The sequence below is a fragment of the Rosa chinensis genome, chromosome 2, assembly GCF_002994745.2.
Source record: "Rosa chinensis cultivar Old Blush chromosome 2, RchiOBHm-V2, whole genome shotgun sequence".
NCBI classification, from domain to species: domain Eukaryota; kingdom Viridiplantae; phylum Streptophyta; class Magnoliopsida; order Rosales; family Rosaceae; genus Rosa; species Rosa chinensis.
The window spans coordinates 54220761-54292257 of record NC_037089.1 but is presented as its reverse complement, the minus strand read 5'-3'; the positions used below and the strand labels follow the sequence as shown (position 1 = coordinate 54292257).

Genomic DNA, 71497 nt, shown 5'->3' with positions numbered 1-71497 from the left:
GATGAGTTATAAGAGTTGAACCTATGGCTTGGGTCCATTTGTGCAAGTAGTTGGTATCCTTCATGAGATCATATTTGAAAAATATTTTCAGAAAAAGCGTTTTCTTTCTATTATATGTGAGCTATTTGTTTGTCTTATATATTATCTCTCTCACGTATAACTTGAGTGAATATATGCTTTTGCATGAGCCGTGAATCTGAGAGAAGAAAGAGGGTAAACCGGTGAGGATTTGAGTCATAACTTGTTTGAAGCATGCTGAGATTAATATCACCAATGTTGCCCCCATGTCCTACATGTTTGTATGTTAAGTTATATGTTTTTATTAACTCTCGAATAAATGTTAGATTGATTCTTAGTTGTTATGCTAATCTTGATGCCATGAAAGTATGAGATTTTTGAGACAAACGTTGAAAGGCTTAGTGTGTTTTCATTTGTTTTGTTTTGTGTCTTTGTGTTTTTAGTTTCATTGTTTTGCTCGAGGACTAGCAAAGTCTAAGTGCGGGGGTATTTGATATGCTCATATTATCCTATATTTCTATGCCTCTTAATCTTGGTATTTATGTTTAGTTCTCCTTATTTCGAGTCATTTATGTTGTTATAGTGTTTTTGTAGGTTTGCCTCATAAAGAGAAGAAAAGAAGCCAAAATGAGCTAAGTTGGATTGAAAGACAATGTGCAATCTGAGACTGGGAATCTGCCTGTGCAGAACACCCAACTTCACCGAATTACTGGGAGTTACTCAGATTGAATCAGACAATGAGGCTTATATACATGGAAAGATACGGATGTCTACTTTCTGTATAATTTTACGGATCTTGATTTCGATACTTCTGGAGAAAGTTATGATTATTTTAGTGAACATAGGTCGGACAGGAAATCTGCTCGGGAATTTACAACCATTCGTGGAGAAATCAAGTTTTGCTGCACAAGATGATCAATCCTAATGTTTCAAGGAATTTAATTCAGATGAGGATTCAAGAATACATGTATTCCTACTTCTACAAGAGATATTTCAAGGTTTTCCCATTCCAAATGAAGAAAGGAATCCAAATCCAAGTCATACAAGGAAACTTGAAGCCAAAGATGAGTAGAAATCTTCCCTATATAAGGGAGCACGAATTTACATGAGGAGGGAGTCTCGGAGCACAATGTAGACGCCTAAGGAGCAGAGACGACTCATCCATTTTCCCCATCTTTTCCCTTCCATTCTTTTTATGTTCTTTCTATGTTTTATTTAGTTATCTTTTGTTAAACTTTTTCTAGGTTTATGATGATGCCCTATCATGATTGTTTATGTACTTTGATGTTATATTGATGGATTTATAGTTTCTTTATGATGAATGCTTAATCACTATTTGAATTGATGCTTTATGTTTAAGTTCTTTGATTGATCACCTTAGGGCTTTGCATATAGTAATTGGAAGACAGATTTGAAGCAGAGATGCAATATAATTTGATTAGCTTCTTGTGATTAAGTGTGGTAAATTACATTATTACTTGAGAAAGACTAATGGTTTGCTTGATTCCCTTGTTTTCTAAAGCGTAATGAGTCTTGCATGTTAAATTTATACCTGAGAAGGATAAACTGCATAGTTAGGATATAAGATCTTTACCCGAGAGGGAGAGCATCATACACTTAAGGAAAACTATGGTCTAGAGTACCTGAGAAGGACTTAGATACGGGAATTATCATCTAGAGAAACAAAAGAATCTGTTAATTGCATTGAAACATAAATAGGATTGTTAGTGGTTGATTCCGAAACCCTAGGTTTTATCATTATTTGTTTGTTTGTTTGTTTCTTTCTTTAATGTTTCACATTATTTGTTTAGTCAAAAAATCTAAAAACAATACTTTGTTTATCTTAATTGTTCATCGTGTTTTTTTTTGTTTGGAATAATTAGGTTAGGATTTAAAGTGATTATCAGTCCTCAGTTGGAACGACCTCGTACTTGCACACTATACTAACGACGATTCGTGCGCTTGCGAGTTTTAATTAAAATTTCACAACATGCAGCATTTAGTAAGTGGAGGACGCCAAGATGACCTGCCTTTCATTTTCGCTGAAGAAGGTTGATCAATGGATTAGTTGGCTTGTATAAACTCTTCGTACCACCCCAAAGTGTGTGCCACAATTGCATAAGCAGGCCTAGATAAGTTGTTCCAGAGCTTGTCATTTCTATTTTTCCATAGGCCCCAAAGAAGCATCATCAGTGTAGCAAAAAGATTGGCAGAAAGATTGGAGGCTTGCTCTAACAACCATTCCTTGAAACTGAAGGAGGGCGTGACCACAGTTTGAAAGGCAAAAGGAGGGGCAGTGAGTATAGCCCTTTCTGTTGGGCATTCACAGAAAACATGTCCAATGGACTCAACCTTATGTGCACATAAAAGACACCCTAACTCACCAGTGTAACCTTTCCTGCTTAAGCCTTCCCTTGTTGGGAGCAGATTATGACAAGCATGCCAAATACATATGGCAACTTTACCAGGTACATTAGCTTTCCACAGTGTTTTCCAAAGATGGCTAAAGGGGTCCCCAGTAGATGAGGATGCCAACACAGTACCCAACACCATATCACGAGCAATCCAGTATGTAGTTTTAGTAGAGAACGTACCTTTCTTATCAGGCTTCCAAGTGAGCCGATCTTTATTTCACCGAAAGCTCAAAGGAATACTCATAATGGCAGCCACGATGTCTTCTGGAAAAATATCTTGCAACACCCTAAGTTACAGGTCTTATTACCATGTTAATGTCTGAAAGTCTAGCGGTAGCTGGACCTTAGTTAACGCTGATTCGGTGGGCGGATCGATACTTGTGTTGTTATTGTGGTTCCCGTTACCTGTCAAGTAAAATACAATGGGCGTCAGAGGGAGACCGCGCTGGGCGGTCTTCAACTCTCCGATGCCTAAGTTAGTCAATGTATTTATGTTGACAAAGTAACAGTAGGTAAGTATTGAATGCGTAATTAATGAGGAGAGAGGAGAGAACCTTTTATTGGTGAGGAAGAGACTGATCTTGTCTTGGTTTTCGATGTGGGACTTATATGCTTCAGTTCTCAGTTTCGGAAGCTTCTGATACCATCTTGGCGCGGCGCGTGGCGGCGCGTCGGTGGCGATCTAGGGGTGGTCCGATGCTGAGGTTGTGGCCCGTCTGGCGGTGTGTCTGCATGTCATTCCTTTGGTTGGAATTGGTACCTTTGGCGGTACGATGAGCATGGCCCATTATAGCTAATTATGCTTGCAAATGTACATGCATGTACAAGTCCCCCAAGTCCCCAGTCAAGGAGGGCAATCTTGGTTGGGGAGTTGTTCGGCGGTTTGAAGCGTTTTCCTCCGCTAGACATGCAAGAGCATAATTAGCGTCAGTGCGTTGTCAACCGTTGGTTTTACTGAGCAAACGCTTTATACCCTTTCGGGTGGGACCCTGCTGGGCTCCCCAGGGAGTCCCCCACTCCCCGGCGAAGATAGACCTCCGGATTGGTCGGCAAATTATTTGGTGAGGGGGAGCTGCACGGTGCAGAGGGTGTTGGGTAGCGAGCCCAATGTTTAGCACCCAGATGACGGGGGTCAACGTGCCTGATCAAGGCCGTCGTAGACTGTTGACTAGTCCCCGTGTCCCGTAGGGACGGTCTGACGGTAACGCCGCGTGGCGGTCGTTGTCAGTGAGACGTGGCCTCGGGATTTTCCGTTTGGCGGACATCCCCCCGCCGGAAGCGGCAGGAGACAGCGTCCGGTAGACGTGCCTGGCGGTATTATGCAAGATGAAAAAGGGGGTTCCGCCAGAGGTGTATAGCGAAAGACACCCCGCTTGCAGGATAGCAAAGGAGGAGTTCCGCTGGCGGGGTTTCGCTCAGCGGAGACCTCGTCATTTGGAAGATGACAAGGGAGATGTTCCGCTGGCGGTGTTTCGCTCAGCGGAGACTTCGTCACTTGGACAAGGGAGGAGTTCCGCTGGCGGTGTTTCGCTCAGCGGAGACCTCGTCACTTGGAAGATGACAAGGGAGAAGTTCCGCTGGCAGTGTTTCGCTCAGCGGAGACTTCGTCACTTGTCGAATGACAGGGGAGAAGTTCCGCTGGCGGGGTTTCGCTCAGCGGAGACCTCGTCACTTGGAAGATGACAAGGGAGAAGTTCCGCTGGCGGTGTTTCGCTCAGCGGAGACTTCGTCACTTGTCGAATGACAGGGGAGAAGTTCCGCTGGCGGGGTTTCGCTCAGCGGAGACCTCGTCACTTGGAAGATGACAAGGGAGAAGTTCCGCTGGCGGTGTTTCGCTCAGCGGAGACTTCGTCACTTGTCGAATAACAGGGGAGAAGTTCTGCTGGCGGGGTTTCGCTCAACGGAGACCTCGTCATTTGGAAGATGACAAGGGAGAAGTTCCGCTGGCGGTGTTTCGCTCAGCGGAGACTTCGTCATTTGGAATGACAAGGGAGAAGTTCCGCTGGAGTTGTTTCGCTCAGCGGAGACTTCGTCACTTGGACAAGGGAGGAGTTCCGCTGGCGGTGTTTCGCTCAGCGGAGACCTCGTCACTTGGAAGATGACAAGGGAGAAGTTCCGCTGGCGGTGTTTCGCTCAGCGGAGACTTCGTCACTTGTCGAATGACAGGGGAGAAGTTCCGCTGGCGGGGTTTCGCTCAGCGGAGACCTCGTCACTTGGAAGATGACAAGGGAGAAGTTCCGCTGGCGGTGTTTCGCTCAGCGGAGACTTCATCACTTGTCGAATGACAGGGGAGAAGTTCCGCTGGTGGAGTTTCCGAAGTTGCCCCTTCGGTGGTTAACACGTGTCGAACCTATAGCGGGTTAGCGTGCGTAGGCTTGTCTCCTAAGCCTGTCCGTCTTCTAGCCTTTAATGACAGTAACTGTGGGTTTCGTAACCGAGATAACGCCTCGGGTAATCCGGAGAGTGAGTGGAGATTGACGACGCGTGTACGGCTAATAAGTGATGTCGATATGGAGCGGACGGCTGAGGACGCGTTGGGGCCGATATAAAAAGGGGGGGGGGGAACTCTGGGGGATTTGACACTTTGTGAAAATTTTGAAAACCTAGTCACCGTTTGCGAGCCCTGTTTGTCCAAGACCGGAGAAGGAGTCTACCGAAGTTTGGGTATACCATTCCCAGAGAGACGTCGATCGTAACTGTGCACCACCGTGCCGGAGATTGCACCACTGAGGTTGGTATCTGGATTTCCCTTCTCTGCCTTTTGTTTCTGCTATTTTCTGGGTTTTTGCTTTTTTTGTTTTTCTGGGATAATTGCTGGTTTTAATGGGTGTGTTCTGAGGTGTGAATGGGATTTCCTTGGGTGGGATGGTTGGATTATGGTTGGCTAAGCGTTGGTGGTTAAGCATTTAGATAGCCGAATCTGGGTTGAGTAGTCTGTTTTGTACTTTGGAGTTTTCTGGGTTTTGTTTTTGATTATTTTGGCTATATCTGATGCGAGAATAGGCTAGATCTGTGTTTGTGCTAACTGATGTGGGTTTTAGGGTTTGGGATGGCTAACGTTATAGAGATTTCGAGCAGTGAGGATTCCGGGTCTGACGTGTCGTTCAGCGCGGCGGATAGGATTTTTATTGATTCGTTGCGTCCGTCTGCCCCTGCAGGAACCTCACTACCAGAAGCGTTAGACGTTGAGCCGCTACAGACCATCCCCTGGGAAGTAGTTATGGGTCGTGGTTCGCGTCCGGAGAGTTCTAAGGCGGGTGAGGCCGCTGCTGCCAAAGCTAGGCGCGATGAGCGTTTGGCGAGCAATAGTGCTGCTAGCGGCTCCGCTGGGGAAGAAGAAGTAGCGGGGTAGAATGCGGAATCGGCGTGGTTCCTCTCAGATGGCACCGCCGTCGAAGAGGCAGGTGGGCGGATGACAACCGCTGCGGTTAACCGACTGAAACAGATGTTCCGGTTGCCGGGGTCGGTGAAGCTGCGTCCGCCAACAGCGGATGAGAAGGAGTCGATTCTCCAGGCGGGATTTGCTGCCGTTCATGAGGCGATATTCCGCCAAGGAGTGACACTCCCGCTGGTGCCCAACCTCCAGATCCTGGTGTGCAAATTTGGCCTTGCGTTGGGTCAGATTTGCCCCAATATGTGGCGGTTGTTGCTCGCCGTGAACTCCCTTTGGAAGTTATCAGGGTGCGAGGGGCCTACCGTGGCGGAAGTGCTTCACTTTTACGAGTTGGTGTACGTGAAGGGCCGAGGCTGCCAAGGGCAAGTGAACTTGAGTCGCCGGCAGGGAGCGCCCAAGCTGATAGAGAATCTAAGGGACTCAATGTCCTACTGGCGGGGGACCTTCTGCGTGGCTACCGACGGTTGGGAGTACCACGCCAGATCGAATGAGGAAGGGCCGACATTTAGGATTAAGTCTGAGTTCCAACCTATTCGAGGTTGGTGTCCGGTTTCAGCTGAAAGTATTTGGCGTGCCCACGTGCTTGCACTTGTATTCCTACTAATGACGTGTTTTTTTTTTGTGCAGCGGGACTTCGGTACACGCTAACGCGCGAAGAAGAGTGCTGCGTGGCAAGGATCAGGGGTTGCTGGCGGAACCGAAACTTGCTTGATTTCCGCCTGCTGACTGGTTGGGAGTTGCTGGTCGACCTGCGACTAACACGCTCCGTTGGTGAGGAGTCTACCCTGTCGTTTCGTATTATACTTTTGAATTGTGTCTGACTGGTGGCTGTCGTTTTTTTTTTTTTTTTAGAAACTCCGCCGGGCAACAAATCGAGTCGCGACACATTTGAGAAGGCGATGGATCGGGCGGAGATAGAAAATTTTTTGGAGGCCATGTACGCCGAGGGCTAGCGGCCCAGCAGACTGTAGTGAACCCCGAGACGTTGGCGCTGAGCCAGTCTGAGGTTCCGGTGGTGATGCCGATGCCGCACCAGTCTCATCTTGGTGAGGATGGTCTGCCTACAGTGCAGGCGGGGACCCAGACGGCCGGCGGGGATCAGAGGGGAAGCGCTGCGGCCGGGCCACAGAAGGAGCGGATGCCTGCCCAGAGGCGTGGTCCTCAAAAGGTGGTTTAACCGGCGGAAGAAGTCATTGTGACAAGGGAGGAACCGCCGGTAAGGGCGACGAGGACCGCCGCTGGGAGCCAGAGGGCGCTGGAGAGAAAGCGCCGGACGGCTGAGTCTCCTGACGAGGAAGAGGGAGATGAGGTGGAGGTGGTCGGGGCCCGCCGACAGAAGAAGGCCCGACAGGCTCCTTCGAAAACTGCTGCGGTGGAGGGAGAGGCGCCCGCCGTCAGTGATCTGGACTCTTTCGCCGAGTATGCGCCATTCATGACAGAAAGGGAGAGGGAGTTCCTCTTCCATCTGTGCGAGAGGCTGGGGTTCGGCGGTTTGGCGGGCATATCGCGCCCGACGGCAATTGACCAATCGCCCTTCAGCTCAGCGTTTGGTCAAATATCGGCGGGATTACACGATATGTTCGTGGCGGCGTCGAAGCAGCCCCGGATTGAGGAAGAGCTCAGGGGAGAAATCGGAGGTCTCCAGAGGGAGTTGGCGGAGGCAAAGGAGAGACTGGCGGAGGTCGAGCGGGGGCTGGTCAAGGCGGAGTGTGATTATGCGGACGCCCGCGGCAAGCTTAATGCGGACATCCGGAGGGACCTGGAGAGGAATGAACATGTCTCCAAGTTGGAGCAGGAGATCGCGCTGCTGCAGGAGCGGATAGCCGCTAAAGATAAGAAGCTCATTATAGTGCAGCGGGAGTCCGCCGACAGGATGGTCGAAATGAAGCGGCTGGGGGGTGAGGTTACCCGCCTGAGAGCTTAGGGGAGTACCGCTGCGGCCGCTGCTGTTGAAGCGTTCAAGCAGTCGGCGGAGTTTAAGAAGACATTGACCGAAGCGGCGAAGACTGGGGCCCGGGCCAATATAGACATGTTGAAGCGGAAGGGCGCCATTGACTTTGTAAAGGCGTCACAGCCTGACGTGCCGCCGGCCGAGAGTGTCCCGGCGGAGACAGAAGTCGTGCCTGCCCCAGCTGTAGGTACTCATTCGGGCAGCGGGGAAAGTGGCCCACATCCGACGGAAGGGTCCCAGCAGACTCCCCAGCAGACCCCGTCGGAGGTGTCACATGCCGGATTTCTGGAGGCACACACCCGGGCGGATGGCACCATAGAGACCCCCAGTCTGACAGCTCGAGGGTCCGATCAAGCGAGCCGATCGGTCGCTCCGCCGCCTATTGAAGCAGCAGAGGTCGAAGCCAACCGCTGAAGCTATCTGAGACCTCCATAGTTTTTCCTGCTTTCCTTTTTTTTTTGTAGCCGCTGAGGCATATTAGTTTGTAAAGAATTTTTGGGGAGAAAAATAAATTTCTGACTTGGTTTGCCATGTAGTGTTTTTGAGTTATATTTTTCTTTTGTCGATCAATGGAACATTAAAGGAATTAAGATTGGTCCAAGTGCACCACGTAGCGGACGGGGTCCGCCGACGATTGCTGGCGTTGCCAGTTGCCCTCAGTGCTAGACTTGGTAACAATGGTTTGAATAATTCCTCGTTTCATTGATGGCTGACTGATCAGTGTACAAAAGTGGGGTAGTACCCGTTGGGTAGCTTCCCTTAGCTAAATATTTGAACAAAAATTTAGCTAAGTCAAGATGCGCATGGGTAGCGGTCTGACTATTTGTAATAATACCGAAGGTGTTCAGTATTGCAAGGGCGGGGCGTCGTGACGCCGTCCTTGTCCATTAAGTAGAAGGTGCCTGGGCTAACGACTTCCACAATTTTGTATAGGCCTTCCCAAGTTGGGCGGAGTTTTGTCGGTGGCGGAATGACTTCCATCATGACCGAGTCCCCCAACTGGAGGTTCCGGGCCTTGACTCTGGCGTTGTAGAAACGTGATACCCGTTGTTTGTTTTGTAAATTGTGTAAATGGGCCTTGCGTCTTTTCTCTTCTAAGAGGTCCTTGTCCAAGTTGACGCCGGCGCTGTTGGTCTCTGGGCAGTAGCCTTCGACTCTAGCGGTAGGTTGAGTAACTTCAATGGGTAAGACAGCCTCTGTGCCGAACATCATACAAAAAGGAGTTTCTCCGGTGGCGGAGGTTGGAGTTGTTCGGATGGCCCACAGGACCTCTGGGAGCCTCTCCCCCCATAAACCCTTGGCGTTGTCGAGCTTCTTTTTTAACAACTTTTTGATTATCTTATTTGCCGCTTCGACCTGGCCGTTGGTCTGGGGGTGGGCGACAGATGCAAACCTCAACTTGGTGCCTAAGTTGGTGGTGAAGGAGATGAGCTCGTCATTGTTGAACTGTGTGCCGTTGTCTGTGATGATTGTGTGTGGGACACCGTAGCGGCAGTAGATATTCTTCCAAAGGAAGCGAATTACCTTGGCGGTGGTTATTGCCGTCAGTGGTTCCGTCTCTATCCACTTGCTGTTGTAATCGATGGCAACAATGATGTATTTGAACTGACCCTTGGCAGTTTGGAATTTTCCCATCAGATCAAGGCCCCACGTGGAATGAATCCATGGGCCCACGATGATTGATAGTGGTTCCGCTGGTGCGTGTGGGAGATCTGCAAACTGTTGGCATTTGTGGCAAGACCTCGAAATCCGCCGGGCGTCATCACCCAGTGTGGGCCAGAAGTACCCTTGTCGCATTGTGCGGTTGGCCAGGGATCTGGCACCCGAGTGGTTTCCTCATTCCCCGCCATGGATTTCCTCTTGGACAACCCTTCCTTCCTCTGGGGTTAGGCAGCGGAGGTTAGGATGGGTGAATCCGTGGCGGTAAAGCTTGCCGTGCTGGATGTTATAGCGGGTTGCTCTTCGCTGGAGCTGCCTTGCCTGGACCTTATCTTCTGGCAATGTTCCGTTGCGTTTATATGTAATGATCTCGTCTATCCAGCTGGGGTTGACTTGAACGTTGAAAATTTCCGCCAGGGTTTTTGTGATACTTGGTTTGTCAAGATACTCCACCCTTGTGTCCGCTGGACTCTGATGCGGTTGGGCGGTTGCCAGTCTCGCTAGTTAATCAGCCTTGGCGTTCTTTTCCCTGGGGATTTGTGTGATTGTGTGAAACTTGAACTTCTTTAGCAACGTTTTTACGTACCCCAAATATGCCGCTAGCTGCTGGTCCTTTGCTTGGAAGCTGTCATTGACCTGATTGACGACTAGTTGGGAGTCGCTGAATATGTTGACGTTGTCAGCTCCGGAGTCAATGGCGAGGAGTAGACCGGCAATGAGCGCCTCGTACTCCGCCATATTGTTTGAAGCTTTGAAGTTGAATTTCAACGCGTACTCTGCGTTCAGTCCCCCAGGTCCGGTTAAGATGACTCCGGCACCGCTGGCCTTGGCACAGGCGGAGCCGTCTACGTGCAGGTTCCAATCAGACTGTGGGAGAGTTGCCTCTGCATTGGCTACTATTTCTGTTGCGGACTTTGTTTGAGTATTGGGTTCCGGCTGACGCTCAGTAAGTTCAGCGATGAAGTCCGCTACTGCCTGGCCCTTCATGGCGGTTCTTGGCTTGTATTCTATGTCAAATTCGCTGAGCTCAATCGCCCACTTACTGAGGCGCCCCGAGTGTTCAGGGTTTTGCATCACCTGCCTCAGCGGTTGATTGGTTAGCACATGGATCGTGTGAGCCTGGAAATATTGCCGGAGGCGTCTGGCGGCAATGATAAGTGCGAGGGCCAGCTGTTCCAAAGGTGAATACCTTGCTTCTGCTCCGTTCATACCTCTGCCGGCGTAGAATACCGGGAGTTCATCCTGGCCTTCCCGCCGAACGATGGCGCAACTTATTGCCGTTGCCGAGACCGCCAGATATATGAATAGTGTTTCTCCTTGGACAGGGACAGAAAGGAGAGGGACTGCCGCCAGATATTCCTTTAGGCCCTGGAACGCCGCCTGGCATTCTGGGTTCCAGTCAATGACCTTCTTGTGAGTTGTTTTGAGAAGTTTGAAGAATGGGGCGCACTTGTCAGTAAGTCGAGAGATGAATCGAGAAAGGGCGGTCAATTTGCCCTGGAGGCACTGGACGTCCACCTTATACTTGGGGTCCAACAGGTTAAGGATGGCCTGCACCTTATCTGGGTTAGCCTCGATTCCTCGCTCGCTGACGATGTAACCCAGAAATTTGCTAGCGGTGACTGCAAAGAAACATTTTTCTGGGTTGAGGCGCATACCATAGGCCAGAAGGATGGTTACTATGATCCTGAGGTTTGCCATATGTCCACTGGCCTTTATGCTTTTGACTAGCATGTCATCCACATAGACCTCAATGATTTTTCCCAGGTGCTTGGCGAACATGGCGTTCATCAACCGCTGATAAGTTGCACCGGCGTTCTTTAGACCAAAAGGCATGACATTGTAGCAGTAGAGGCCTTTGTCGGTGGTGCATTCTTGGTCGCTGGGGTGCATCTTGATCTGATTGTATCCGGAGAAGGCATCCATCATGCTGAGGAGTTCGTGTCCGGCGGTTGCATCGACCAGTTGATCGATACGAGGTAGCGGGAAACTATCCTTTGGGCATGCCTTGTTGAGATTTTTGAAGTCGACGCACATCCGCCACTTACCGCTGGGCTTTTTTACCATTACCAGATTTGAGATCCACTGAGGGTAGATGACTTGGCGGATGAATCCAAAGTCCCGTAGTTTGGCGATCTCCTGTCCGATTGCCCGGTATTTTTCCTCATCAAAAGCCCTCCGTTTCTGCTTGATGGGATAAAAGGAAGGTTTGATGGTCAGCTTATGAGTGATTATTTCAGTAGAGATGCCTGGCATGTCCGCATAGGACCATGCAAAGACGGCTGCGTTATCACGTAGGAATTGAGTGAGCTCTGCCTCCACTTCTGGATCTAGTTGGGCGCCTATGCCGACTGTCCTCTCAGGATGCTCGTCTGAGATGCAGACGACCTTCAGCGACGTGTCCGGGTTTACCGGCTCCTTCTTAACATATTTCTTCTACTCATCTCTAGGATCCTGATGTCGCTTTTGGGAAGCGCATAATTTAACCCTGAAATGTCGTTAGTAGTATAAGCAAATAGGGATCGTTCTATCCGGGGATTGAGGGTACACTTGTAATTGTGAAACAAATAAAGAAAAGTATTATTTACAAAAATAAAATAAAGAATATAAATATATACAATTGTATAAACAAATAAAGAATTAAAATAATAAAGTATTATTTACAAAAATAAAATAAAGAATAGAAATATATACAAGTAACAAAATAAAAAGGGAGGGGGTTTAAGAATTATAGAATTGAAAATTAAGATAAATAAAATAAAGAAAATGTAAAAACATATATACAAGGGTGGATCGCAAGGAACAAAGATCAAAACCACATCCATATGTAAGAAATCCAATTACAATTCCTATAGTTGATTTTAAATGTCATGAGAGAGGAGTTGATCATGTGAAACATTCGAAAGCAAATGATTTCCCATATTTTACTTTTCAATGCTAATTAACCTAAGCGAAAGCACCTAGATTAATCCTATCAAACATGCAATCAAGCCCTAGAAAGCTAGTCAATCATGACATGTTCAACGCATTAGACATAGAGAAAGGCTATCAACTCAAGTGTACAACTTAGTATGGAAAAGTCCACCTAATTGCAATCCTCTTTAATTAAATTCGGTCTTTGCACAAAACCTTTACTACTTTGATTCAAGTTTACACAAAACGAAAAGTCGATTTCATGTTCTTAAACCTAGCACCAATTATATCAAAACCCTAAGTGTTTGCAACCACATAAGATTAAAATACAAAAGTTTTCTATCATGCAAATTTAATTAAACAAACCCACATAAGCAACATAAAAATCAACATATAGAAATCACAACTTTATCTCAAAACATATAAACGGGCTTTAAACTTTGCCCTTAACATTATTTGTTAACTAGAATTCATAGTTTTACAAAATCAAACAAAGAAAACAAGAGAAAGGATATAATACACCTTGAAAGATGAATGATAAAGCCTTGAGACGAAGAACTTGAAGATCCTTGAAAGCAAGCAATCTTCTAGGGACGACACAAGGGTGGATGGCGGTTGGGAAATTGATGTATTGCATGGCTTCTCTTTCTCTTGGCTTGAAAATGAAGAACAAGAAAACTAGAGAATGGAAAAGAGATATGGAGAGGAAATGGAGAGACAAGGAGATGAGATGGATGAAGGAAGATGTGGGAAAATGGAAAGGAAATGGAGAGACAAAGAAGATGGAATGGATGAAGGAATTGGTGATTGAGAGTGAGAGGAGAAGGTGTTTAAATAGGGAAGAAAAAGAAGAGTGAAATGATGAGATGAAGAAAAATAATGAAAGTGGAGTATGAGAGTGGTTTGTAAAATATGTAAAAGATGAGGTAATGATGAAAGCAAAGCATGAAGGTGAAGAAATGTGGAAGTGATGATGATCTTTTAGGGTAGAAAAATTGTATCCAAGGAAAAAGAAATGCTTTCTTCATATGGGTGGGAAACATGAATATGTGGTGTTGAGCTGTTTTCAGGTCAGTTTCTTCCCCTTTATTCCTTCAATTATTTCTCCATCAAAACTTCAGAATGAGCCTTCGACTTCTTCATAAAAAATGTTCCACTATGAGTGTATATCATCCTCACAAATTTTCAGAGCTTTATTCCATGTGGTTGGGCCGGAAATGCTGCTGGACCTCTTACAGGTCCAGTTTTCCGGTTTTGCTTCTGTAGAAAATTGGGCTGATTGTTTGAAGGCCTTCCACTCATATTTTTCTCTGGCACTCTTCATAAGAAATGATCCTTTGGGTGTCTAGAATGGATCTGGAGAGTTTCAGCTCATTTCGAGTTCATTTGGTCAGGTGGCCGCTCCTTCTTCCTTGCTTGGCTCTGATTCTCCTAGCCGGAGTAAGAAAATATTCAAGGTTGACTTTTTAGTGCATTTTCATTCTTCTCCATCATTTCTAGGTAATTATGGACGTAACACTCATTTCTTCTTCATCTACTCCAATGTACCTAAAAATAGAAATTAAGTTAAAAATCGATTCGTTAAGGAATAACTAAGCAAAATGTGAGGAATTAACATTTAAAATATCACATTAAAATGCGCCTATCAAATTCCCCCACACTTAGCTTTTGCTAGTCCCTTAGCAAAACAAAACAAAAAAAATCCAAAACAGAACAAAGACTTGACAAAAAGCAAGTAAATGACTCTATTGCTCCTAACTGTTGTCTCACAGGCTCCAAACTCATGGCTTTCACGTTAAACACTTAATCAAAATCACAAAGATAATTCCATGGTTAATAAACCTGTGACATTCATATGACTAAGCAAGATATGGAGAACTTAAGTTATACAGTGAATGATAGCATGTTTCGAACAAGTCCAATCCAAACTTACAGGGCATACTCTCGATTTTTCTCTCAGAAATGGCTATGCTTAAAAGCTTCACACTCAAGTATATGCAAGAGAACAAATTGTAAGGCAACAAACAGCTTGCATATTTCATCAATAAACACATTTTGTGAAGAATTTTTAAAGACCTCATGAAATGACTAAGTGCACAAATGGACCTAAACCATAAGCTCGACTGTGTAACTGACTCCACTAACCAAAGACTGCCCATCTCAAGGATCAAGTCAGCACTTAAAACAGGTTGTAATGGGGCTAAGCTAGGGTTTTCGAAATGAAGATTAAGGATACAAAAAAATCCTAAGGACCTAGCAGAGCATATAAGGACCGCCTTATGTCATCATTTTTGTAGACCAAATATCATTGTTTTGGGCCAAACCTTCACTCTAACCAACATGGGAATGGACAAAGGCATAATTTTCAACTTTGAGCCTTCTACAAATTTGCAAGTCCAAAACCACACTTCAACATTTTCCCAAGAGTTTTCTTTTCAATTTTTCTTCTCTTTTGCCGCTTTTCTTTCTTTCTTTCTTTTTTTTTTTTCAAGGCAAAATTTTTTTTTCTTGGATTTTTCCCACCCCATACTTGTCTTTCATCGTCACCCCTACATACTATGTCATGCTCTACTAAGTCCTTAAGACAAGGGTAGAGATATCCTGTACTAAGCTCATGGTAGGGTAGTGAGGGTGATGAAACAAAGGTTTTCAACGTAGGCTCAAAGGGGTTCATTCTAAGGAGTCCCACGACGGGCACAATTGGGGACACATGCTTGTTTGGCTTTGGTGGTTACCCTAATGCCTTCTATCCTATCCAGGATCAGTGCATATTATGGCATACAAGTTTTGACAGTCACAACAGTCGAGTTCTAGTATTCTCTAGTCCATTAAAATCTATGGCACATGATCATTGGATTTCCAAAGAATGATGAGGTTTTGCAAATACAGCCACGAAATTCTAGAATTATCAATAAGCACTCGAAAAGAAAGTATTTTAGCACAAAAACTCACTTGGGTCAAATGAATCAGACTTAATCCTAGCATGCTTAATGAACCAAGTTACAATCCTATCTCAAATCTTCATACAAGCATCACAATGTCGATTAACCACAGAATTCAATTAAGTCCTATTTTGATTGTGAAAACCTTCAGCCATGAATTCGGAGACATGTTCATCCTAGACGTTAGGAGCATCCTAAGACTCAAACACACAAACAAAAACACTCTAAAACCAACATTTTTTTTTTTTTTTTTTTACAATTTAATTTAATTTCAACACTTAGGTACGGGAACAGGGAGTCTCGATGTGCAATGGGACTGAAACAGCTACCCTTTTTCAAGACTATGTTTAATCCAATATACCTTAGTGTATCACAACATCAATTAAAAACACAATAAAAACACAATCCAACATCAACTATTTTTGTTTTTTGTTTTTTTTTTATATATACTAACTACTAAAAACACAATAAAGCAATAATCCGTCCCCCATACTTAATTCATGCATTGTCCTCAATGTATAACAAATATAAAGCATGCAAAGCATAAATCAAGCATAGAAGAGAAAGTTAACACAACGAAACCTAAAACAACTTAAAACTCATAAAAATAAAATAGAAGGAAGAGTTCAAGAAAGCAAATCTGCGTTTGATGGCTCCTCCACAGATACGGTTGAAATGGGTTGCCTCCCATGCAGCGCTTAATGTTTAAAGTCTTTCAGCCTAGACTTGTACCTCCATTTACTCCTTTGGAGGAGCGGTATGCGGGCGAGTGGCAACCCTTTTGCTGGTTTCAGCCTTCGGAGGCGGGTCCTCATGTTGTGATGCAGTAGCGTCCTTGCGAGGAAACCCAGGAGGATAACTCTGCAAGTTATTGACTTCCTGAGCAAGCTTGTTTATTGCAGTGTGACAGCGGATCAAAGAGCAGTTCATCTCAGAGATGTATTCGATCATGCAATTGACTCTCCAATCTGTCACCATAATACCATCGCGGAGAGAGGAATGCAAATCATCAATCAAATCCGACAAGCTTTCCAGGGTGGCCATAGGGCGAGGAGCACGAGCAGCTGGTGAGGAAGAAGACTCTCCGGGATGCAGTCTGGGAGAGCGACGAGGCAGAGGAGGGGGACTGCGGGTACGCTCACGGATAGGACGATGGTCCCATGGACGAGTAAGCCCAGCTCTAGTGGCCGCTTGACGACCTTCTTCTTCCAAAGAGAGAACACGGCGTTGATTGACGCCCCTGCGAGGGGTAACCTTGGTTCGAGCCATGAGGAAGTAGAAGGAATTTGAAACTGCACGCTTAGACAAACCTTAGTAAAATTTGGAGGAGACAAAAAAGGATGTATATGTAAAGCACAAAATAGGGTAGAAATCTCAACAGGCACACGGTTTTAACAAAGCTTCTCCGGGAAGGAGAAGAGTTATGATAGTTCACGGCCCAAGAAACTCCCCCACGTGTAAATATTCCTTTCTTTTCCTGGATTTATGGCATGCTTTCGGCTATAGCTTGTCTGTCACGGATCCTCGAGATTCGTCTGATTCCCCCACGCGTCCTTTCTTTTCCTTGATTCACGGCAATTAGACCTGCTTTCGGCTGTAGCTTGTCTGTCACAGCTCCTCGAGATTCGTTTGGTTCCCCCACGTGTCCTTTCTTTTCCTTGTTTGCGGGTGACTTTAATCCAACGCGTAGATTTAATCTCAGAGGTCGTCCATCCAACGGTGGAGATCTGCTCACTCGTTCTATAATTAGGTGCATTCTGAGGGAGCGACTATTCACTCCAAAAGAAAATTCTTCCGAGTTCCATCCTTTCTCTCTCAACCCTTCAGCCTTTCTTTCGAAACTCCAATCCTTTCTTCATCAACATGGAACCACGAACTCTGCAACTAATGGAGTTACAAACCCAGGAACAAATGGAATTACAAGCCCAGCAACCAACCGAGGAGGGAGGAAGCGTCCAAGCAACCGGGAGTAGTAACCGGTGGGCTCCCACACCGCCTCAACTAAGAATCCTCAAGGGCCTTTACTATGATAAGGGTTTTAAGTACCCAACTCCAGAGCAGATTCAAGAGATCTGCCTTCATCTGAAACAGTATGGGCAGATCGAGGACAAAAACGTCTTCTTTTGGTTCCAGAACCTCAAGGCTCGTGAGAGGCAGAAGTTGAAGGAATTTCGGAACGTTCCGGTTGGTGGATCTCTCGATCTCAATTTTGGTTCCACTGGTTCTACTAGTAATGACAGATCCACTGACAGATCCATTGATCTAAACTTTGGGTCACGTGTCGGCTATGGTGCTGATGGATCGATCATGGAACAACGAGGAGAATATCACCAGGAGATTGAAACCCTTCCACTATTCCCCATGCATGGTGAGGACATCTTGGGCAACATGAAGACTACTTCCGAGGGAGGTGGCGGTTATGGCGGTGGCTCTCACATTTCCCTTGAGCTCAGTCTCAACTCCTACAGAGATGCAGACATGGCTTAGTATTATTATTATTATTATTATTATATTTTTTTTTTTTTTAATTTTTTTTTTTTTTTTTTTTTTGTAAATAGCTGAATTTAATAAGACTGAATGAATGCAATTTTTTTTTTTTTTTTATATTTTTTATATTTTTTATATTTTTTATATAAAGGACTCAAAAATAAAAGACAAATATAGGACTCAAAATGAAAGACAAAAATATAAATCTCTTCCCCCACACTTAAATATTGCATTATCCTCAATGTAATCAATTAAAAGCATGCAATGTAATAAGTAAGCATAGATAGAAGACATTTACGAAAACAAATCCTAAAATAAAAACTAAAGAGAAAAATTGAAAAATAAAAAGAAATAGGGAAAGAGAAAGCAAATCTGATTATAATCTGAATTGGGTTGCCTCCCAAGTAGCGCTTGTATTTTACGTCTTGCAGCCAGACGGTACCTACATTAAATAAAGTTAGTAACTATAATTAACAAAGAAATACAAAATAAAAACAAGTATAACTATTAATTACAAACTACAAGTATAATTAACAAGTATATTGTACATAAGACACAAGTTAAGTACTCAAGTGAGTATAAAACGTGAAAAGTATTTTTACAAGTTTAAAGTGTGAAACAACAAAATAATTTACACGTATAGAGTATTCACAAGTATTTCTTTTATTATAAACATTATTGATATCGAATCAAATTCCAAGCGGTAAATCAAGTGGACGTGCGGCCCAAGTATAGTCGCCTAGACACAAACTCCCTTTCAAATCTTTTGGGCAACCTTACTGAAATGGCCAGGTGGGGGAGGACGAACACGAGAGGAAAAATCCATTTTGGCATGAGCTACTCCCACATTGTGGTTTATGCCCATTTGCAAGCACTTCTGGATTCAAAAACCCGTCATGAATGTTGTCCCCTTCCTAGACACCATTTCACATAGGCTTTCTTACTAAGATGAGAAAGTTCATAAGTGTGAAGACAGTTCAACAAGTGTTAATAAAGGCCGCCCTCAACCTTAAGGGACCTGAGCTAGGTACCAATAAGGGGTTTAGGCCAATATTAACAAAAGAGACTTCACCTATTCCTCTCAATTTACAACCTACAATTAAAATTCATGTTCAATAATATAAATAATATTCTAGTTAATTTAAACTAAGTTTCAAACAATTTATATACAACAAATATATATACAATAAATGATACAATTTAGCAAGTGATTTTTCAATCCCCGGCAACGGCGCCAAAAATTGATGTCGCTTTTGGGAAGCGCATAATTTAACCCTGAAATGTCGTTAGTAGTATAAGCAAATAGGGATCGTTCTATCCGGGGATTGAGGGTACACTTGTAATTGTGAAACAAATAAAGAAAAGTATTATTTACAAAAATAAAATAAAGAATATAAATATATACAATTGTATAAACAAATAAAGAATTAAAATAATAAAGTATTATTTACAAAAATAAAATAAAGAATAGAAATATATACAAGTAACAAAATAAAAAGGGAGGGGGGTTTAAGAATTATAGAATTGAAAATTAAGATAAATAAAATAAAGAAAATGTAAAAACATATATACAAGGGTGGATCGCAAGGAACAAAGATCAAAACCACATCCATATGTAAGAAATCCAATTACAATTCCTATAGTTGATTTTAAATGTCATGAGAGAGGAGTTGATCATGTGAAACATTCGAAAGCAAATGATTTCCCATATTTTACTTTTCAATGCTAATTAACCTAAGCGAAAGCACCTAGATTAATCCTATCAAACATGCAATCAAGCCCTAGAAAGCTAGTCAATCATGACATGTTCAACGCATTAGACATAGAGAAAGGCTATCAACTCAAGTGTACAACTTAGTATGGAAAAGTCCACCTAATTGCAATCCTCTTTAATTAAATTCGGTCTTTGCACAAAACCTTTACTACTTTGATTCAAGTTTACACAAAACGAAAAGTCGATTTCATGTTCTTAAACCTAGCACCAATTATATCAAAACCCTAAGTGTTTGCAACCACATAAGATTAAAATACAAAAGTTTTCTATCATGCAAATTTAATTAAACAAACCCACATAAGCAACATAAAAATCAACATATAGAAATCACAACTTTATCTCAAAACATATAAACGGGCTTTAAACTTTGCCCTTAACATTATTTGTTAACTAGAATTCATAGTTTTACAAAATCAAACAAAGAAAACAAGAGAAAGGATATAATACACCTTGAAAGATGAATGATAAAGCCTTGAGACGAAGAACTTGAAGATCCTTGAAAGCAAGCAATCTTCTAGGGACGACACAAGGGTGGATGGCGGTTGGGAAATTGATGTATTGCATGGCTTCTCTTTCTCTTGGCTTGAAAATGAAGAACAAGAAAACTAGAGAATGGAAAAGAGATATGGAGAGGAAATGGAGAGACAAGGAGATGAGATGGATGAAGGAAGATGTGGGAAAATGGAAAGGAAATGGAGAGACAAAGAAGATGGAATGGATGAAGGAATTGGTGATTGAGAGTGAGAGGAGAAGGTGTTTAAATAGGGAAGAAAAAGAAGAGTGAAATGATGAGATGAAGAAAAATAATGAAAGTGGAGTATGAGAGTGGTTTGTAAAATATGTAAAAGATGAGGTAATGATGAAAGCAAAGCATGAAGGTGAAGAAATGTGGAAGTGATGATGATCTTTTAGGGTAGAAAAATTGTATCCAAGGAAAAAGAAATGCTTTCTTCATATGGGTGGGAAACATGAATATGTGGTGTTGAGCTGTTTTCAGGTCAGTTTCTTCCCCTTTATTCCTTCAATTATTTCTCCATCAAAACTTCAGAATGAGCCTTCGACTTCTTCATAAAAAATGTTCCACTATGAGTGTATATCATCCTCACAAATTTTCAGAGCTTTATTCCATGTGGTTGGGCCGGAAATGCTGCTGGACCTCTTACAGGTCCAGTTTTCCGGTTTTGCTTCTGTAGAAAATTGGGCTGATTGTTTGAAGGCCTTCCACTCATATTTTTCTCTGGCACTCTTCATAAGAAATGATCCTTTGGGTGTCTAGAATGGATCTGGAGAGTTTCAGCTCATTTCGAGTTCATTTGGTCAGGTGGCCGCTCCTTCTTCCTTGCTTGGCTCTGATTCTCCTAGCCGGAGTAAGAAAATATTCAAGGTTGACTTTTTAGTGCATTTTCATTCTTCTCCATCATTTCTAGGTAATTATGGACGTAACACTCATTTCTTCTTCATCTACTCCAATGTACCTAAAAATAGAAATTAAGTTAAAAATCGATTCGTTAAGGAATAACTAAGCAAAATGTGAGGAATTAACATTTAAAATATCACATTAAAATGCGCCTATCAGATCCTCAAAGATATTTGGTGGTGGTGGGTCATTACCCACTGTCAGGATTTCATGGCGGCGCGTTGACCGTACCATAGTCGTTGAATAACATTCTCGTGCCAGCTGTTGGCTTCCCCTCACACAGTCTGTGTCGTTGGGTGTGGGGAACTTCATGAGAAGCATGTATCCGGCAATGATGCACTTGAGCTTATTAAGCGCTAGTCGACCAATGATGGCGTTGTACGAACTGACACAGTCGACAATAATGAACTCCGTGTGCACCTCCGCCATACAGGGACTAGTGCCAATAACTAGTCGCATGTAATCCGACCCTAGTGGTTGTGTGACGTCACCGGAGAAGCTGAGCAATAGCTCGTGATCCTGGAGTAGTTTCTTGTTCCGCTTGAGATGGTCGTAGCAACCGCTGAAGATGACGTTGACAGCGGACCCGCTGTCCACCAAGATTCTCCCCACCGAGAATTTGCCAAGAATGGCATCGACTAAGAATGGGTCGTCATGGGGTAAATGTACTCCGCGCTCCTCCTCCTCTGAAAAGGTAATAGGCTCCCAACCTGATCTTGGGAGTTTGGCGGATCTTTCGTAGCGGATGTTGCAAACTTCCTTTGGGTGGTTGGCGCGTTCATAGCGCTTTCTTGCCCTGTGAGACATGTTGGTGATTGGAGCACCGCCATCGATGGTGTTGATGCGGCCCAAGGTCTCAACGTTGGCCATCACTGGCGGTGGTTGGCGCACCTTGAACTGCTCCAACTTGCCGTCACGGTACAAAGTCTCGATGGCCGTTTTGAGAGCATTGCAGCTGTTTGTATTGTGGCCGCTGTCCGCGTGGTATTTGCACCACTTGCCAGTGTTCCTGGGTTTGCCTATTTTTAGGTACTTTGGAGGGGGTGGCGGTGGGATCTGATCCTTACACTGATTATAGATATCTTCATATGAGGCCGTTAGGACCGTGAAAACTGCGTACCGCTGCGAGGACTCCGCCTGCTTGTTGTGGTTATCCCCATGAGTTGGGCGATTTCCTTTGTAATAATGCTGCCCCTTCTGCCGCTTGGTTTGGTGGTGGCCCTGCTGCCACTCCCTTTTCTTGTCAGTTGGCGGTGCTGAGGGGGGCTTGTCAGCGGTTTCCTGGTGGCTGGAAGATGGTTGGGTTGACCTTGCTGGCGTTGCTGGTGGTGGGGTCTCTCCATAGGTGATGAATTCCGCCTGGGCGTGAATGACCGCCTCACTCATGATGTGGTCGTACGTCGCATTGGGATGATTGTAATTGAGGTGATAGAGGAACGGCCCCTTGAGGAGTCCTTTCCTGAAGGCCGCCGATGCCATGGTCTTGTCTAGGTCGCGGCATTAAGATGCTGCCGCCCGCCACCTTGTGACAAAGGCCTTCAGTGATTCGTCCTCTCCCTGTTTAACGCCGAAAAGCTGACTTGTATTGTGATGTCCGGCGGACAGTAAGATGAAGCGGGAGAGGAAAGCATGCGACAGTGCATGGAATGAGCCGACAGATCCTGGCGGACATTCAAAAAACCAGTTCATTGCCTCGCCGTCCAACGTTTCGCTGAACAGATGGCATAAGGTGGCGTCGTCGAACACCTTGTTGTTGGTGACCTTCTTGAAGGTGTCCATGTGGACAAAGGGATCGGTCATTCCGCCATACTGTGACATCTTTGGGGTTTTTGCATATGTCGGTCTGACAGCCTGCAGGATTGCAGCGGAAAAGGGGCCGGGTCTGGAAGTGAATAGATGGTTCCGAGTTGACGCCGGGACGCCCGTCTCCGCCCGGATCAAACTTTGCTCCAGTTGGTGCATCCTTTCCAATAGCTGGGCGGTTGCATCGCCGGCGGAATCGGCCTGACTGACCTGCCGAGTTGGCTTGCGCCTAGGTATGGGCAGATCACCCTCAGTCCTTGCCCTGGCATTCGAGCGGTTGGCGTGCGGAAGTGATTCCGCCACCTGTTCTAACATTAGTTGGGGTATGGGCGGCGGTCCCATTCCCAACAACCCAGGTGGGTTCAGCGGTACATGCATTTGTACGACCGGCCCTGGCGCCATTGTGCCGGCGCTGGGTCGACTACGCCTGGTGCTACGTGACTGCTCGCTCTGTGCCGGGCGGTTGGTGGCCGCAGAAGTGTTTTTTAGTTCCTCAAAACGTGCCATGAGCGCAGCCATCTGTCCTTGGGCTTCAGCCTTCTCCTTGCGCTCCTCCTCACACTCTCTGTTTGCCTTATGAAGATCCGCCAGTGCTATCTCGTACATGGTGACGAGATCCTGGCCTGACGGGCAGCTGCTGCCTGGATTTGCCTCACCGCCGGGATTGGACGGGGTTGTGAATAGTGCGCCGTTAACGCCGATCGCGGGGTCAGAGGGTTGGGGAATGGCGGGGAGCTCCGCCTGCTCTTCAGCGTTTCCCCCGCTACCGTTAGTCATGGTGATTGTAGTGGGATGATCTTTAGTTCAAGAATTCCCACAGACGGCGCCAATGTTAATGTCTGAAAGTCTAGCGGTAGCTGGACCTTAGTTAACGCTGATCCGGTGGGCGGATCGATACTTGTGTTGTTATTGTGGTTCCCGTTACCTGTCAAGTAAAATACAATGGGCGTCAGAGGGAGACCGCGCTGGGCGGTCTTCAACTCTCCGATGCCTAAGTTAGTCAATGTATTTATGTTGACAAAGTAACAGTAGGTAAGCATTGAATGCGTAATTAATGAGGAGAGAGGAGAGAACCTTTTATTGGTGAGGAAGAGACTGATCTTGTCTTGGTTTTCGATGTGGGACTGATATGCTTCAGTTCTCAGTTTCGGAAGCTTCTGATGCCATCTTGGCGCGGCGCGTGGCGGCGCGTCGGTGGCGATCTGGGGGTGGTCCGATGCTGAGGTTGTGGCCCGTCTGGCGGTGTGTCTGCATGTCATTCCTTTGGTTGGAATTGGTACCTTTGGCGGTACGATGAGCATGGCCCATTATAGCTAATTATGCTTGCAAATGTACATGCATGTACATACCACGATTTATAAGGGAAGTTATTGAAGAAAGAGTACAATGAGCAGGTTTATGAATACGACAGCTTGGAATATTAGGAATCCAATCGTCATTCCAAATGTTGATGTCCACCCCGGAACCAACTTGCCAAAATAATCCAGCTTGGAGCACTGGACGGGCTTCCATAATGCTCCTCCAAGAAAAAGGAGTCTCCTATATCCGCTTCTAGAAAAGAACGACATGGAAAGTACACTGCTTTATAGAGTCTTGAAATTAACGAGTTTGGTTTCGAAAGCAATATCCACCCCTGCTTTGCCAACAACGCTAAATTATGTGCATGCAGGTTCTTGAAGCCCATTCCACCTTCACTCTTGGTCAAACACATACGATCCCAAGATCTCCAATGAATTTTTCGATGTTTATCAGTACCACCCCAAAAGAATTGTGCACAGAGTTGATGTAAATCATCACATAGAGCCTTTGGCAGCTTGTAACAATTCATGGCATACGATGGAACAACTTGAGCTACAATTATGATAAGAATTTCTTTGCCTGAAGCACTTAAGATCTTTGTACGCCAACTAACTAATTTCTTTGTCAACCTTTCCTTCAAGTAGGCAAAAATAACAGATTTAGACTTACCAACATGAAGCGGAAGACCAAGATACTTGCCTTGATTCTCAACACATTGCACCCCTAAAATGGAAGCTAAATAGAACTTATCAGCTGGAGGCACATTCTTACTGAAAACCACACTGCTCTTCTCCAAATTGATTTTTTGTCCAGATGCACTCTCATAGACATTTAATAAATTTTTGAAGTGAAGACATTCTACTTCTGTAGCATCCCCAAAGAGAACTGTCATCAGCGAATAAAATGTGATGGATAACTGGTGCCCCCAGACATAAAGACAAGCCTTTCAAAGAGCCATGAGAAATTGCATCTGAAATCATCGCTGAAAGACCTTTAGCACAAAGAATAAATAAGTAGGGAGAGAGGGGGTCTCCTTGCCTGATACCCCTAGAAGGAATGATATAACCCACCGAAGATCCTTGCAGTAAAATGGAGTAACTAACACACTTTATAGAACAAAGAACAACATCGATCCATTTTCTAGCAAAACCCATTCTAGTCAAAACAGCAGTGAGAAAAGTCCATTCCAATCTGTCGTAAGCCTTACTGATATCAAGTTTGAGAGAGAAGAAACCTTCACTTTGGCGGCGTAACTTATGCATGAAATGTGTAGCTTCTGTGGCAACCAAGGTATTATCCGAGATCAAGCGACCCGGAACATAGGCACTTTGGAGCAGAGAAACTATATCAGGTAAAATAAGTTTAAGCCTATTCGCTAACAATACTTTTGAAGCAATCTTATAGACTACATTGCATAAAGCAATTGGTCTAAAGTCTGAAGGTGCAGTAGGCTCTTTAATCTTGGGAATCAGTGTGAGATGGGTGAATTGCCTTGTGCATCTAACTGCCCCGTCAACAAGAAGGTCTTCACTGCTAAGCACACATCGGAATGCACTATATGCCAATATTTCTGAAAAAAGGCGGGAGACATCCCGTCTGAGCCTGGCGATTTTGAAGGGTGCATTTGAAATAATGCCTTCTTGATTTCATCATCTGTAAACTCAGCCAGGAGAGATAAATTCATATCCTTTGTTACAGAAGTCCGTATCTTGTCAAGCACTAGGTTGATAGCCTCCACATCACAACCTTCAGACATGAAAATAGTCTCATAATAATCAATGAACATATTGGAAATCAACTCCGGGTTAGTTTACCAGTTGCCCTGTGCATCCATGATGTCTTTGATCCTATTCCAATTACGTCGATTAGATGCTTTCTTATGAAAAAAAACAGAATTCCGGTCCCCATCTTTTAGCCAAAGAACTTTAGACCGTTGTCGCCAGTAAGTTTCTTCCATTGAGAGCAGCTCATTGTATCAAAACTGTAAACTTCGTCAAGTACTATATATGGAACGTCATTAAGGTGTTTAAAATGTTCTTAGAACTCTTCTAAATTCTTACATTTGTAGTACTTTTAATTAAAGTTTAAAATTTTAATAAAAAATTAAGAGGTGTATATTTAGCATTTTTCATCTTTTTTTTTTTTTTAGTCACAAGAGAAATCGAATTATGAGCTAGTTGTCTTAACTTAATTCCTAATCTCCCCTCATTATTTGAGCTAACCTAATAGCATATTTTTTTTTTTCCCATCATTAGTCTTCTGTAAGTTCGATTTTCCACTTACAAATGAGAGAATTATTATGTCATTAGACCAAATGATATTTAGTGTATTTTTCATCATTTTAAGTTTTTTTTTATCATTTTAATGTAATAATTTCTTTTTAATTCATTAGAAAAAATTAAAAAAAATAAAACAGGTAAGAAACGACAATCGTTTTGCAGTTTTCTTTTTTCTATTTGTAATTTCTTTCTTTAAAGACTTCTTCTTATCCTCACCGGCCTAAACCCCTCTCTCAGACTCTCCGTCTCGCTCTTCTCTCTCTGCGTCTCCCACATCTTCAAAGCACGCAGAGACGGGTAAGTAAGATTCTCACTCGTTTTTCAATTCCAATAATTTCACGCTTCAAACTCATATCTTTGATTATGATGATACCTGGGTTTTTGTTCAAATTTGCGTCTGGGTTTGGTGCTTGCTTTCATGAGTTTTTCTGATTTCCAATGCATTTGATTAACAACAATGACCTAAACTTGTTGATGAATTTTTCTATTGGATTTTGGTGCCACTCTTTTGGTCCCCAAAAGCTTACAGCTTGCTTTGCTACATTGAATTAGGGGAAGGTAAAGCTGGAACCTTGCAACTTTTTGGGTTGTTCTTTGGGTGTTTGTTAAATTTAATTGAATTAGGGGATAAGGTAAAGCTTGTCTCTTTGCTAATTACATTGGGTGCTTTGTTGAAGGGTCACTAGGACCTCTCTAGTTCCTAGTCCCTTCTTTGTTAGGGTTTCTGCTTCACTGCTATTTGTGCCGGCTAATGCGAATGGGAATGTACCTAAAACAGAAAAGGGTTCCTATAAATCTATATTTGTGTGGTTCTTATAATTGTTTTTATTTTTCAGAGTGCTAGAAGTGTAACAGAGCCATGGCATCCCAAATAATTAGAGAATGGCTTGGGATAAACAGTTTCGCACCTGCCACACAGACTAAGTTGCTCGAATTGCTCGGAAAACTCAACCAAGAGGTTCCTTTCTGTATTATACTCAAATACTCAGATTCTCGTTTACGTAGTTCGAATAACTTTGCTGATTCATTTGAGTGTGGATGTAGAATGTGAACAGTTTGACAATTCTTGTTATGGGGAAAGGTGGGGTTGGGAAATCATCCACTGTGAACTCACTCATTGGTGAAAGGGCTGTTTCTATTAGTCCTTTTCAGGTATGTTTTTCTTGTCATTTTGTATTGCGTGGTTTCTTCGCTTTGCCATTTGTAAATGCATTTGGGTTTTTTGTTTTTTGTTTTTGATTTAGCTTTTCTGTCTAGTCTGAAGGAACCAGAGCTGTGATGGTTTCCCGCTCAAGGGCAGGATTTACCCTAAACATCATTGACACCCCTGGGCTCATAGAAGGAGGATATATTAATGACATGGCACTTAATAATATAAAAAGGTTACTTCTTATTTCTATGCATCTATACATTTTTCGATCCCTTTGTGAAATTTTCCCCGTCTTTTGTTCAAGACTAAACTTAAGACTATTAATTGTGTTGTTCATTCCATGTGGTGGGTTCTTTTGACCAGTTTCCTTCTGAACAAGACCATAGACGTTCTACTCTATGTGGATCGATTGGATGCGTATAGAGTGGACAACTTGGATAGGGAGGTGGTCAAAGCCATTACTGATACTTTTGGAAAAGGGATATGGAATAGAGCCTTGGTTGTCCTGACACACGCACAGCTCTCACCACCAGATGGTTTGCCTTACGATGAGTTTGTCTCCAAAAGATCAGAATCTCTTTTAAAAGCTGTTCGTCTTGGTGCTGGGTTAAGAAAACAGGAAGTGCAGGTGGGTGCCTTTAACTTCATTTTTTTTATTTTTTATATACGGGCTATTGCTTTATTTGAGTGAATAGGACATAGTCTTGTTTAACTCTTAAGGAGAAAGTGCATGAACTTTGGGGAGGGAAGTTATATTAGCTTCAAATAGGGTAAAGATAATCCGCACTATGGTTTATCAGACAAGATCAGTGCAATGATTGAATGACATTTGAAACTACAGAGGTTTAAAACATGTCTTTTATACATTTGTTTTGAAAATAATAATAGAATGTTACTCTACAGGTCATTGTTATAGATAGCTATCTGAAAATGATTAAAGCATTCATGATTGGAGTGTTGGAATGGTTATATCTTCTTGTTCCAGTTTGCAAAGAATATAGTTAGGCCGTCATGGTTTACTTTTTTCTCCCATATCGTGGTTCACTTTTGTTTTTCTCCCATCTTCTAAGAGGTGGTGTAGTTCCATTTTTGCGTCTCACCATGCTAGAAAGTGTGCGTGGCTATTCTGTAGCAAGGTTTTAGTTCACTTTCAAATGTCTGAACTTAGTTTTTTTACAGCTCAACAATTGATGTTTTATGGAATCAGTACAATACTGTCAGGAATGTAAGTACAAAGGAAATAATTTAAGCACAACTGCTTCTTTTAATTGAATGCTTGTATTGTCTTTTGTCAACAATGGTGGAATCTTGTTCAGTTAAGTGGGTTCCTAGAATTCAAGTGAGAAGTTACAGTTTCCTAATATATTTAAAATTTCATACCTCTAGACGTATTCCTAATTTATTCAAAAAAAAAAAAAATCAAAGATTCGTAAGATGCTCAGCAAGTTCACTATAGGTAGCTGCACAGATTTAAGTATTGGGTTGAGGGGATGGGGAAGGTATACTCTGTCAGGTAGATAACTGGTTTACTAGAAGTATGGGACACATTTAAGTATTGAGGTGTGATGTGTTGCGATGCCAAAATAAACTTTTGAATTAGTTAGATGAATGTGCTCTACCAATACTTTGTCAATGGATGAATATGCAACATCTGTTTCATGTGTGCCAAAGTAAAAGCGAAAGTAGTTTCCTAAAGTCACGCTAGGACAAGTTATTCCCACTTCTTTTAATGTCATAAGTTTATTGAATTTAATCTAGTTGATTTTCAGGATTCCATGGGGAAAGCTAGAGATGCCTCCTACATTAGTTGTGATTTGTTGAGTATTGACCTTATTTAATTTAGTTCTAAGTGCTGCATGAAAAAATTAAGTCAGATGAAGGAACTGGCAGATCTGCGATCTAGTTGTTTCTTTGGTTTAAAGTTCCTTTTTTTCTGCATTTCAACATAGGGAATGGTATTTGAATATTTACTTTTGCTACGTTACTAGTATTAGTTTCTGTCTGTCTTGTATTCTAAGTTATGTATCTCACAACTTCTATGTCAAATGTGGATTGGATAGCTCTTAGTTTCTGAAAGTTTTCCTGTATAATTGTAGGGCTCTACTATTCCTGTTGTTTTGGTTGAGAACAGTGGGAGATGCAACAAGAATGAAAAGGATGAAAAGGTTAGTTGTATAACTTGTATTACTTGTGTCATACTTGGTCCATCTGTGGAGCATATTTATATGTTATAACATGCTTGTGGGCTGTTCTTGTTTATAGGTTCTTCCAAATGGAACTGCTTGGATACCCCATGTTGTCCAAACAATCACAGAAGTCATCTTGGGTGGAAGCAAGTCAATTTTTGTTGACCAGAAGTTGATTGAGGGGCCAAACCCCAATGCTAGAGGGAAAATCTTAATTCCTGTAATTTTGGCGCTCCAGGTGAACTTTCTGAACTTTTATCCCTGGCTTGTTTATTTCTCTCTGTTGATGCAGGGACTAATATCTTCTTTTTCTGTTATTAGTACTTCTTTGTGATTAAACCGATAGAACGTCGGATCAGGACTGACATTGCAAGAGAGAGCAGACCATCCTGGGAGATGCGGGATACTGCTAGTCGCAAGTACTAACTTGGTTTTGGGCCATCTATATTCTTGAAAGCTTCTTGTGCTGATCATCTCTGTTCACTCTTTTTAGGGGTAGCAGTTTGAGTAGTCATTATGATGTTTTGCAGTATGAATATTCTGCGGCGTATGGATCTTTTTAGTATGTTGAGGAAATCAGATTTTATCCTTAAGATTATTATTATGGCCGTTTTTAGTTTATATTGCTTGTATTGATGAATACTTTGTTTTTATTAATGATTACTTGAAGCATTTTAAGCATTTCTGAATTTTTGTTTTTACGTTTTTGCCAAACAAATATTTACGGAACCAATTTTAGATCCAACCAATTAGGAATAAGTCTACAACTGTATCCACTATGATTTCTGCTCAAGTTATCCGCTTCAAAGCTCATTGGTTTTTTTGGGTGAATAAGGTATACCCTGTATCCCTTGAATAATGAGAGTTAACAAGAACACAAGATAAAGTCTATAATCCTAGAAAAAAGGTTAATTTGTTTTAAATCGTAAATATATTAGTTCAATACTTCAATAGATAGATTTGTTTCAAAACCTCTTCATTGAGGAATATAATTCACAAATACATTTCAATATTTGGCGTCTTAGCCGTTCTAGAAATGTGTGGCTTTTCTAATTAACAAAGTCAGCTAAGAGACTTCACATGTAGAGTTTGTTATACTTTCTACAAATCCCTAGTCTTCTTCCATCAGCCGAGAACCTGTGCCCTTTATCGACTCTGTTTATCGAAAACATGATATGTTCCCTACTTCTTTGGTACAATTAGAGGAGCTCGAAGTAGAAGCCAAGCAATTTTTTTCTGTTTGTCCCGAGTGCCCATCTTCATTGCGAGTCAAAACACGTACAAGTAATTTGCCGCATCATAGCTAATTGATTTCTTGGGTAGCTCCAAAAAGTTTTCAAAGATATTCGTTCTTTCCTTGGACATTATAACACATTTAAGGAAAACAAAGGATAAGAGAAGACATGTTATACTAATTTCATGTTTACTACTAATGAAAAAGGCAACAACAAAGCGTTAATTCGATGAGAAAGATGTGTTTAAAATCTTCTGTACCTTCTTTAGGTCCCTCACCTAAAGATGCAAGCTATCAGATAATTTAACCTACAACTACAGATATCATCCCCTCCCCCAGTCCAACTGATTCAAAATTGACGAATTCCACAGTGCGCATCAATGTTCCAAAAAGATGCACCAAAAGAATAACTACTGATGGCCTCAGCACTATATGGATGAAACAAATGACCAGAAACAACTATCTCCTGCTTGCAGCCTTTCCTTTGCTCAGATTCGCAAGTTCCTCGATGAGCTTCTTTTCATCACTGCTTAATCTCTTTGGGATTTCAACCTGCACTCGCACCAGCTGATCACCCCTCATGTTGCTTTTGTTTAAGAGGGGAACACCTTTCTTTGCCATCACAAGGGTCGTGTTTGGTTGAGTTCCTGCTGGAATCTTCAAATCAACCATGCCATCAACTGTTGGAACCTTAATTGTAGTCCCCAAAATTGCATCAATATAGGACACCTTGCAGGAGTACATAATGTTGGTATCATCACGTTTGAGGACAGGGTCTGGGATAACTTCTATAATAACAAATAGGTCACCCGGAGACCCACCTCGCTTTCCAGCATTGCCTTCATTTCGAACTCTTAAACGGCTGCCTACATCCACACCAGCTGGAACTTTCAGACTGATTCGCTTTGTCCTCCTCACACGACCGTCCCCAGAGCAAGTGTTACAAGGGGTGGATATTTCCCCAGTTCCGCCACAGGAAGAGCATGTCATCACTTGCTGGAAGACACCCAAAGGAGTCCTTGCCGATTGAACAACCTGACCTTGCCCACCACATGTGCTGCATCTGGATGGCTTGGTTCCTGCTTTAGCACCTGAACCGTTGCAAGTTCCACAGGTCTCCAATCGACTTATTTCAATCTCTTTTTCAACCCCAAAAACTGCTTCTTTGAAATTCAAGACGAGACTATAATACTCGTCCTGGCCATCAACCGCTCTATTCCTAGAACCACCACCACCTCTGGACCCCATACCTCCCATGCCCTCGAACAGTGACTCAAACAGGTCAAATGGATTGCTGAAATCCTGAAATAATATAGGGATGCTACCATGAGAAAGTAGAGATAAAATGAAGAAAACAACTCTCCAATCATTGTCTGAGCTGCACTTACCCCCGGACCCATACCAGCACCTTTAACTCCAGCCTCTCCATATTTGTCATATAGTGATCGTTTTTCATCATCAGACAAGACCTGCACACAAGAAAAAGACAAATTCTCTCTAACTGTCACCCATGTGAATGAATGAATAAATAGATTATGCAATTATAGCAATTATAGACCGTTCTTTTACCTCGTATGCATTACTAATTTCCTTGAATTTTGTTTCTGCCCCTGCTTCTCTGCAGCAGATAAAATTGAAGTTCCAACAAAATGAGAAAATATAATATTACTGACTAGATTAAGTGAACTATTGATAATCCACCAGGAAAACAAAGAAAAGACTTGAGATTGAATACAAAATCATTCAACTTTGTAAACAAATACTTCAAATTCAATTTAAATAGAAAAATTCCACACAGCAATTCCAGTAGTAAAATATATCATACATAACAAGACACATGACCTCGAGATGTCCAAATCAGCCCAAACTCAGCCTCAAAGCTTCAATCAATCCTTACCCTTTTTCCTTTTTTTGGTCGAGAACCTTATACCCTTCTGAGGTCCCATTTTTTACCCAACAGCCCAATAATACTGACTAACCTAAAGATCCCGAATTAGTACAACCTGGAATTATACTGACAGGGTAGATGGGGGAATGGAATGTATTTGTGTAGATTCATGGTCACCATTTTAAACCATGTACATAAGAAAATCATCTACATCTGGTGATTTCCAGCAAGCTGCTCTTTTGAAATCAATTTTCTGCCACTTAAAATCCTATTCGTCCAACTTAAAGATCAATATTTTGAGTACTGATATCCCTTCCTCTTTACTTCTTTTATTAAATAGGATCCCTATACATCTATCTTTGCAACTGCAAGACATAACCACAAACTGCCTAAACTCAGATACAGAGAAATAGCATCTCTCTAGGCATGAATGTACCACCAGTTCCCAAAATTTAACCCAGGAAAGATGAAGCAAACCAGCAAAGCTGTGAAATGAGCCTTTCACCATTTAAAACCCCATTCTAGATCACACGTTCACAACTAATAAAAGATCTTTTTTTTTAACGAAGAAAGAAAGAAAAAAAATCATGAAAACTAAAGAGCTCTACTATGACACTATGACATGCAACAGAAGATAAAGATATAGCCAGAGCCTTGGGGAAACATTCTTTTGTGTGTATATAAAAGAGGCAGCATATGCATTTCACTGTTGATATGCCATAGTGGTACTAAACTAACATGCATCTCCAAGATCAAAAAGACATGTACAAACTCTCTAACGGACACCGAGCATGTAATCTCAAAAGCTATGCATAATCCAGCTGAGGTGTACGTGTAGAGTGAGAGAGACGGATAGAGGCAAACTTTAAGGGAGAAGAGGAAATGAGAGTGCCAAATGCTTGTAATACCAAGTTAAAGAAATAGACTCACTTGTTCACATCTGGATGATAACTTCTTGCAAGCTTCCGGTAAGCTAAAAGATAAATTGTAAAGAGAGATTAGAGAGCAAATCTCTGCAAGGAAAAAATAGTACATGGCCGGAAAAAAATGGTCCAAAGCATCATTTACTCAATCGTTCAAGCATACAAACTTCATACTGGAAGATATTTGCATCCAAAAGGCACAGAAGCTTAATTCTGGTTTTGGGTTTACACCAATTATCATTTAACCCCTTAGATTTTCTAGCCAAGGCTTACTTTATATTGTCCTTTTATATAGCAATCCAGTCATAAAGATTATATGAAAGCCTACAAGAATTTTACAACACATGCCGTAGCTGGAAGATTCCATTTTATTCTAAAAGCTTGTTAGGCATCGGAACTAGTGACATGAATCGTTTTCACCTCATCACAAAGCGGAGGGTTTAAAAACAAGTTCCTTGTTATGCTAAAAGTGCACTGCCAGGTTGAATCAGGTCAATATCTTGAGGATACACAAATTCATACCGATTAGCAAACTGAAACAGTGACCAGCAACCAATAGGCTGCTATTGGTTTTCTCTACTATCCCACAAAAAGGAAAATTATGAGGTTTGTTGCTATAGAAGTTAGCAAAAATTATGACATACTTTATACGTCACTAAAGCTCTCTATTCATAAATGTAAGCAATCCACCAGTGACAGTGTAATCTAATCAGCATAGTGCAATGAAGTCTTCAAATTCATCTTATATGTCATCTAAGTTTTCAATACCAATAGGTGGGGCCAAGGATACCATGTTAGTTTCGGATGCTTGTATCCATACTTGCAATTTACAGCAGAGCCTTTTTATTTCTGCCCATCCATCGTGATATCTAGGGGAAAATTAAAGAATTAAATACCATAATATGGAAGGATGTTGATCTATAAACACATGTAGAGGTCCTACCTTCTGAATCTAGAGTCCACAGAAATGACTAATTTCTTATAAAGCCATTGCAGAGTAGAAATTGACAAATAATAAAAAACAACAATTTAGGAAAAATATATAAATAAGAAGAAAAGAAAACAGAAGTGTAGATACCGCTTTTGATTTCTGCTTTAGTCGCATTTCTTGACACTCCAAGAACAGAATAATAGTCCTGGATGTGAAAGTAAGTTAATGCTACAACATTAATTGTGAAACTAACATCATTTCTTCAATTAAGCTCTTTATTCATGCAAGGAAAGTAAACCGAAGTTGTTATACTCACAGAGTCTGCTCTAACTATGAATCTTGCTCCCCTACTGCGATTTGAAGTATGAGAGCCTGCACAGAATAGAGCATTCAAGGAATCCCGAGAGAAGATGCTTGAAGTTTGTGCCCCCAGAGAGCCTATTTGGCTGGAAACACTGCATAGAAGATGATCCTTAAACTAATACTAAATGTAAACTGGATATGTTGGTACTATTTTTAGCAGAGATGAATTTTAATTGGAAAGTAGCAACAAAATAAAGCAAGAGCACAAATGGCATAGGTAGATGGAAATATCACACAGGTACAACTTTTTCATTTGAAATATTAATCTACACTGTTATTGATAAAATAGGGCAAAAAAAAAAAAATTATAGTTAAATAAATGCCATTCCATAAGCCAGTAAAATGCCAATAAGCTAAAACTTACCAACACTGGGATGTGCGTATCTTGTTCATGGCATAGGATCTTAGCATAGGCTGAGGACGAATGCCCCATTGAGCAACCGTTGTACTTCCACAAGGTATAATTGCCATTTATTGAACTTTTCTGTGAGCACTAAGCTGAAAATATGCACACATACATCAGAAAAGAACTCAAGTGCTTTGATCGAAACATGTTGGGGACTGACCCATATTGAAGAAATAGTTCAATTCAACTATTTAGAGAAATAATAGATAACAATATTGAGAAAATCAATCACGCAGTTGTTTGAGAAAGAAATGAACGAAGACTATGTCAACACACCTTTGAACGGACTTCCAGGTACTTATCATAGGTATTTTAATACCTCATTAATTACTATTGCATTACTTTTAGAAAGCTTGTAAAGATCTCTCTCTCTTAATTGATGCTGCTTGTTCCAGCTGACCGTCTTTAATCGTTTACATTCATAAAGTTGCCTAAATAGAATGGAACAATGTAACGATCCAGAATAGGTAACAAAGTAACTTTGCCACCCACTGCCACTCGGCAGCCTCAAAGTCAAATAGTGTTTGTTGTTGCACCACAAACCGTTTCACCCGGTGCTAAACTGTGAGTGCGACACATGGTCATTAGAAATGTTTACATATCACTCTAAATAGACCAAGTTCCTATATTTCTTTAATATAGGTAAAATACGATCCTCAGGAGTGTGGCCTACTTCTTGATACTGTGTTTGAACTAGTTGTTCGGATTCCCTATGATACTCAGCAAAATACGATCCTCAAGGGATGGGGCCTACTTCTGGATACCGTGTTTAGAGCAGTTGTTCGAATTCCCTATGATCCTTGGCAAAATATTATCCTCGGGGGTGGTGCACACTTTACGGTCAAATTTTTTCCATTTCTTAAAATTATGAATCAAACATCAGAATTATTAATCAAAAACCACTCCAAATTATCTCCCACACTTTTTACATAAATCTTCAATCAGGCACTATCAGTGACTCGATCAATTCCTATACAAGTACACATATGTCCTCTTGCTTTCTAAGTGAATCACTTCACGAACACACAAGCACAAAAATTCTATCATATCTATTCTAATTAACTCCATAACACTGTATGAGTTTTTCTTTTGTCGAGATTGGTTGCCAATGTAGATAAGAAAGCATTCCACTTTCAAAACTCATAGCTCATTACAACCAAGATGCATAGAAATCAACAAACGAATACATGAAAGAAGATGATAATCGAATACACAGGGTGGCGACGGAGGCAAATACAAAGAGAGAAATACATATTATACATATAGCCGGTCATCGCCGGCCAATGAGAAGCAGTTAGCATTAAACCAGTACCAAACATGAAGCAACAGAATGAGTCTCAATCACTAGGTTAAAACAAAAGATTTGATTCTTACATTTCCAATGAGAAATCAAAACAAGCAGATGAATAGTACCAAAAGCCTGAAAAGGAGCGAGAGTAAAATTACCTGACGTTCGATGCCAATAGAGGAAACCTGATGCTCAAGAACCCTAGAAATGAAAACACGAAACGAATAAAGAAGAATTAGAAGATAAGAAAATTGAAGTGAAGGTTTGCCAGTGAATTTGGTAAACCCTAGAGAAGGAGGAGAGAGGGATTACGGTGGAGAGAGAGAGAGAGAGAGAGAGAGAGAGGTGGTAGGTGAGATGAGCTGAGGAGTGGTGGAGGGGGCAGCTGTGGATGGCGCGGAAGTGAGGGAGGGCTCCGAGTGAGGGAAGCGCTTTGGTATGGATGAGATTGCGTGGCTCCTATACCGCACTCCTGGTACTAAAACGCCGCGTTTTGATTTCGAAAGACCACTCTAGACTCTACTACTGAGAACCCGACCCGGTTTATATTCTCTTAGGTCCCACTATGAAAAATCAGATGTAAATTGTTTCCGTCACTTTTTTTGGAGCAGCAAGAAGTGCGCTCTTCGCTAGTTAGTGCTTATTTAGAATATATACTTTAGTGGAGACTCTCGTTATTATCTCGATTTGTTCTCCTTATATTTATTGTAATTTGGGGTTCAGGTATTATGTCCCCCCATATATTCTGAAGTTGCTACTTCCTCAAAGGACAACCTCCTAAGGTTTGGGTCTCTCTCTCACTAACTTCCCTCTCGGCCTTTTGGCTCTGATACCAGAGACGTATCCCAGGGTACAGGTGCTAAGCTGGATTTGGGGCTTACGCTAAGCTAAACTGGAATTGAGGGGCTTAACTGGGTTTGGAATGGCTTCACAGTATTTAAAAATTAAAAAGCAAACAAAGCAAGTTCATTTGCATAGATTTTGATTATTAAATTGAGTTGGTAAATACACCAGTCATAGTCGACTATGGGTACCAGGTATAAATCAAAATGATCAAATTCAAAACAGACGGAAGGGAGGACAACAGGGTATTTGGCTTCTACAAATCTTAATTGTAATTTGGTTCGCTCAAGTTGTTTTTGGTACCTAGCAATCTCTCTTTTAAGCTTGTTTATCTTATACATCTAACAAGTTAGTTTTGAAAGTTCTTCTCTATAATAATTTAATAGACCTTGAATCATTGAAATTCTCCATTCAAAATTCATTGAAGAAATATAATATAAATTGTAGCAATCATATTCATAACTATTTGGTGGACAAGGAAGAAGGACAACAGGATATATTCCTTGAACAAACTTTTGTTGTAATTCTAGTCTACGTAGATAGAATTGATATTCAGCAATTTTACTTTTCAAGTGAGATATTAAAAACATAATGAAAAGATACCTTGAAATAGTTGAAACTTTGATTGATGAAAGTATTTGAATACAAGATCTTGATGAGAGCAAGTATGCAGGCTACTATGCAACTCTCAGACTAACTCTCTTTTTGAAACTCTGAGGAAAACTCTGAAATTAACTCTCCAAAAAACTCTGAAATTGACTCCGATTTCAACCCTACCTCTATTGATACATTGGATGGCCTTTTATAGCCGATTACAATACTGTTCCATGTTTACAGCTGGAAAGTAAAATGATCTTCTTTGGATTTGAAGAGATTCGTCAAGATAAGATCTTGCCGAACTTGTCAGGCTTTGAAGACTTTGGTGCATCAACTTTTGACGTGTTTAGATTCGTCAAGATAAGATCTTGCCGAACTTGTCAGGCTTTGAAGACTTTGGTGCATCAACTTTTGACGTGTTTCTTGCCATGCATGAATTTAGTCATGCTGGAGAGTAAAGTCACCATCATTGAAAATCTTGGTCATGTCACCATCATTTGCTTTTGGAAAGAAAGTCTTGCTTCAAATCTTTGCTTTTGCTTTTGAGTGTTCCTAGCATGGAACGTGTCATCAAGGGGTGAATTTTGAGGGAGGTGGCACTATTCACATATGTCCCAGTTATCAAGATCAGGACACCTGTAATCATTGGGTCTTGTCTGTTTGCAGATCTGATTTGGGTTTTGTCTCATTTGAGATCTTTTGAGAGACAGCTGTGCGACTAAAACTCGCCGAAGATAAAAGCGTCTGGATCATGATTTGCGAAATGAGATTGAACCTCATCCGTGATGTCATTGTCATCATCTCCATTGTCACTTTGTGATATTTGAGATAATACTTCTTTGAGCTTTAGGGCATACTCGTGAGGACAAGAGATGCCTGCTAGCTGACTTTGAATCTTGGATTTTTGTAACAAGAATTGGCTTTGCTCTTGACTTTGGACTGTTGATCCTTGCTTCCAATATTGAGGATGGGTTTTGAACCATTGAAGGAGGGATTCTTCAGAGAACTTGTCAACTGTGAAGCCGTCCCACCATTTCTGTTTGAATCTTCTGACCAGTGTCATTGAATTGTCTTGATTTGGTGGAGATATAATTATATCCCACGAAAGGATCCATGCAATATTTTGAAAGGCGTAAAAAGTAAAAATTGCATCAAAGGGTTTGATGATAGAAAGTTCACAATTTTCTTGGAAAAATTTGAATAAACTTTTCATTTGCGGGGGCAAGATGATTTCGGTTGCACCGAAAAACTGCCACCATGATTTGAACCATGAAGGGAATTTTGGACGAAAGTTTTTGCAAAAGAAAACAAACCAGGAATGTTGCCTGTTTTTATTTTGAAGGTAAAAAACATTTGACCAGGCATCAACATAATCCCAGTAAGTATAGTGTGGAGGAATAAAATCTTGAGAAAATCGTTTGGGAGTCATTGGGTGTTGATTCCAATCGTCGAATGTTAAAATTTGGCGAATTTGGATTTTGGAATGAGAAATTTGACCACTTGCTTTGTCTTGGTTGTGGGTGATTGAGATTGAATTGGTATCAACCAAGATAAATTCATAAAACCTTTGGCTTTTATTTGAGTCATTGGTAACGAAATAATGAGGATAAGTTGTTTTCCTAAGAATTTGATACGGTTCAGTATCATAAATTTCTGGATCAATGACCAGAATGGTTTTGGTTTCAGGTTTGATAAAATAAGGGCTCTTAAAAGGTTTTTGCAGGTTTGAAGATTTTGTTTGACTTGAAGAAGGTAAAACAGGAGATTTTGGCTGAGTAAATTTTTGAGCAAATGTTTGAGATTGCTCCACTAAGGGAGTGAAAGAGTTTCTGATAGGGACTAATTGTCCTAGAACATTCATAGTATTTGGACTGGAAACCAGTCTGCTTTGCTGTGGCTTTGCAGGAGTCATTGCATAGGATTCTTTTGAAGTTGGATGGGTTTTTTCACTCATCTTCCCTGTAAAAATTCTCTTGTAAGAAAATCTGGAAGGGAATTGCTCTCTCCTTTGATGAATGCAATGTCAAAATCAAATACTGAAAGTATTGCTTGCCATCTTGCAAAAATCTGTTTAGAGGCAAGGTTTTGAACATCTTTTTCTAAAACTGACTTTGCTGCTTTGCAATCAATCCGAAGTAAAAACCTTTTGTTTAAAAGATCATCTTGAAACTTTGTGATACATAGCACTATAGCTAAAATTTCTTTTTTGATAATGCTATAATTTTGCTGAGCTTGGTTCCATAATCCTGAGGTAAATCTAACCAATTGTTCAGGCTGGTCGTCTGCTAATTTTTGTTTTAAGATTCCACCATATCCGATGTCGGACGCATCTGTCTCGACAATCTTAAAGGACTCTGGGTCTGGTAGCCCTAGACATGGTAGGGTTTTGACATAAGCTTTGACTTCTCTAACTATTTGAGTATGAGCATCTGTCCAAGCTGGAGGGGTTTTCTTTAGTCTTTGATAAAGGGGTTTGCACACAACTGTTAGTTTCTCATAAAAGTCAGAAATATAATTGAGACATCCTAAAAATCTTTGTAATTGAGTTTTATCCTTAATTTCATCAGGAAATTTATTAGCAAACTCAATTGCTCTAGAAATTGGGACTATAGTACCTTGTTTGATATTGTGTCCTAAGAATCTAATTTCTGTTTGGAATAATTTAATTTTTGGTGCTGACAATACCAAACCATTGGTTTTAATAATTTGAAAGAATTTGTAGAGATGTTTCCAGTGCTGATCAATATTTTCTGAGAAGACTAAAACATCATCTATATAAACAATTGAAAAATTTGAATAGGGATTAAAAATATCATTCATCATATTTTGAAATTCTGAAGGGGCATTTTTGAGTCCAAAGGGCATAACATTCCATTCGTAGTGTCCGAAGGGAACATTAAATGCTGTTTTGTACTTGTCTTTTTCTGCGATTTGGATTTGCCAAAAACCAGATTTCATATCAAATTTTGAGAACACATTTGCTTGAACTAGTCTTTTGAGTAAATCTCTTTTGTTTGGAATTGGGTATCTTATCCACTGAAGGACTTTGTTTAAGGGTTTGTAATTAATTACAAGTCTTGGAGCTCCTCTTTCTAGTTCAGAAGCCTTCTGAACATAAAAAGCTGAGCAACTCCATGGAGATTTGCTAGGTCTTATCAACCTTTTGTCTAGAAGATCTTGAATTTCTTTTTTGCAATATTCTAATAATTCATTGTTCATTTGAATTGGTCTTGCCTTTGTAGGGATTTTTCTTTCGTCAAAGTCTTTTTCATATGGTAATTCAACCATGTGGGTTTTTCTATTCCAAAAAGCATTTGGGATATTTGAGCTTACTTCCTTTTCTAATTTTTCTTTAAATTCTTTGATTCTATTTTGTAGATAAGGCTGTTGAAGTTGATGTTCAATTCTTTTAATTTGTAGATCTTCTTTGAGGTAGTTTATGTGATTTTCTTTGTTTTGAATTAAATTGACCCTTTTGGTAATTGCAGCATTTCGAATTAGATTTAGGTTCCTAGTTTTTGCCTTTTCAATAAAAGGAAAACGAATTGTTTGACCTAAAATTGTTGTTTCTAGACCTTCATCAGTTGTTAAAAATGGATGGATTAAACTGATAAAAGGGGTTCCTAGAATCAATTCAGTGTCTAAGTTGGTGACAACTGTGAGAAATGTTTGGATGCAGATATTATCTACACATACATGAACTTTTGGTAATTTGTATCGTATTTTTAATTTTGATCCTTCTGCTCCAGTAAGTTTCTCTTTTGATTTTTCGCAATATTTGGTAGGTATTATTCCTTGTTGAATACAGTTCATATCTGCTCCTGTATCAATCAAGGCAACTATTTGGATAGTATAAGAGTCTGAAATTGCTAGAGTTATTAATGTTTTCCATTTCTGGTAGGTAACTCTAGTAATAAATCCAATAAATTGTTCATTAAACACATTTTCTTGAATATTTTGATCATTATTTTGGCTACTTTCTCCTTTTTCTTCAATTTTGGATGATTCTTCACTTGTAGATTTAATCTTGAGTTCTGTAATTTCTGTTTTTAAAAGAATTATATCTTTCTTAACTTGGTTTATTTCTTGCTGTAAATCTGAAATTGTTACTTCAGATGTTTGTCTTTTATCGAATCTTTGAAAAATATCTTTTATGTTATAAAGGTCATTTGACTGATTATCTTTTTCTACATCTTCTTTGATTAAATCTTTGAAGATAGTAAGAAATTGGGCTTGGAGTTCTGTGTCTTCCATTTTTGCAGCTATTTCCAAAAACTCATTTTTTGTTTTTCGGGAAATCATTTGAATTTTTAATTTGTTTTTGCAGTCACAAATTTTTATACCTTCTTTTGAGATTTTGCATTCTGTTTCTTCTTCATCAGAACTTGAAGTTTCTGAGAAGTCAATTTCGTCTATTTGCAAAGCTTCTTCTGAATCAGAGTCGTCATAGTCTGAGCTATCTGATTCTGAATCAAGCATGATTTTGAGAAGTTTGTTTTTTGTTTCTTCATCAAGATTTAAAGCATTGATTTTTTCTTTGACTCGACAGTCTTTTTTGTAATGTCCTGCTTTGCCACACTTGTAGCAAATAGGAAGTTTGGAGTTTTGACCTGAGTCTTTTTTGACAAATTTTCTTTTGTATTTTTTATAAGATTTTGAGCTTGTAAAGGGTTTAGATGTGACTTTTCTTTCTGGGTTTGATTTACGTTTTTTATAATATTTTGAATATTTCTTATGATGCTTTGGCTTTTTCCTAGAAGGAGATTTGAGAGATTGGTATCCAAATTGTTCGCAAAAAGATCCTAGTTCTTTCTTTGTTGTGATTTGATTCTTTTTCATTTGGGCTTTTAATCTAATATCATTGCAGAGTTCTAAACCTGTGGTGTTAATTGTACTAATTAACTGTCCATAGGTTAAATCTCCATAAGGAATTTCATTACCATAAGTTTGTTTTAACTTTTGTCTAATTTTTTCAGCAAAAAGATTTGGTAATCCTGATATGAATTTTTCTTTCCATACAGGTTGGTTTGAGTCAGTTCTAAGCATGACTTTTGAGAGGAAAACATCTTTGTACCAACGAAAATCTTGAAGCTTTTTACATCTTAGATTTGTAAGGGTTTCGGCCATTCTATCTTTGATTGCTTTGTGATCACCTATAAAGTGAGTCATGATGGAGTAACAAAGCGTTGCTACTACATCGGTTACAGGCAGATTTTGCTGGTCAACAATCATTGCACCAGTTGTTTGTTCTATTTTGACACTGCTTAAAATTTGATTGCGTTGATCAGATGTGAGATAGTTATCCCACCATCCTTTCAATTGGCCAGTAAATCCTGCTACGAGGATGTTACCGATTTCTCTATCTGTTTTTGTATTTTTGTAAACATTGCTAACCATTAACATTTCATTGATGTGTTGGATGATTCTGTATTCGCTCATGCCGTCTATGTTCCACTCGTACAAAGTACCAGCAGAATATCCAGCATGTTTTTCAAGTTTTGCTTCTTCAAATTGCAAATCTATTGGGGTTGGTCTTGGATAATAATTTCTTGAAGGGGGAAATTTTAGTTTTTCTATTTTGAAGTTTTCTTCAATTTGACTGACGTCAGAGTCACTATCTGAATCTTCTCTTAGGTCAGAAAGGGTATTGATTCTCAAAGAGTTTGAACTAGTGGGTTCACTCAGATTTAATCTTTTTAAATGTTGTTCAATTTCTTCAAGTAATTGACTATCATTTTTTAAAGAAAGGTTTTGATCTGGTTGAAAGGGTTTGAGTATAGGTTCATTTATTTCTTTATTTTTCCCTTTTAGGTCTGGTCTAGGTTCAGACCTAACTAATGTTTCTATACGATCCAATTGGGTTCCTACCGTATCTAAATATTGGTTTGTAAAATTGTTTTGTTCCATAATTTTTTGAATATCATCTTTTGTTGCTTCTTTTTGTCTATCTAGCGCATTTTGCATTTTGTACGGAGAAGCAATAATTGTTTCTTTTCTTACTGGAATTTTTATTTCTTCCATTGGTGGTCTCTTAGCTTCTAGGGTTTTCCTGTCTGCTAGAGTCCAAGTCTTTGTGACTTTGTTTGTTACATTAATTTTCTTGTTAGAATTATTTTCAGTTTTGGACAAGTCAAAGTACCAATCAAAGAAATAAATATTTAATTTGTGTTTGTTCATAAAAGTATAGTATTCTTCTTGAATTTGGTCTCTTTCTTCTTTGTTAAAGATTGCAAAGAAGGCTTTACGTTTGGAACTATTTTGTTCAGAATAAAAGTCTTTCCTTAGGTACTCTTTGTCAATTTCAAAGGGTTTTAATATTGTAAAAATTTGGGGATCTCTTATTTCTTCTGCAGCCATTGAGGATTGAGTTGGCGAAGCTTGCCTAGTTTCTTGTTCTTCTACTGTATAGAAGGGTCTTGGTATTGTAGAGGATTCATCTAAATTTCTTAGATTAAGGTTTCTGAAATTTCTTTCATTTTCATGTGAAATTGGGATTGATTGGGTAGATCTCCTTGAACTTGAAATTTGTCTGCAGAGCAGGTTGTTTCCTGAACTGCTTGATGCAAAACGTATGTTTACGCTTCCATCAGAATTTTGGGAAATATAATTTACTTGATGGCTTTCTATGGGTTTTGGAGGAACTGCTTCATCAAGTTTCCATTCTGAGGGTAGCTCAATGTCAGTCCACTTTATCATTTTAGGTATAACAATATTTGACTTTCTCATATCTGTTTCTAATAAAAGAGTTTGACCTTTGGGATCTGTGGATTTTGCTTTTGCACTTAACAGAGTGTTCATTACTCTGTAGTGAATTCGGTAAATGACAGCCAAGGGTTGTTCACCTGGAGACATGTCATAACCATGTGTTTTGACATTTAAGGTTAAAGTTTTTAAGAGTCCTGGATCATTAAGTGACACAGGAAAGTTTGGAAAACATTCAAAGTGAACGGGTCCATTGCATAGACTTGATTCAACTAATCCTAAAATTGAGTCTTCAAAGTTTCTGTGTCTACAATCACGTAGAGCAACAAAAACAGAGGCTTTGAGACCATTTCTGGTCAAGGGTTGAATTCCTACTTGTACTGCACCTATATGCAGATACTTGTAGTCTTTCTTTTTGTGTTCTGCTAAAGTCTTTGGAGTGAACATTTGAATAACTTGATGGTCAGAACCTACTTCAATGGTTTGTTCTTGTGTCTTAATTGAATATAAAGTTTTGAAGTCAAAGGTTCCTATTTTGTATATTTCATTGTAGCTTTTCTTGGGTAATTTCCAGTTTCCTACAATTTCAGTTAAGCTATGAGAAGACCACTCCTCACAGTTTAGCATAGTATCTGAAATACTACTCGATTCAGAAGTCATCGGGATTTAAGAGATTTTAGAGGGAGATGGACTTAATTCTTAGGTTGAGGTCTCTGATGGGGCACCCAAGCTTACCAACGGTTTCACTGCGCCTCTCTGCGACTTACTACCGGGAACACAAGTTGCTACTTCCTCAAAGGACAACCTCCTAAGGTTTGGGTCTCTCTCTCACTAACTTCCCTCTCGGCCTTTTGGCTCTGATACCAGAGACGTATCCCAGGGTACAGGTGCTAAGCTGGATTTGGGGCTTACGCTAAGCTAAACTGGAATTGAGGGGCTTAACTGGGTTTGGAATAGTGCAAACCTTAGGAGGACAAAGATAAATTGATTTTTATTAAATTGAGAATCAATAGTTGATGCCCTATTTGATCCAGTTTTTCGGTTGGTGACAACTGTGATATTTAAGAAGTTTGGCTTAACTGAGAATCAAATATCTGTTTGATTCTCATATTACTCGACAGTCTTTAAATACCCTTTCGGCACCTGTACCCCTTTTATCATATTCACATACAGCAAATAACACTCCGCCTATCTTTATGCAATGCACCTGCACCTGATACGTCTTGCAGGATTGATTATATGGCAAGAAACTGTCTCCTTCTACAGGCACATAAACCAACGTAATTGCATAAAAGGGCAACAAATTAACAGTTTTTTTCTTTTTTTCTTTGTATACAGCAACCAGAAACATGATCGCTTCCTAAATAAGACTTAAGAAAATGCAATCCGAGACTTCTGGAATGCATAAACAAAGCATCGAGAGCGCTCTTATGGACCAATATCACTATGAGAGAAGCATTGATTCTCTCATATCAGCTCAACCAGTGATACCACAATGAATGACATGCATGCCATATATATAACCACGAGTATAAATAACTGATACAACAAATGAGATTCATTAGAGCATAGCCCTTAAGGGTTTAATTAGGTAGGTAACCTGCGTTAAAAGTAAACAAAAGAAATGAGTGTGGGTGTTTTGGATTACATATAGAGAATTGCAAACCATCATCCACTTTATCTTTATTTTCAATATCCAAACAACAATAATACAGGTAACCTGCGTTAAAAGTAAACAAAAGAAATGAGTGTGGATGTTTTGGATTACATATAGAGAATTGCAAACCATCATCCACTTTATCTTTATTTTCAATATCCAAACAACAATAATACAGGAAATAACTGGTCTGTATTTGAGTATTTCACAGGGAATGAATTGAGAAAGGTGCATAAGAAAAGCTTCTTACTTCATATAATTGAGATTAATCATAACTCATCACCTGCCATGTTCATGGAAGAACCTGATTACTACTACGATGTCTGAAGCAGGGGAGGAAAGCATTTCGAGCATCTTCATTTGGCCATTGTAAGCGATTCCACCACCATTCCTCTCCTTGGATGATGAGATTACATCCTCGGGCACTGCTGGAATTCAGTGGCAACTCTTTAAGTGCTGGACATCCAGATATTCTGATTTCACTCAGATATGGAAATGGCAGTGCACTTCTATATATGCTACTCAAGAGCGGAAGACCCCACAAATCAAGAACTGAAAGTTTTGCAAATGGTTTCATGTCTCTTACAACATGTGCACCCAATCTTTGAGAACTGATTATTTCCCGCATTCCGGAGCAGCCATATACATATAATCTGATGAGATTCTGAGCAAAAATAAGCCATGTCATATCATTCAATTGGAAGCAAGAGCTTACAGATACGTGTTGAAGAGCAATGTAGCAACTTTGGTTTGTCATGATTGAGTTCCGAGGATCATTAGTTGCTCCTGCCCAATCAATGTCTATTTCTTTCAAATTTGGATACTCAGAAATTTGAAGCAAATCAAGATTTTTCATGTCCAGCAGAGATGTTAAATCAAGAAAGCTCGAATGGTTTTTCTGATCCATGAGAAGAAGAGCTTCAGTGCAGGTCACTAACCTGTGGTACTGGAGAAACTTGCAAAAGCAAGCTGTACTTCGAATGCTCAAAGTCAACACTTCAAAGTGTTTCAAACCCTGCAATTCCCCTATCATGGATATTTCACCTTCAAAAAGAATTTTGTCAGAAGAACCACATTTGAACATTCTCAAAACTTTCAGCATGGGAAAACTTGATATAAAATTTGGTGGAACAGAATCAAGTTGCCCCGTAAACTCCAAGTTCAAATATTTTAGCTTTGATAAGTTCTTTATCTCCTCTGACAACTCTTTTATACCAGTTTCTGACAAATTCAGATGCTGCAATGAAACAAGGTTTGAAACTCCACATGGCAACCGCGTTAGATCCTTATTGTCTGACAAATCCAAAACTTTTAAACTAGGCATGTGATCGAAAAAGCCATCATCAATCTTCTTCAAATTATTTCCTCCAAGAAACAAGGTCAACAAACTAGGAGAATTCGGTGTTTCATCTAGATGCTCCATGCGATTAGACATCAAAGATATTCTTTTCATGCTCTTCCATTTTCCAACATTGGGTGCTTCAATCAAATCTGCACCTGCATGCAATAGGAAACCCTCGTTTGTTTTAGCAGGATCACAAGCCAACCACAACGCCATGTCGCGGATGACATCATGCATTTTCACAAAGTTTCCTTTATATTCTTCCAACAAACATACATTAAGAAGAACACCTATAATATGGTAACTTTCACTTCGTCCTTCATGTACATTAGCATGTTCATCCCACATTTCCTCAGCCATCCAACAGTTTAATAAAGTATCTTTAGGTATTAGAAAATCTTCTGGAAATAAAGCACAATATAAGAAGCATGATCTAACTTTCTCTGATGGTAAACTATCATAACTGAATTTCAAAAGACGGAGCACCTTATCTTCCATACCAGAGAACTCTGATGCGGATTTCTTGAGAACTTGAATTGCATGATCCCATTCTTCAGGTGTCTTCTTGCAAGCCATGGCCCGACCAACCGTAATTAATGCAAGTGGCAAGCCGCCACACTCTTTTGCCACAATCTCAGCTAGTCTAGGGATATCTTGATGAACTAGAAGAGCTTCTTTTCCAACTTTCTGTTGAAACAAGGTCCATGCCTTTTCCGATGCCAAACACTCCACTTTAATCTTCACATGAGCATCCATAAGACCGCAAACGTCCTCAGAACGCGTGGTGAAGAGTACTTTGCACTTGTTGTGTTTATCAGGAAATGGAACTCCAATTTTGGTGATTTCAACTCGCTCCCACAGGTCATCCAAGAACAAGACGAACTTCTTTGTGCCTAGGATCATGGAGATGTCCTCAGCTTTCTCATCCTGCCCTTGACGCTTCCATGTCTCATCCGAAAACCCAATCTTCTCACCAATCTTGTTTTGAATGTTGTCAAGCTTGAAGTCCTTGGAGACCACGATCCAGATCACAAGATTGAAATCATTAGTGCTGTGGAGGAAGTTGTTATTGATGTTGGTAAGAAGGGTGGTCTTCCCCACCCCTCCCATTCCATACAAGCCAATCACTCCCACCTCTTCATCTTCGATGTGGCTCCAAACCTTATCAAACATGGATTCCATGCCCACAATTGGCTCAATAGGTCTTTGACTGACTAATGGCGCAGGTAACCTCTCGGCTACCTCTTGAAAAACTCCGGCCTCCTTTAAAGCAGTGATTTCTAGCAACTTCTTGACCACCTTTTTCCCATACCTGTAGCTGGAAATATAGTTCTTTGAACAGCAACCTCCACAGCACAGTTTCTCAGTTTCTTGAATTCTAGCATTGAGAACTTCGTGGACTTGAGTCTCCATAGTTTCCACTTTCACAATCCAGATCTGTACCTGTTCTAGCCGCTTCATGTGTGGCTGCTGCTCAGAAACCTCAACCTTTCTCTTTACATCATTCTTTAAACACTTCAGTTCTTCTAAAGACGTAGTCAAACCTACAAGGTTTTTCTGGAGCTTGCTGACATAATGTTGTCTTCCAACGAGGGAATCCCAGCAGCGATAAACGAAGGCATCGGACGACAAATTGATTGACAAGATGCCAGCCATAACTTCACAAGATAGATCTTCCAAGAAAAGTAAATTAAGCAGCTTACTAAGGGTTCAATATGTGTTTGGAGAAATACATACAGGCCTAGAGAGAGTAAATATGTGTGTGGATAATGAGATCTCAATTATTAGACCTGAAAATAGTAGTCAGGGGTTGTTGGTGGGGCTCCATCGTCTGGAAAGAACTCCGCTGACCAGTCCTGGTAATGATAGGTCGACTACAGTCACTAACAATTTGACGGCTGCCCATTTAACAAAAAACAAAAACAAAATTGGCCAGTTGAAAATGAGTTTCTATTCATACCTCTTAATTTGACATTTGAACCTCCCTACTTAATAGACCTCAAACTTACTTTTATAAATAACCAATTATAATTTTACTATAATGGCATAATGCCCATCGTCCAATAAAATCCCCTTTTTTTATTCTATTTACACTTTCAAAAATCAGTAGTTAGACCTCCAATTTTTAAAGATTTAGAATTGCAGCAATTTTTTTTTTTTTGGAAGTTCATCCTCCATGTACAAGTAACAGAGGAATGGGCGCGAGCAACTGAGGGAATACCAAAATTTTTATGATCTTCGAGAGGAGCATCATATTAGGCAAGTGATCATTTCGTTTGATATGGGTGATGAGGTATTTCGTAATATGTTGCTTCCAGATTTTGTATATGAGACCTATATGTGGAGTTATGTTTTGCGTCTATCTTATGGCGTGGAATGAATTTGTAGCTATTTTTGGCCTAGATCATGGTATAACTTCTCATGAATCCTAGGAATTATGGGTGATGGACGACTTTGGTGGAGTTACGGGTTCTTGGATAAAGCAATTTTTTTTTTTTGGAAGTTCATCCTTCATTTTACGAGGGAAGTCAAATTCTGAAAATTTGACTACAACGTTAAATAACGTTTGGCGATATATATTTTAAGGTTTACATTGGAGGACAAAGTTTTCCCCAAGTTGAAGAATATTACTGTTCGTAGAGATAATAAGAGATTTTTTTTTTCCTTATTAATGTTTTTATTGGTAATTTGACATGAGTTGACAAAGTCAACTATTACTTAGAAAAAGAGAGATGTCTAAATACCAATTTTGGAGGTATGAATAGAAGCTCATTAGTTGAAACCCCAAACGCAGAAAACGGATTTCATTTACCATCTAACACATCCAAATCCAAGCCCCCCCCCCCCCCCCCCCTCTTCTCCCTCTCTTCCAATACGAGTTTCCTTCTGCATTCTTTTAAAATGTGTTTGGATGAGGGAAAAAATGATAGAATTGTTTTAGAGAAACGGGAATTGAGAGAAAATTGTTGTATATTCTCATTGATAATAGGGGCATCTTTATATAGAGGATTACAATACATAGAATTTGAATTGTACAAGGAAAGCTAATTATACATTAAATGGATATCTCTAAGATTCTCCGAGATTACCTAATTAAACCCTATTACCACTAGGTCAAGTAATCTAGAGTTTGGGCCATACACAAAATAGAGATTTACTTGAACACTCCCCCTTGTGTCGCCCAAACGTGGTGCTCCTCCTGTTGCTTCGTCAAAAACCTTGTCGAGTAACAAAAATCCTGCGGGACCAAAATAACCTCAGTCGAAAGAGAAAAAGAGCACAACACACCCTTCAAGTTTCGAGACGAACATGTAGACATCTTCCCCTGATGTCGGCGTCTCCCCCTGATGACTATGATCATGGGAGTTCAGATAATCGCAAGCTAATGCTTGCCACATGTTTCTCGATATTGGATTTGGGCAATGACTTAGTGAAGAACTCTGCTACATTGTCGTCAGATCATACCTGATTTACTTTGATCTTAAGGAGCTTCTGGTTTTGCTGATTGTAGAAGAACTTTGGAGATATGTGCTTGGTGTTGTCGCCTTTGATGTAGTCTTGCTTCATTTATTCAATGCAAGCAGCATTATCCTCATAAATGTTCATTGACTCATATGTGGTAAACTTCATACCACAATTATTTCGAACATGCGAAACTATGGATCGAAGCCATATACATTCACGAACTGTTTCGTGAAGAGCAATAATCTCTGCATGGTTCGAAGAAGTAGCAACTAAGGTCTGTTTTGTAGACTTCCAAGATATCACGGTCTTTCCCACTATAAACACATAACCAGTTTGAGAACGACCTTTGTGCTGGTCAGAGAGGTACCCAACATCAGCAAAACCTTCCAAAACACTTATATCATTTTGGGATGGGGATAGGGAACGCAAACCACTATGTATGGCGTCCCTGGCATTTGATGGGTCCAAATCTATCGTCTCTCTGTAGGGATAGAACATGCCCATATCAATCTTACCACTTAGGTATCGAAAGATATCTTTAACGCCAGTCCAATGGCGTCGTGTTGGCGCAGAGCTATATCTACCTAACAAGTTCACAACGAATGAGATGTCCGATCTTGTGCATTGTGCTAAGTATAATAATGCGCCTATTGCACGTAGGTAAGGCACTTCTGCCTCTAGCACTTCTTCGTCGTCTTCTTTTGGACGGAATGGATCCTTCCTTGGATCAAATCTACGGATGACCATTGGGGTGCTTGAAGGCTTAATTTTATCAGTATTGAAGCGCCTAAGCATCTTTTGGGTATAAGCTGATTGATGAATTAGGATACCATCTTCACAATGCTCAAGTTCCAAACTGAGGTAAAACCGTGTTTTCTCAAGATCTTTCATCTCAAACTCGGATTTCAAGTATTCAGTGGTTTCCCTCAACTCTTTAAGGGTGCCAATTATGTTCATGTCGTCAACATAAACCAATACTTGCAAATCCGAAACTTGTTCTTTTTATGAACACACATGGGCATAGTTCATTGTTAACATATCCCTTACCAATCAAGTAGTCACTTAGACGGTTATACCACATTCGTTCGGATTGTTTTAATCCATATAGTGAGTGTTTCAACCTAATACTAAACATGCTCTGTGCTTTAGAGTTGTTAATGTCTAAGATTGAGCGGTGGCCCAAATATCGGTTAACGCTGGTCCGATGAGCAGAATGCTACTTGTGATGTTCTCAGAGCTTCCGCTATCTGTCAAGTAAAATACAAAGGGCGTCATAGAGAGATTGCGTTGGGCGGTCTTCTCTTCTCCGATGCCTAAGTTAGACAATGTATTTGTGTTGATAAAATAATAGTAGGTAAGTAGTAAATGTGTAATTAATGAGGAGAGATGAGAGAACCTTTTATAGGTGGGGAAGAGACTGACCTCTTCCATGTTTTCGATGTGGGACTAATATGCTTCAGTTCCCAGCTTCTAATGGTTCAGCGAAGTGATCTTGGCGCGGCGCGTGGCAGCGCTTGAGAGGTGATCTGACAGCCTATATTGTTGTGTTTCCGTAGACCACACCCTTGGTGGTTATTGGTACCGGTAGCGGTAGCATGAGAGTAGCTCATTGTAGCTAATTATGCTTGGCAAATACCTATGTAAGTATAAGTTCCTCAAGTCCCCAGTCAAGGAGGGCAATCTTGGTTGGGGAGTTGCCTAGCTGTTGGAAGCGTTACTTCTGCTATACTTGCAACAACATAATTAGCGTCTGTGCGTTGTCAACCACGGATTTGTTCTGAGCAAACGCTTGATGCCCTTTTGGGTGGGCCCCTGCTAGGCCCCCCCAGGGAGTCCCCCACTCCCCAGCTAAGATAGACCTCCGTTTGGCAAGCATATTGTTTGATGAGGGGGATCTGCACTGAGCAGAGGGTGTTGGCTAGCGAGCCCAATCTTTGAGACCCGAATAGTGAGGGTCAACATGCCTGATCAGGGCAGTCGAAGACTGTTGACGAGTCCCCTTGTCCCGGAGGAGCATAGCTTGACTACAACTTCGTGTGGCGGTTGTTGTCCATTTTGAGGGGTTGCCTCGGAACAGCTGTTGGCGGAAATTTCTCCGCTGAAAGTAAGCTGTGAGGAATTTCGCTTGCAAGATGAAAAGTGAGAAATTCCGCTAGCGGTGTTACCCTTGGAGGAGAGTGTCTCTTGTAAGAAGAAGTGAGAAGTTCCACTAGCTGTGTTGCACTTAGCGGAGAGTGTCTTGCTTGCAAGAAGAAAAGTGAGAAGTTCCGCTAGTGGTGTTGCGCTTGGTGGAGACTGTCTCTTGCAAGTAGAAGTGAGAAGTTCTGCTAGTGGTGTTGCGCTTAACGGAGAGTGTCTCGCTTGCAAAATGAAAAGGGAGAAGTCCCGCTAGATGTGTTGCTCTTAGAGGAGAATGTCTCGCTTGCAAGATGAAAAGTGAGAAGTTCCGCTAGCGGTGTTGCGCTTGGCGGAGACTGTCTCGCTTGCAAGATGAAAAGGGAGAAGGTCCGCTAGCGCTGTTGAGCTTAACAAAGAATGTTTCGACAATTGGTATGCTTACCTTTTGACTGTTACTTCGGATAAACGCTTCGTCTGACGGCGCCCGATAAGTGGCCAACATGTACTGGGTTAGCGTGTGGGATAACGTCCCCACAACACGCTCATATCCTCACCATTAATGCAAGTAATTATTGATTTTGTTCGCCTCGGTTAATCGGGAGAGTAAGTACGATCGTGGGGCATGTGTACGGCTGTCGTGCGATGTCGTTTTTCAGTGGACGGCTTAGATTGGTTTGATGTTGACATAAAAGAGAGGGAAACTGAGTGGTTCAACTCTTTGCACTTTGAACTAATATCGTCGTCTTCAAGCTTCGCTCTGAGATCCGAGAAGAAGGTTCTGCAACTTGCATGAGGTTACTGATGCGCCTTTGGGAAGCGCATAATTTAACCCTGAAATGTCGTTAGTAGTATAAGTAAGTAGGGATCGTTCTATCCGGGGATTGAGGGTACACTTGTAATTGTGAAACAAATAAAGAAAAGTATTATTTACAAAAATAAAATAAAGAATAGAAATATATACAATTGTATAAACAAATAAAGAATTAAAATAATAAAGTATTATTTACAAAAATAAAATAAAGAATAAATATATACAAGTAAACACAAATAAGGGGGGATTAGGATTCTTAAAATTAAATTAAAATAAATAAAATAAAGAAAACGTAAAAACATATATACAAGGGTGGAACGCAAGGAACAAAGATCAAAATCAATTCCATGTAATCAAATTCGATTCAAATCCTATAATTGTTCTTCCAAGTCATGAGAGAGGAGTTGATCATGTGAAATATTCGAAAGCAAATGAATTCCCATTTTTTACTTTTCAATGCTAATTAACCTAAGCGAAAGCACCTAGATTAATCCTATCAAACATGCAATCAAGCCCTAGAAAGCTAGTCAATCATGACATGTTTAACGCATTACACATAGAGAAAGGCTATCAACTCAAGTGTACAACTTAGTTATGGAAAAGTCCACCTAATTGCAATCCTCTTCAATTAAATTCGATTCTTGTCCAGAACCTTTACTACTTTTGATTCAAGTTACACAAAATGAAAAGTCGATTTCATGTTCTTAAACCTAGCACCAATTACATGCAAATCCTATAAGTGTCGACCCAAATAAGATAAACATATAAAAGTTTTCTATCAAGCAAATTCAATCGAACAAACTCACATAAGTAACTTAGAATCACAATTATGGAATTCGAAAACTTTATTTAAACATAGAAGTTGGGTTTAAACTTTACCCTAAACATTATTGTTAACTAGAAACAAGTTCATACGAAATCAAACAAGGAAACCAAAAAGGTTACAAGGAAAAGGAACGAATTACACCGTGAGTGGAGATGGAGATGGAGATGGAGAGTTAGATGGTTGGATCTTGAATCTTGGAAGCAAGCCTTCAAGGTGGATGATGGAGGATATGATCTTCACGGCTCCTTCTTCTTCTTCCTCTCCTTGCTTGAAAACGCAGAACTTTGCAACTAGAGAATGGAGAAGGAAAATGGAAAGGAAATGGAGAGACAAAGAAGATGAGATGGATGAAGGAATGTAGAGAGAAAATGGAAAGGAAATGGAGAGACAAAGAAGATGGAATGGATGAAGGAATTTGTGGGAAAATGGAAAGGAAATGGAGAGACAAAGAAGATGGAATGGATGAAGGAATTGGTGTTATGAGAGTGAGAGGAGAAGTGTATTTATAGCCCAAAAAATGATGAATGGAGGGTGGAGATGAACATAAATGAAGGGCTAGATATGTTAGACAAATTTGTAAAAAAATATCTTCCCACTTGTTCAACTTGAATTGATTTTCCTCCTCAAGATTTTCCACTTGGTTGCAACTTTGATTTTCCTCCTCAAGATTTTCCACTTGGTTGCAACTTTGATTTTCCTCCTCAAGATTTTCCACTTAGTTGCAACTTTGATTTTCCTCCTCAAGATTTTCCACTTGGTTGCAACTTTGATTTTCCTCCTCAAGATTTTCCACTTGCTTGGAGGTCCTAAAAATAGAAACTAATAAGAAAAATAGAAACTTTCCTAAAATGAAAAATGGCAACTTACTAAAAATGATAAATAGAAACTACAAAAATATAAACTTTCTACAAATAGGAACTTTCCCAATCAAAGAATGGAAACTTTCCTAAACAGGATTTTAATAAGGAAATAACGTAAGAAATGTAGGGAAATGCAGTTAAAACGTCGCATTAAAATGCTCCTATCAAATTCCCCCACACTTAGCTTTTGCTAGTCCCTTAGCAAAATCACACTAAGACTCAACGAAAATTAAAGACTCTACAAAAACAATGACTCTATTGCCCTTCAACTTTTTGTCTCAGAAATCTCCTATTTTCACAACATCAAGATTAGCACTCAACCAAGAATTAATATGTAGATATTCAAGAGTTAATTAAAACATATAATCCACACATACACAAGTAGGACTAGGTTGTGACAATGGTGATGGTTTCTGTTAAGCATGCTTCGAACAAGTATGATTCATATCCTCACAAGGTATATCCACTCTTTCTTCTCTCAGAATTCAAGACAATGCTTAAAAGTTTATAATCACTCAATTATATGTGAGAGAAAATATTTTGAGGCAACCAAATAGCTCACATATATAAGAAACGAAAAGCACTTTGTGAATATAATTTTTTTTTTTTTTGAAAAGATCTCATGAAGGATATCAACTACTTGCACGGATGGACCCAAGCCATAGGTTCAACTCTTGTAACTCATCTCCACAAATCAAAGGCTGTCCCATCTTAAGGATCAAGAAGGTCTTATTAAGGGTTGTAATGGGGCCAAGGCTCAAGGTTTTAAGAAACGAAAGGTAAGGAATTTCACAAAGTGTCCTAAAAACCTAGCAGAGCTCATGTAAATGTAGAGACTTCTAGAAATCCATCAAGATATATCAAAACGTCACATCCCATAGAGGTTTTATGAAAGGGCCAAATGTCTTCATGTTGGGCCCAATCTTCACTCTAAACTTCCCTCGAACTAGTGAATTGGACAAAGACCAAATTTTCCAATAGTGGGCCTTCAATTCAAAGTAAACTCCAAAATCACTAAGTATGGGGGACTAAAATCCATAAACATTTTTCTTTCTTTTCTTTTCTAGCCGTACACAATTTTTTTTTTTCTTTTTCATTTCTTTTTCACTGCTTTCACATAATTTTAATTTTTTTTTTTCTCATGAACAAGTCTACCCCCACACTTGAACTTTCACCTCTTCTCAATCTTCTTTCTCAATGCCAAATCCTCAAGTAAAGTCCCAAAATATAGCTCCGCTAAGTTTTTAGAACAAAGGGTAGGAGTGTAGCTATACTAAGGTTCAGGGTTAAGGATTTAAGGGTGATGAAAGAAAAGGCTTAATGTAAGCTCAAAGGGGTTTATCTAAGGGAGTCCCACGACGGGCACAAATAGGGACACATGCTTATTTAGCAATGGTGGTAATTCCTAGGTTGCCTCTATCCCTTCCAGAATCAGGGCCATGTATTGACAAACGTCTCAACAAGCACAAGAGCGAATTCTAGCATTTTCTAGTCCATCAAACTTAATCTATGGCAAGCAATCAATCAAATGAAAGAATAATGAGATCATCAAAACATCGCCAAGAAATTAAAAATATGTTTTTCATTTATCACTCCAAGAAAAAGGGACATGGCTCAAATATCTCACATGGGCTTTTATGAATCAAAACTCATCCTAACATGCTCAGTTTCTGTACCAAAGTTTCGAAATCCATATCCACTACAAGGCACACATTTTTCATATATCTCAATTAACCAAAGAATACCATGTTAAAAATCATCTCAATTTTGTGATCCTCTTTTAATCATGATTTCAGAGATATAGAATCATCCTAAACAGTTGAAAGGGCATCCTAAGACTCAAAAACAAAAACAAAAGTAACCAAAATTTTTTAAATTTTTGACATTTTTCGAATTTTTTTTTTTTTTGTATTTTTTCAATATATATGACTCAAGATAAAAGTGTAAATCCCTTCCCCCACACTTAAATATTGCATTGTCCTCAATGTATTAAAGAATAAGCATGCAATGAAACACTTAAGCATATAGGGATGAAATTTACGAAAATAACTACTAAAACAAACAAGCAAAAACGAAAAAAATAAAAGATAAGGATAAAGAAAGCAAATCTGATTTGCATGGGTTGCCTCCCAAGTAGCGCTTGGTTTTAACGTCTTCTCAGCCTAGACGTGGTTTCCTCTTGTCCTCAGTTGGTGGAACCTTCAAAGCCTCCCTTTGGGTTTGGAATTGTATTGCTTGGAAGCTTACCACTCTCATGAAACTTGGTCATGAAGTCCACCACTTGTCCCATTTGCTTCTTGAGCTCTGCAATGTCCTTGGTATGGTTCTGTTGTCCTTGAAGCAAAGTCCTACGGAGATGCAGACATGGCTTAGTATAGTGTATAATTTTTTTTTAATTATATATATATATATATATATATTTATTTTTTATATAGGACTCAAAAATAAAAGACAAAAATATATATAGGACTCAAAATGAAAGACAAAAATATAAATCCCTTCCCCCACACTTAAATATTGCATTATCTTCAATGTAATCAATTAAAAGCATGCAATGAAATAAGTAAGCATAGATAGAAGACATTTACGAAAACAAATCCTAAAATAAAAATAATAGAGAAAAAATGAAAAATAAAAAGAAATAGGGAAAGAGAAAGCAAATCTGATTATATTATGAATTAGGTTGCCTCCCAAGTAGCGCTTGTATTTTACGTCTTGCAGCCAGACGGTACCTACATTAAATAAAGTTAGTAACTATAATTAACAAAGAAATACAAAATAAAAACAAGTATAACTATTAATTACAAATTACAAGTATAAACAAGTATATTGTACACAAGACACAAGTTACGTACACAAGTGAGTATAAAACGTTAAAAGTATTTTTACAAGTTTAAAGTGTGAAACAACAAAATAATTTACACGTATAGAGTATTCACAAGTATTTCTTTTATTATAAACATTATTGATATCGAATCAAATTCCAAGCGGTAAATCAAGTGGACGTGCGGCCCAAGTATAGTCGCCTAGACACAAACTCCCTTTCAAATCTTTTGGGCAACCTTACTGAAATGGCCAGGTGGGGGAGGGCGAACACGAGAGGAAAAATCCATTTTGGCATGAGCTACTCCCACATTGTGGTTTATGCCCATTTGCAAGCACTTCTGGATTCAAAAACCCGTCATGAACGTTGTCCCCTTCCTAGACACCATTTCACATAGGCTTTCTTACTAAGATGAGAAAGTTCATAAGTGTGAAGACAGTTCAACAAGTATTAATAAAGGCCGCCCTCAACCTTAAGGGACCTGAGCTAGGTACCAGTAAGTGGTTTAGGCCAATATTAACAAAAGAGACTTCACCTATTCCTCTCAATTTACAACCTACAATTAAAATTCGTGTTCAATAATATAAATAACATTTAAACTAAGTTTTAAACAATTTATATACAACAAATATATACAATAAATGACACAATTAGCAAGTGATTTTTCAATCCCCGGCAACGGCGCCAAAAATTGATGCGCCTTTGGGAAGCGCATAATTTAACCCTGAAATGTCGTTAGTAGTATAAGTAAGTAGGGATCGTTCTATCCGGGGATTGAGGGTACACTTGTAATTGTGAAACAAATAAAGAAAAGTATTATTTACAAAAATAAAATAAAGAATAGAAATATATACAATTGTATAAACAAATAAAGAATTAAAATAATAAAGTATTATTTACAAAAATAAAATAAAGAATAAATATATACAAGTAAACACAAATAAGGGGGATTAGGATTCTTAAAATTAAAATTAAAATAAATAAAATAAAGAAAACGTAAAAACATATATACAAGGGTGGAACGCAAGGAACAAAGATCAAAATCAATTCCATGTAATCAAATTCGATTCAAATCCTATAATTGTTCTTCCAAGTCATGAGAGAGGAGTTGATCATGTGAAATATTCGAAAGCAAATGAATTCCCATTTTTTACTTTTCAATGCTAATTAACCTAAGCGAAAGCACCTAGATTAATCCTATCAAACATGCAATCAAGCCCTAGAAAGCTAGTCAATCATGACATGTTTAACGCATTACACATAGAGAAAGGCTATCAACTCAAGTGTACAACTTAGTTATGGAAAAGTCCACCTAATTGCAATCCTCTTCAATTAAATTCGATTCTTGTCCAGAACCTTTACTACTTTTGATTCAAGTTACACAAAATGAAAAGTCGATTTCATGTTCTTAAACCTAGCACCAATTACATGCAAATCCTATAAGTGTCGACCCAAATAAGATAAACATATAAAAGTTTTCTATCAAGCAAATTCAATCGAACAAACTCACATAAGTAACTTAGAATCACAATTATGGAATTCGAAAACTTTATTTAAACATAGAAGTTGGGTTTAAACTTTACCCTAAACATTATTGTTAACTAGAAACAAGTTCATACGAAATCAAACAAGGAAACCAAAAAGGTTACAAGGAAAAGGAACGAATTACACCGTGAGTGGAGATGGAGATGGAGATGGAGAGCTAGATGGTTGGATCTTGAATCTTGGAAGCAAGCCTTCAAGGTGGATGATGGAGGATATGATCTTCACGGCTCCTTCTTCTTCTTCCTCTCCTTGCTTGAAAACGCAGAACTTTGCAACTAGAGAATGGAGAAGGAAAATGGAAAGGAAATGGAGAGACAAAGAAGATGAGATGGATGAAGGAATGTAGAGAGAAAATGGAAAGGAAATGGAGAGACAAAGAAGATGGAATGGATGAAGGAATTTGTGGGAAAATGGAAAGGAAATGGAGAGACAAAGAAGATGGAATGGATGAAGGAATTGGTGTTATGAGAGTGAGAGGAGAAGTGTATTTATAGCCCAAAAAATGATGAATGGAGGGTGGAGATGAACATAAATGAAGGGCTAGATATGTTAGACAAATTTGTAAAAAAATATCTTCCCACTTGTTCAACTTGAATTGATTTTCCTCCTCAAGATTTTCCACTTGGTTGCAACTTTGATTTTCGTCCTCAAGATTTTCCACTTGGTTGCAACTTTGATTTTCCTCCTCAAGATTTTCCACTTAGTTGCAACTTTGATTTTCCTCCTCAAGATTTTCCACTTGGTTGCAACTTTGATTTTCCTCCTCAAGATTTTCCACTTGCTTGGAGGTCCTAAAAATAGAAACTAATAAGAAAAATAGAAACTTTCCTAAAATGAAAAATGGCAACTTACTAAAAATGATAAATAGAAACTACAAAAATATAAACTTTCTACAAATAGGAACTTTCCCAATCAAAGAATGGAAACTTTCCTAAACAGGATTTTAATAAGGAAATAACGTAAGAAATGTAGGGAAATGCAGTTAAAACGTCGCATTAAAATGCTCCTATCAGTTACCGATCTTTGGAGGACGGAGATATAGTACCCCGGAAATTCGTTATTATTTTCCAAGGATTTTTCGGAATCTAAAAATTGTGGTTATAGGACGGTTTCATGGCTCGTGGACGGAGCGGAAGTATTTCGTACGAATTAATTATTCGAAAAGTATAGTTTTAAGGGGGTGAAAAGGTTGACTTTTTATACGTTGGGATTCTCTGAAATCCTCCTTCACGAAAGTTGTAGAGCGTGTCGATACGAGTTAGTAGACATGCGGAACGCGTCAATCGGAGTACGTATGAGGAAGTTATGGCTTTCAGAAAAAGTTTTCGTTTTAGTATAAATAGGAAAATCCGAAAATCATTTCATAATTCCAAGTTTCCTTTTTCGGAAACTCCCTTCCTCTCTCTTTTCTCTCGACTGATACCTTTGGTATCAAAGAAATTCGACTGACCAGACCTGAATTTTCCAGCGAGCTCCGGCTGTGAAACTCTCCAGATCGGCTTGTCTCCGCCGTCCGCTCCTCCTTGTGGTGTCCTCTAGCAGAGATTCCCTGCGGTGACGGCGCAGCAAAGCGGCGAAATTTGGGGTATTCGGACCCAGCCAGAAAACACAGTTCCAGCGACTCCATGGCTTCATGCTTCCTATTGTGAGTTTGTAGAAGCCTCCTGGATTGATCTGTGGTGGTTGTTTGGGTCTATTTACGTGAAACTTGGTTCAACTCGGATTGAACAGTAATCCACGGCTTGCAAGGTAGTTTTCGAACCTTTATGCTTCAATTTTAACTTCGTGCTAGTTATGAAAATTGATAAGCATGCTAAGATGAACAACTTTGATGTTGGGATTTTTGTGAAATATTGAGTTTTGGCCGGCGGCTGTGCGCCACAGCCTGTGGCTGCGTTCCGGCCATTTAAGGGATTTTTTTCTTGTATTATATATCTTCTACTCGTCGATACGAGCGTTTCCATATATAATATGCAAAATTTGGAGTTCGTATGAATTTGTTATGATTTTTACGGTTTCATACCGATCGATTTATTCGATCCGTGAGGATTCGAGCATCCGATTGACCTGTGGTTTTGACACATTGATCGTTGAATTATTCTGGAGACTTTGGGAGGTCTCGGAAGTGGTTTCGCCTCAATTGGCATTACTTTGATACTTTAGTTCGATTTGGGGATTCGAACTTTATTTAATTGTGATTTGTTGACTGAATCAAGGCTGTACTTCCTTAGGTACTTGACGGAGTATTATTGGACGGCTGTTTTGCGGTTTGGCAGCTTTGTTCTATATTGAAGACACAGTGGGAGTTCGAGGTGAGTAATCTCACAAGGTTCATTACAAACAGAATTACCTTTATCATTTTGAGAGTTATTGATTTAACTACAAACTATAGTTGGTATTAGTAGGCATTCCTGAGCGGATGACTACGTATATATGTATTTACGTGACATATATATGTATTTGTGGGCTTTGTTGAATTATGAAAACAATATGCATGAATGATGCTTTTTATTGTTTTGGGTTGTGGCTTTTCGGAAAACAAATGATTGTGGAATTGTTGATTCGATTTGTTTTGAAAAGCATTGAGATTTGTGTATGAAAACAATATGCATGATTATGCTCATTTATTATTTTGTGTTATGGCTTTTAGGAAAGTAATGATTATGAAAATGTTGATTTCGATTGTTTTGAAAAGCGTTGAGATTTGCGTAACATTTTGAGTCATGTGCTACTTCTTTAATGTTTTATTCCAAAAGACTGAAAAGTTCAAGGAATGAAGGTCTATGACCTTGGGCGGAATATTAGATAATCAAGTTTTTGGCGGGACCAGTGGTTACGAATTCAATTAGAGCTCTAGTCTGTCTGCCATTTGTGATTCATGGGGTAACGGTGTTAGGTTATATCTAACTCATGAGATTACGTGTTTTTAGGGAATAAGGTGTGAGTTGCTTCCTTATTAACGGTTTTTAAGGTAACAAGGTGCAAGTTGTTTTCCTTATTAACTATTTGATAGAAATCAAGTGTGAGTTGCTTTCTATGGTACGATTGATAGAAATCAAAGTGTGAGTTGCTTTCTATGTTTCGTTTTAAAAGAAACCAAGGTGTAAGTTGCTTTCTTTTATTTCGATTTGAAAGGAAATTAAAGTGTGAGTTATTCTCCTTTATTTCGTGTTTTAAGGAATCAAACTGTGTGTTGTTTTCCTTATCTTTTGGGTGAGTTGCTTTCTATGTTTCGTTTTAAAAGAAACCAAGGTGTAAGTTGCTTTCTTTTATTTCGATTTGAAAGGAAATTAAAGTGTGAGTTATTCTCCTTTATTTCATGTTTTAAGGAATCAAAGTGTGAGTTGTTTTCCTTATCTTTTGGGTGAGTTGCTTTCTATGTTACGTGCACTATAGGAAATCAAGGTGTGAGTTGCTTTTCTTATTTCGTGATTTGAATGAGAAAACAAGGCGTGAGTTGCTTTCTTTAGTTAGTATTTAAGGAATCAAGGAGTGAGTTGTTTTCTTTAATTTTGGTGTGAATCGTTTTGTGGTGGTTACCCGGTTTGTTGTGTGACAACCTGGTGCACCATTCAAACGGTGTAGGGGTTAATCCTGCAAGTTAGGATAATCGGGACCGAAGCTGAGATCGTATGCTTACAGCTATACAGTAGGAAACCGTTTTTGTGACTTTACCGTTGATAAGAACTTCCGTTGTGTAGTTAACTCTGAGGAGCATTTACTTTTTATTTTGTGTCGACAATTTAATTCGTAAGCTTATGTAATATATGACTCTGTGGAGCGGGTCAATATTGACACAGTAGGTTTAGGGCATCAATAGGTAATTGGTTTAAAAGGGAAAAAATTTCCAGGTATTTTGTATTGATGGCTGAACGATCACGCATATATAATTATGGGATTGTATATCTATTTTTATTTGTGTTAAAAATCAGGGGCTTGACAGTTTGGTATCAGAGCGTAAGGTGACATATTTGGGGATAATTAGTACTTTTCGAGTGACGGCTCGTCTGCAGTTGTTCCCCATCTGATACTCTTCAGTACTGGTATAATCATTGGGTATGTCGTAGTGTAGTGTGATCAGGGCGTAAGTCCATAGAACAATAGGGTTGCCCTGTAGGTTCGTAGTGGAACTGGTGTGGGTTCTTGAGTTACATACTTTTGAGAAATGGAAACCTCTGGTTTGAACTCTGGTTTAGTTATCGATAATTATTCCCTGGGAGTGATCTCCTTGGTGTGATGGTGGTTGTTACGTTGTTGGGTCACAATGTTTGACCTATGCTTGCATCTAGCGCGGGTACAAGTATTTAATCAAATAAGAGTTGTGCCTTCCTAGGTTGGATCGTTACATATTCTGGATTGGAAGGTACTTGTCAATGGATGGTTACTTGATTTTATAGCATGGCTTCTTAGCAGGGCAATTTATTTGGCATATTGTTATGTGTTTAAAATGACTTTGATGTATCTAAGCAGATCTTTGAGCAGGGCTTATGTTCTTAGTGTGGTACTGAGAATACCTTGTGGTTACGCTATGTTCATTAGGTGAAAGATCTTCTGAGAGGTAGTGCTAAGGGTAGAGGTATGTTTCCCCCTCAGAAGGAGTTTTATAACGAAGATGAAGTGGAAGTACCGGTTTTGGTGCAGCCTGTTCTGCCTGTTTTTGAGGGCATCAATACTACTCGCCTATCTTGGGTGACTGGGGAAGTTACTAAATTGGGGGCAGTCGCATTTCATGGTGGTACAAATTACATGTTAGCCGAATGCTGGATTGAGAAGATGGAGACCTTCTTTAAGATGATTATCTCTACTGACATTGAGAATTGGATAGTTGCTACATTTCTCCAGGAGAAGGACTTAATCAAAATAGCCAGTTTCTTGGCCCTTGAAGTCGTCCACCCTAAGAGTAAATCATCTTGATCATCTTGCTCCATGTAATGTGCCTCCCTTGCTTCACGATACGCCTTGTATGAGTCTGCAACATTTTTGGGATACTCTACATGCTTTGGCCCAATGTCCGGATGATCCACATCGAAGACAAACATCATTATGGTCAGGCTCCCTTGATCGACACGCCTTTGGGGTGCGATTAGGATGGCCATTCCCTTTAGTGGTGTCACCACCATGGTCAGAGGCTCTGCCTCTCTCTCTTTCTACACATTGACCTCCACGGTTCCGTGCATGCCTTTCTTGGCTGTTTCCTTCCTCTTTAGGGCGAGTATATCGACCAGAACGTCCAGAATTGTCCCTATTCTTAGGGTTTCGCTCCTTGCGTTCTCCCTTGCGGTGTGACAACAATTAGACTCCGGAATAGACTTGGTTCCCACGGGTCTAGAGTTATAGTTTTTCATAAGGATATTGTTGTGCTTCTCAGCTACGTTCACGGCACTAATAAGCTCTTGAAACCTTGTGATACGTCATGTATTCACATCAATCCGATAATTTCTTAGCAATCATCAGTGCAGAGACGGGGAAGGTAGAGAGAGTCTTCTCGATCAACATCATATCAGTGATGGTCTTTCCACAGAACTCCATCAAAGACTTGATACGAAGGGCTTCCAAGTTATAGTCAAGTACAGACTTGAAATCACATAAGCGGAGGCTATGCCATCTTACTTCTAAATCAGGAAGCAGGGAGTCATGAACATTGCCAAATCGCTGCTCGAGTTCTACCCATAGTTTTCCGGGGTCCTCCTCATTGAGGTATTCACTTTGGAGCGTGTCATTCATGTGCCTTGTCATGAGAATTATGGCTTTAGCTTGATTCGCTTCAAAAGCGGTAGCTTGCTCAATAGTGAGCACGTTCTAACTTGGCTCTTAGATGGTTTCCAGAATTTCATCAGCCTTAAGATGTTGGCACACATCACGGACCCACATGTGGTGTCCTGCGCCTGTTGTCTCCAGTGGAACAAAGTTTAACTTGTTCAGGTTACTCATCCTGAAAAACAACAAAAGATTTGGGTTAGTTTCGGAGCGAAAGAAAAGGCTACCACGAAAAACTATAAAATTTCTGAGCATAGTCAGTTCTAAGAAATTGGGATTCTCTTAGCGTAGTCACTTCCATGAAAATCCGATTCCAAAAGGGGTTTTGGATTAGATAGAAACAACGATGTATGTGGTCGATCGTTTCTTCTTAACAAATTATAAGTTTGGAGCTTGTAGTTTGTAGTTTGGAGGGCTCTACAAGCTCCAAACTTGGAGTGAGCACGAACCCCCACAGTTCTGCTTTTGGACTCCCCTATGAAGAAGAAATGGGGTAGAAGAAGGGATGTTGCAAGTCCCTGAGAAAAAGAAGAAAAAATAATAAAAAACTTCAAAAACGGGAACTTTTATAAAAATTTACCTTGAAAAGTTGCTGGAAATTTTTTACTGGAAAAAGTCGTCGGAGATGACCGGAAAAGCTGCTAGAGATGGCCGGAAAAAGGTCACCGGAAAAATGGTCAGGGGGTGGTGGCAGGGTCTTGCAAGGCTGTAGCGGGGTTGCTACGCTGCTCTTGCAGGTGCTAGGCAAGGATGTCGGCAGGTGTGCGCGGGGGTCGGCAGGGGCAGGCGCAGGTCTCAGCAGGGGCCTGTGCGGAGCTGTCGGCAGGACTTAGCAAGTCTAGGCAGTGGCCTATGTAGGGTTGTCGGCAGGACTCGGCAGGTATGCGAAGGGCAGGCACAAGGCAGGGGCCGGTCAGAATTTTCCAATGGCCGGTTCAGGCAGATTCCGACTGGTTCTGGTGGTTTCGTCGCCGATTATGGGCTCCTAGGGACTAGGGCTTCAATATGTGGGGCGGTGGCTGCTGGAATTTTAGGGCTATGAAATTTGGATTTTCAGGGTTAGGGCTTCGTGTTGATAACGTGTTTTAGAGAAACAGAAATTGAGAGAAAATTGATGTATATTCTCATTGATAATAGGGGCCTCTTTATATAAAGGATTACAATGCATAGAATCTGAATTGTACAAGAAAAAGTAATCATACATTGAATGGATATCTCTAAGATTCTCCAAGATTATCTAATTAAACCATATTACCACTAGGTCAAGTAACCTAGAGTTTGGGTCAGACACAAAATAGAGATTTACTTGAACATGAATTTAATTGAAAATGAGGATTTCATAATTCCTACAAGCTAATTCCCTCGTTTGGCACTATCAGATTGGCATTTTCTGTGAAAAAAAAACAAAAGAATTCATTATTTAAATTTCCCACTTCAATTTCCACCCAAATAGGTGTTATTCGTGAATTCTTTTGCAGTATTCAATTTTCATTTCCAAAACAAGACTTTTTTCTATTTTATTTTTGGGCTAAATACTAGTTACTACCCTGTGGTTTAGGTCCAAAATCAATTCAGTCCCTGGACTTCTAATTTCATCAAAAACACCCCTGCACTTTCAATTTTGATCTAATAGGTCCAATTCGTTAATATTCTGTTATGAGTTCAAGTTATAGTTGTATTATTTGTTAAAAAAAAACTGTTTATTTTATAGTAGGACTCACTCCTAAATTGACTATGCAGGCCACCTCGACACCACATCATAAAACATAGGCCATATATGAGCTACGTTAACAAATTAAATAACTTCAATTATTGGAAAACTAACAAATTGGACCTATTATATCAAAATTGAAAGTGCAGGGGTGTTTTTGATGAAATTAGAAATTCAGGGACTGAATTGATTTTGGACCCAAACTACAGGGTAGTAATCAGTATTTAGCCCTTTATTTTTTTATTCATTTTAAACTTTTTTACTTTTTTACACATCTCAAATCCTAAATAGATACAACCAAACAATAGAAATTGCAATTAATGGAATTTTAGATTAATGGAGTTAAAGATTCCATCATTTATAAATTCATACGGATTTCATAATTTTCTCATCAAAACGCATCGTTACTGAATTATAGGGATTGGAAGCGATGGATTTTGGATTGGAAGCTATGGGTATTTGATTCGAAGCGATGAGTATTGAAATCGAAGCGATGTACAGGATTTCTTCAGTACCCATGGGCATTCGAAAATGGGTACTGGATCTCTGATTTGGGCAAGTATATAATTTTGTTTTAATGTTATAATCCAAAGAGTTCGATCATCAATTCTAGGTAATTAGATTTCGATTGTGTTCTCATTTAGTGTTAATGCTTGGATCCGTTGGGATCTAATTAACGATAAGTAAAGAGAGAGAGAGAGAGAGAACGACACAAGATGTATAGTGGTTCGTTCCCCGCCTTAGCGGGAAACTACGTCCACTTGAATGTTGTACTAGTGTGTTGAGCCTTGCGGCCCAAGTGCATTACAAAGTGTGTAATGGGATTGGATTGAATGGTGTTTAAGTGGGAGGAGGCATTCCTTTTATAGGTGAAGGAAGCCATCTCCTTTACATTTTCTTAGATGTGGGACAAGCAAACAACTATTCTAGTATAGAAATGCATATTATGGAGGCAACTTGGCAAGGCCGGAAAGGTGACTTCCCGGCGATTGATTTGCGACTTCCGGATACCGTAGCGTAGCTTGAACATAGGGCTACAAGATGCAAGTAGCGGTTGGGCTTCACCATGGCTTGTGGGTGTCCCAAAGAGGGTGTTAATTATGCTTGGTGAGATAGCAAACTAGTGTCACTAGTAGAGGTATCTACAAGTCCCCGAAGTCCCCAAGTAAGAGGAGCTTCTTGGTTGGGGAGTTATACACATGATGTTACCAAGCATAAGTAACCGGGCGGTACGGAGCCCCTACAAGTCCCCGAACTCCGTAAGCAAGAAGGGACTCGTGAACCTGCAAAACAAAGACAAAAAACAGGCATATGTAGGATTCTCGTTGCCTTGGGCAACAAATGTGAGTTGCACCTATATGCGTTGGCATATACGAACGTACGGGGTGCATGATACATGTTGATGTATACACTCGAATGGCGCCGAGTACGATCGCTTATGACGTACAAACTCGAGGACGTGTATGGGCGTGTGAGCATATGGATTGCATATGATAAATGTAAGTTGTATGAGCGTTGCGGAGGTAAGCGTTTGTAATTCGTGAGTGTTGAATGCTTGAACGCTTGTGTTTGTTTGGTTGTCGCTCGTATTAATGGAACATGAAAAGAATTCGATTTGTCACAAGCGACAAATGGTAGAAGAATTCAATGTTCCATTAACGTGTGGTGTGTCGAGTAGACATGAGTGTAAAGCTCGAGGATTGCCGGGCAGGCATGAGCGAAACACTCGGGGTTGCCGGGAAGGCATGAGCGGAAGCTCGGGGTGGAAGCTCAAGGGTTGCCGAGAAGGCATGAGCGGGAAGCTCGGGGTGCCGGGAAGGCATGAGCGGGAAGCTCGGGGTGCCGGGAAGGCATGAGCGGAAGCTCGGGGTGCCGGGAAGGTATGAGCGGGAAGCTCAGGGTGCCGGGAAGGCATGAGCGGGAAGCTCGTGAGCGGAAGCTCGTGGGTTGCCGGGAAGGCATGAGCGGAAGCTCGTGGGTTGCCGGGAAGGCATGAGCGGAAGCTTGGGGATGCCGGGAAGGCATGAGCGGAAGCTCGTGAGTGGAAGCTCAGGGGGCCGGGAAGGCATGAGCGGAAGCTCAAGGGTGCCGCGAAGGCATGAGCGGAAGCTCGTGAGCGGAAGCTCAGGGTGCCGGGAAGGCATGAGCGGTAAGCTCTTGAGCGGAAGCTCGTGGTGCCGGGAAGGCGTGAGCGGTGAGCTCGTGGGTTGCCGGGAAGGCATGAGCGGAAGCTCGGGGATGCCGGGAAGGCATGAGCGGAAGCTCGGGGTGCCGGGAAGGCATGAGCGGAAGCTCGTGGGTTGCCGGGAAGGCATGAGCGCGAAAAGGTCGGCAATGTCGCTGAGGCACGAGCGCGAAAGCGTGGCGGTGCCGCTGAGGCACTAATGGGTAGCTCGATGGTGATGTCCTGGGGCATGAGCGTGACCGTTGCTAATTATGCTGGGCTGTATGTGCAAGTCCCCGAAGTCCCCAGTCAAGGAAGGTGGTCTTGCGGGTTGACACCAAAGCGTAGCTTTGTGCCGTATATCAAGCATAATTAGTGCGAGTGCGTCGTCCATCTAGAATTGGTTGGAGCGAACGCTTTTGCCCTTTCGGGTGGGCCCCTGCTAGGCCCTGCTAGGAGTCCCCCACTCCTGGCTATAGACCTCCGGATGGTCGGAAAATTGTTTGATGAGGGGAGCTGCGCGGAGCAGAGGGTGTTGGGTAGCGAGCCCAATCTTAGATACCCAAGCGTCGGGGTTAACTGCCGGATCAATGGCTGCCGTGGGCTGTGTTAACTAGTCCCTAGCTGTTTTCTCGAAGGAGAAACTTGACTGCAATGCCGCGTAGCGGTCATTGTCATTATGAGGCGTTGCCTTACCGCCTGGCGGTTGGTTGAAAAATGATAAACACACAGAGCAAGTAATAATATTTTGTTTGAGTGCCCCATGTTTATTTAATTTTGCAATTTAAAATAGAAGCATGGCATATGTGTATAGCATGTGCTTGTAATGTGGATGCTAATATCATTTTTGCATTTTTGTAGATATGCTAATGGATCATTGAGATCGGTATGTGAAGCATGGCATATCTAGTACGTGAGATCTAGAAAGTGTTGCCAAATCTATGAAATGTTGTTTGGCATGCTTAAAAGTTATGGAAGCATGTAACAGCATATCAAGTGTGATATTCTATAAGCATGCTTAGAAGTAGTAAAAGCATGTGATTGGCATGGCATTAGCTCAATTTGAAAGAGCGTAAAAGATAAGATATAGTGACTTATCTTATGCCGATTTGGAGCGAGTTGGAGTTGAAATTGGCATAGGTACCCAAATCATGTTGAAGTTTGTCCAAGCATGATACTCCATGTGATCGGTGAATGATTGCAAATAGCTTGTTTTGGCCTTGTTTACATATGAATGTTTTTCATCGATTTCCTCCGAAGTCAAAACAAAAATAGGTGATTAGCTATTTATCCATATGATTTAGTTGACTAAATAAAAAGAATTTGTTTTTGTGCAAATTCCAAATAAGAAGAAGATTTAAGTGAAGGAAGTATAATAATGATGTGTTCTCAACTTGTCACAGGAACATAGGCTTTTTAGTGAGTTAGCATGCTTTGACAAGTGATAGGCTTGTGCTATACTTGTGATTATATATGCAAGCAGCCGATAGAAGTTTGTAGTCATGTATGAATCTTCTCATGTGTAGCTAGCAAATCAACCATGAAAGAGCATGGAC

General features: G+C 40.4%; 3 protein-coding genes across 5 annotated transcripts; 1 reads left to right on the top strand and 2 right to left on the bottom strand.

Annotated features, from left to right (window-relative positions):
- Positions 1-26529: 26529 nt before the first annotated feature.
- Positions 26530-30367, top strand: LOC112190331 (translocase of chloroplast 34). Of its 2 annotated transcripts, none has more exons than XM_024329768.2 (8): positions 26530-26647; positions 27187-27308; positions 27395-27502; positions 27608-27732; positions 27864-28128; positions 29597-29665; positions 29763-29924; positions 30008-30367. In XM_024329768.2, exons 2-8 carry the CDS (start codon positions 27210-27212, stop codon positions 30110-30112), a joined length of 933 nt encoding a protein of 310 aa, XP_024185536.1. In that variant the 5' UTR covers positions 26530-26647; positions 27187-27209; the 3' UTR covers positions 30113-30367. The 2 variants fall into 2 exon arrangements, with proteins under 2 accessions (XP_024185536.1, XP_024185537.1); XM_024329769.2 differs by having other exon boundaries at positions 26569-26651.
- Positions 30368-31078: 711 nt separating this feature from the next.
- Positions 31079-37191, bottom strand: LOC112187543 (chaperone protein dnaJ A6, chloroplastic). The gene is made up of 9 exons (XM_024326390.2): positions 37032-37191; positions 36878-36920; positions 35390-35523; positions 34979-35117; positions 34810-34867; positions 33739-33781; positions 32490-32538; positions 32309-32389; positions 31079-32222 (listed from the first exon to the last, which is right to left on the bottom strand). Exons 3-9 carry the CDS (start codon positions 35494-35496, stop codon positions 31380-31382), a joined length of 1320 nt encoding a protein of 439 aa, XP_024182158.1. The 5' UTR covers positions 35497-35523; positions 36878-36920; positions 37032-37191; the 3' UTR covers positions 31079-31379.
- A 9297-nt stretch (positions 37192-46488) lies between these two features.
- Positions 46489-49606, bottom strand: LOC112188775 (probable disease resistance protein At5g63020). Of its 2 annotated transcripts, none has more exons than XM_040514000.1 (2): positions 48361-49606; positions 46489-48015 (listed from the first exon to the last, which is right to left on the bottom strand). In XM_040514000.1, the coding sequence occupies exons 1-2, from the start codon at positions 49514-49516 to the stop codon at positions 46811-46813; spliced, it is 2361 nt and encodes a 786-aa protein (XP_040369934.1). In that variant the 5' UTR covers positions 49517-49606; the 3' UTR covers positions 46489-46810. The 2 variants fall into 2 exon arrangements, with proteins under 2 accessions (XP_040369934.1, XP_040369935.1); XM_040514001.1 differs by having other exon boundaries at positions 46998-47182; positions 47457-49606.
- Positions 49607-71497: the final 21891 nt, after the last annotated feature.

What these genes read in the sequence shown, in the direction of transcription:
- LOC112190331 (XM_024329768.2), top strand. Translation starts at nt 27,210, where the DNA reads ATGGCATCCCAAATAATTAGAGAATGGCTTGGGATAAACAGTTTCGCA. An exon ending in TAAGAAAACAGGAAGTGCAG is followed by an intron (nt 28,129 to 29,596) that starts GTGGGTGCCTTT and finishes GTATAATTGTAG; the next exon opens with GGCTCTACTATTCCTGTTGT. An exon ending in AGAATGAAAAGGATGAAAAG is followed by an intron (nt 29,666 to 29,762) that starts GTTAGTTGTATA and finishes TCTTGTTTATAG; the next exon opens with GTTCTTCCAAATGGAACTGC.
- LOC112188775 (XM_040514000.1), bottom strand. Translation starts at nt 49,516, where the DNA reads ATGGCTGGCATCTTGTCAATCAATTTGTCGTCCGATGCCTTCGTTTAT. An exon ending in ATCCGCATCAGAGTTCTCTG is followed by an intron (nt 48,016 to 48,360) that starts GTATGGAAGATA and finishes TATTGCATGCAG; the next exon opens with GTGCAGATTTGATTGAAGCA.
- LOC112187543 (XM_024326390.2), bottom strand. Translation starts at nt 35,496, where the DNA reads ATGGCAATTATACCTTGTGGAAGTACAACGGTTGCTCAATGGGGCATT. An exon ending in TCATAGTTAGAGCAGACTCT is followed by an intron (nt 34,868 to 34,978) that starts GTGAGTATAACA and finishes TTTCACATCCAG; the next exon opens with GACTATTATTCTGTTCTTGG. An exon ending in AAATTAGTAATGCATACGAG is followed by an intron (nt 32,390 to 32,489) that starts GTAAAAGAACGG and finishes TCTTGTGTGCAG; the next exon opens with GTCTTGTCTGATGATGAAAA.